Here is a 72089-nt window from a genome sequence, read left to right as displayed (position 1 = left end):
AAATTTTTTATTAATTATTTTTCGTTGCAAAATAATTAATAGCTAAAATAATGCACTTTATTGTTCAAATAAATGCATTCAAAGAAAAAAAAGATTAACAATAGATGGAATTAAAATTTAATTATTAAACTGATAATATTAGAGCTTAAAACAAAAGAAAAAAAAGTTTACAGTTCATATTAAGATAGCCAAAATATTAGACTTAAATCTTATTAGCATAATTATTTGTTATTCTGGCAGATGTAATCATATTTAACAAGACAAAGGATCATTAATTAATACTGATTGCTTCGTTTCCATTTCTATTTTCTTCCAATTTCTCAAGTATTTTTCTTCTTCCATCTTAATATGTATTGATATATAATTTAAAACTTTCCCAAAATTGTCTAATTTTGATGGGAAAAAATTTATGATTTGCACAGCTGTTGTTCAGTTGCGTTTAATTTACATGGCAGATATGCTATACTCACTGATAAACAGTCAAATAATAATTGACACTTGGTGATCGTTTTATGGAGGTATTTGAAACTAAGTTAAGAATAATATTAGTCATAAATTGTAGTAAATATTTCAAAAACTTATTGTGGTTCAAAAAAAAAAAGAATTACAATATGGTAATTGTAAATGTAATTAGCTTAATTAACTTCTAGAACATTCGATTTGAATCTTTTTAAAATTTAATAAAATTAAAATTATAATAATAAATGTATATGCATAATTTCCTATTTTATTTAATATTTATTGGTATTACTTTGATAATTAATCGATAAATAGAGTGAAATTCCATTACTTTCATCAGCATATAAGATATATGCTAATTAAAAAAAAAAATTGAATAAAGTTTATTTTCATTAAAAAGGTATTTCACGTTAATATATCAAAAAAAAAAGAAAGTAAGAAAAGAATAAATTTCATTTCCACTCATTTCAATTTTCATATTTTCAACTATTCATTGCAATAAATTTAAATATACATTTTAACGGCAGGCATAAATTTAAATAATCCATAAAGCTTTTTTTTTTTTTTTTGTCGTATCATTTATTAAAATTTTGCTGCATTATAAGATGAAAAGAAAATTCAAGTAGTTATCACTTCAAGAAAAATTTTCCCCTTTTTATTCATTTATTTTTTTTTGTCCTTCTTTCTTTCTTTCTTTTATTATCCCTCTTATTAAACCCCCTAATGATCATTTTAACCTTTGAAAAAGAAGAGATAAAGGAAGAGAATGGACAGTTGTTTCTGTTTTTAGCATCTATTCTTTCTTTCATGAATTACTTCACAAAAGCTTAACATCATTACGGATTAATCTTTTCTTTTTTTTTTTTTTTTTTGTTTTCAGGTTGATTAATGCTTAAGATTATTTTTCCGGTGCTACAAATGAATGCAATGAAATAATTACATTTTGCATTTTCACTCATTCATATGCATCAATTATAATTATACTTATCAGTTAATTGATCAATTTAAATGTTAATGATAACACTTTTCAATTTTAGTTTATCATTATTCTTCCTAAATTTTAAATGAACATTTATTGACAAATTCAAATTTTATTACTAATTTAATTCGTGCAAAATTATAATTTTTTTTTGCATTTATTTAAATGAAAATTAGTGAGAAAAGAAATAATATAAAAATTTTTTAAATCTTAAAAATAATGGACCAAAAAAAGAGAACTGAAATTTATTCTAATTCCTATAGGTTCTTTTTCTTTTTTTTTCTTAACATCTTTGAAATGTTATAACATTTATTCATTGCGATTTTGAAAAAGAGAAAAAAGTAAATGATTTCCTGAAAAATAATGGGAAAATTTTGGAAAAAAAAATTGATCATTTATTTTCACTCTGAATTTAATATAGGCCGGAAGAATTTATCCCTCACTTTTTTCACTCATCACATTAGCTAGATGCTTTAATCAAAGTTTTATTCCTGGTACTAATATTTTATCGACAATCTTTCTCTTTATTAAAATGCCATTTTTAATTTTAATAGAAGTTTTTTTCCTTAAAAAAATCAAAGAAAACATTTTCAAGTCGTGTCGCATATTCATTCATTTATTCCCACAAACTTAAAAAATCAGTCTATTTTAAATGTTTTACATTTATATATTATATATGCTGCCGCAAACATAATAATAATAATTAATGATAGTAATGATTCAATAATAATAATAATAATAATAATAATAATAATAATAATAATAATAATAATAATAATATAGTAATAATAGCGATAATAAAATAATAATAAATAATGACGATGGTAATCGCCACGGCAGCAAAAGCTCTATTATTATTTATTATCACTATTATTATTATTCTTATTATATTATCTCAACAAAGCTGTACGCTGATAAAAATGATAATTTCCATCCATCATTAATTTAACTCTGCTCCGAATTGTTACTACAAATTTGATTCTACATGAAATTGTTATACAGCAATTTATTATTACAAATTTAATTTGACATAAAATTATTACTGTAAATTATTATTTATTTATTACTACAATAAAATTATTACTATAAACTTAGTTATTATTACAACAATTTGCAAATGTTCAATTTAACTAAAAGCATATTTGACATATGTGATGAATAACCGCCTGATCTCATTTATCATATCTTTGCCATAATTTAATCAACACTTCCATTCTTTATCATTCTTCCGCATAGAACAGGTGCGCGACAGATTATTGGCGCAATATGTTTTTTCCTTTTTTTCTGTACTTTAGACCAGATGTACTGATTATTTCGGTTTTGGTCAGAAATTATTGCGCAGAAAACGCTCTTTTGAATAAAAAGAAACAATGTATGCCTTTGTACTCTATATATACACATATTCCGTCCAGAAATAATAATACAAAAGTAATAAAATGAAATAGGAAAAGCCATAAAAGGAGAATGGTAGTCATAAAATTATTTAAAGAATAGAAATTATAGAGGAAGAAGAAAGATATTACATTTTGACATATGCTACTTTATTGATTTAAAGTGTAGCAAAAAAAAAAAAAAAAAAAAAAAAACGAAGAAAAAAAATGTTATTATAAAAACGTTATTATAAAATTATTATTATGAAAATTTTTAAATTTAAGAATTGTATTTTTCTAGTTTTTTTACTTTTTTTTTAACAAATCTTTAAATTTAATAATTACGAATATTAAAAGCGGAAGATGAAAAATTATCATCAATGCAGTTCTAGTGATTATCATTTCACACCTATGTATATATGTATAAATGCACTAATATCTTTCATTTATAATTTTCGAGTCGGAAGTAATCCGGATTTTTCTCGAATGTTATACGGGAATGTTCTTTCATTGATTGACAATTGCAATTTTGAAGTGCTCACAAATGTTTGTATAACTATCCAGCAAAACGATGATATCAATAAAAAGTTGACAATTTTGATAACCAGTTGATAAATTTAAAATAACGAATGATGGTAATTATAATAGTTTAAATATGAAAAATTCTGTTTAAAGAGTAAATTCAAATCAAAATCATCACAACTTTTTTTTTTTTTTTTGCTTTTTTTTAAAGTTCATAATTTTGATAATAAGTTGACAAATTTAAAATAACAAATGATTATGATTTAAAAAACTTTCATTTGCTAGAAATTGCTATAAGTTTAAAATTTTAATTAACATAAAACAAGCATTGCTTCGAAATAGATGCTAAATTTCAAAGAGTATTACAATTTTTATTTATAACCAATTAAAATTACTTTTTAAATCACCCAACCAAAAAAAAAGAGAAAAGAAAGAAGAACTTTTATAAATGTATTTAGTAGTAAAAAAAAATAAATAAATAAAATAATAGATGAAAATATCGATGAAATTGTTTGAAGGATAAAATTTATGGATAAAATTTTTGAAGCCGTAAGTGAAAAGCAAAAAAAAAGTAATTCTTCTAAATATTAAAAAAAAAAAAGATAAAATAAAAGATTTTTAAATATCAATATTTACATTTCACAATTTCACTTGTGATATATAAATTAATTTTGGTGGAAGTTTTGAAAGTGTTAAGTGAGTAAAAAATAAAAGTGAAAATTTTGTAAATAATAAAAAAAATAAAAAATTTATAAATATTACAACTCATATATGAAAATATAATCCTTTCTGGGAAAAGGTTTTATTTGTTCTAAAATTAAATGCATAAATTAGTCATCCACCCTAGGCTTTTAAATTCATAGGCCAAACTCATTTACGAGGCTAAAATTCCGCTTGGAACATGCAATTTAATCATTAAGATTTAGGTTTACGAATAAGTAATGATATAATGCAGTCATATCCAGCATATTCCTCAACGCATTAAATAAACTTAAGTAAACTACCACTTGTCAGTATGATTACCAATCGGATCAAATTGTCCACTTAAAATGGATAATTTCAATTTCAGTATATCTCTCTTTCTAATTAATTTCAGCCTTTTTTAAAATAATCAAAAATCAATTAATCAAACAAAGATTTCTTTTGTTACAGGGAATTTAATTTTTTCAATTTTTCATCTAAAAAAAAAATCAATCAATCAATCAAAAAATTTTTAGTTTTATTGAATATAATTATTTCGATTTGTGGTCCGAAAAAAAAAGAAAACAAATCTTTTTTCAGTTCTTTTAAAAATGATTGTAATCATTCTTGATACGAAGTTTATTTAAAATATGCACAATATGGAATAATAGCGGAAATGGATCTGAGCTAATGAGAAAGGATGAGATTGAAAGAAGATAGTAAACAATTCTCGAAAGCAATGAGAAATGGAATAATTACTTCTTAATTACACTTTTTCTCTTTCATGACATTCCCTCCACAATTGACATTTCTCAAGTTACCATCTGACCATTAATTAAATGTTAAATTCCGAATTTACAATCGTTTTATTATTTTTTTTTTTCTTTTTTCATAGACAAATGAAAATTTTTCATTAATAAAATCTTTACCGCTTAAGCTAAAAAAAGCAAATGATCTAAGTAAAACATTTCAAAAATTAGCAGTAACTCCTTGTTTCTTATTATTCACCTTTATATACATATATAAAATTAGTTCAATTATTAATAAATACTGAATTTAAGTGAATTTTAATTGAAGTTAAGAACAAAATTATCATATAAAATTATAATAGGAAGTGAAATTAAATAAATTTAACATTAAATTACCTAAAATGTTTATTAAAACCATTTGTATAAGTTCAATTCTGTTATACTTCATTGCTTAATTTATAAGCAAAATTAAATTTATAAGGAATAAAATAAGTTACATATGAGATCTAATCAAATATGATAAAAACAAACTTGTTGAATTAAATAAAACTAACAAAGTTTGAGTGATGAAACAACAGGTAATCCAATTAGTAGTAATGTTATCAAGCACAGCATCACATCACTGAAATAATAAATGATTAAGTTTTTTCCTTTTTTCTTATCAATTCTTGTCAACGATATTGTATAATAATCATCAACTAGTAAAAACGATATGATGGAAAATTACAGTGTTTTTTTTCAGTTCTTTTAAAACATTTACAAAAATTATAATAATTAAAAAGGGTGAGAAATTTAAATTTTACAAAAAATAAATATTTATTTTACTCTAACTTTCCAATTAGATATAATATGGAAAAGAAAAAAAGGACAAATGGAAGATTACTATTTCAGATTAATTTTTTTTTTTTTTTTTAAATGTATTTAGCAATGATTTCCTTGAATTCGAATGCGATAATTTAAAAAAAAAAAAAAAAAATAATTCATTTTGAATAAAACTCTTTGAATATTTCAATCTCGAATACTTCTGTTATCTTCTCAGATCAACAAATAATTTCATATTTTTCGAAAATTCTCATTCTTACGCTTTTTTATCTATTTATTAGCCATCGTGAATTTTTAATCCGAACTTTTATACAAAAAAAAAAGGCTATTTTGACGAAAAGGAAGTGAAAAAAAAATGATTTTGTCAGACACTAAAAGCTTACAAATAAATATTTTATAGACTATCCAATAGCTGAGCTCACCAAATTTATTTAAAAATTTCTTTCAATATATGAAAAACTGAAATTTTATATTAGTAAGTAAATTTGAGAAGAAATCCGGATCGTAGTAATAACAATATTGGTAATAATAAATTAATTACTTAAAAATCCTCTCATCAAAAATAACGCTTTTAATTACGATTTTATAAAAACTGAAAATTATCAAAATACTACTAATCATTTTAAGGTAAAAAATGAAACAACGAATAATTTATTCATATGTTTTTAAATTATTTGCTCAGTTTTGATATAAATTTATTTGTTTCTCACATAGAAATGAAATGATAATTAATTATGAAAGACATGATGAAGGATAAATGTTTCATTCTGTGGAAAAAAAAAAGAGGAAAAATGTACGAAAGTTTACGAATGAAATTTAATAGATGGAAATAAAATTTAAGAGGATTTTTATATCTTATTACCGTCGCATATATTTATGACGATAACAATATGATTAATGAAATAGAAAATTGAAATTATATACACATATGAAATGTTGAATGCTACTTTAAACACCTGTGTGTCACCTGATAAATGAACGTCAATAAACTTTTGTTTCATAATAACTTACTGCTGCAATTCCGATAATTACTTTACCCTTGCACAGCACATAAGACACTAATGGCGGAATTATTGTCCTCCAGTTTAAAAGTATAAGTAGAGAAAAAGAAATAGAACGATGGAGAGGGAGGAGAGAGGAAGAAAGAGAGAAAAATATTTCCATTTATTATAATCAGTGATATCAACAAAAGATTATATATAATATTGTATTATTTATTCTTCATACAAATGTATTGTGAATTTAAAAAAAACAAAAAATTGTCCTATCGATGAAAATGTATTAAATTTCAAGTTAACATTAATTTAAAGATAAGCATAGATGCAATTAGCAGAAATCGAATTAGATTTTCAAAATGCTTCTAATTCTATCAAAGAATAGGAAATTTAAAAATATACGATAGCTTCTGGCCTGTTTCAAATTTTATTTGATTTTACAACTAATTGAAGATAGTTAATGCGCTAAATAAGAATATAGAAATAAGCAATATTTTATGGAAGAATTTTTTTCTACCACAAAAATCTACGATCAAAATTAGGAAAACTACAAGAACTATACTAAAACGTAGTAAAAATTACAGCATTAAAATTAGTTATAAATATTTATTAAATAATCTCTAAATGAAATTATTCAAATTGGATATCATAAGAACTACATAAAAATTACAATAGTAAAAATTATTATAAATTGTTTATTAATTAGCCTCTAAGTAAAATTATTTAAATAAGATATTTATTATAAGAATTACGTAAAAATTGCAATATTAAAAAATAGTTATAAAGTGCTTATTAATTAGTCCATAAGTGCCAAATTGATGATCTGATAGTGATAAGTGTAATCTAAATAATAAATTCATTGTCATCAATATTTTTTTTTAATAATACTCAGAAATATTGACTGACTTATGATAAATTATCAAAAATTAAAAATGATTATTTCCATTCATATTAATCAACAATGGATAAACCTATACTAAACAAAACTATTTAAGTAAAAATAATAACAACAACAAAAAAAATCTCATTCTTACCAAAATATCAAACATCTTGCAATTTACACTCAAAATTAATCGTTTGTTAATTTTGAAAATTTTCTTTTTTCATTTAAAAATTCAACAATTCTAATCCAAATTTCAACAGTAAAAATGAAAAAAACAACCTCTCAAAAATATGATTTATGCATAATTGTTAAGAAAAAAAGAAAAAGAAATGACTAAAACGCCATTTAGCTAACAAAAAATGAAATTCATTTATGCCACATTTTGAATCATTTAATGCATTGCATAAATAAAATTTATTTATCTAATTTTCTTTCTTTTTAGAAAAAAAAAAAAGAAAAAAAAAACTAAAAAATTAAAATATTGCAATTATTCATTCATTCAATCATCTGAACAATTCCTTTCCTTGTTTTAAGTAGTAAACAACGATTAGTATATTTTTAACAAAAGAAAAAAAAAAAGCTTTTACAATTTATCCAAATGTTACGATACAATTGAGTTAATTAAAAAAAAAAATTAAAAATCAAACACAATTTAAAAATTTTTCCAATATTGAATTCGTTTTTTTTTTCTCCTTCTTTCCATATTGTCACATTTAAATTCGCGATGATACTAGAAAGTGAAATAGAAAGACATGGAGAGAAAGAGAAAAAGACAGGAACATGAAAAATCATTTTTTTTTCTCAGAATTTTTTTCTGAATATTATTCGAAAAATAAAATTTATTTATTCTAAATACTACTCGAAAAAAAAAAAATTAAATAAAATTATGAAATAATTTTATTCCTTAATATTCGGAAAAAAAATCGAATGAAATTTTTAAAATAATCTTTTTTTCTTTTTGCAAAATTTAATTTATTTTATGAATGAAAAGAGAATAAAATATTTTAAATGATATGAATAATTCATTTCATATTCTTCTTCTTTAGGGAATTTTTCAAAAAAAAAAAAAAAAATGTGATATTTTAAGGAAAATAAATGAAAAAACAGAGAGGGAGGTGGACAGAAAGAAAGAGAGAGAGAGAGAGAGAGAGAGAGAGAGAGAGAGAGAGAGAGAGAGAGAGGAGGAGGAGGAGGGAGAAGTAAAAATTGTCGAAGAAATGATGAGTAGACTTTATTGGTGTGCGCAAAAGCGCAACTGATGACAACTACTGGCTGTTGTATGGAGTTTTGCGAAAAGATGGGCTGTGGGCTGGGCGCGTTGATATGGAAGAAGTAATGTGGACAGCACCGCCTTTCTTTGCTTGTCAACTTTTTACCTTATCACTTTACGACTAATAATATATATATTTTACTGATATTATTTTACTATTATATATTTTGCTAATACATATATTATTACTAATAGCTTTACCAATGTTGTTTTGCTAATATATATTTTGCTGATAATTTTACCAACATTATGTTTTTTTTCCAATTATTAATGCATAAAAATTTTGATAATATCATTAAAGTTATAAAAAAAATAAAATAAAATAAAAAATTTTTCATTCCAGGGTCCGTTTGTTATTTTAGTGTACAATTATTAATTTTCATTATGCCTAACATTATTTTTTATTTTTTTTTTCTGATATTATTTTACTATTATATATATTAAACATTTAATACAAACTTTTATCAATCGTTAATAATTTAGATGAAATGTTAATATTTGTCAGATTCAGATCTGTTTGGCTTATTTTAAAGAATAATCTTTAATTTGTTGAATGGTTTTAAAAAATTAGCAATAAAATATTAAAAAGAAAAAAGGTTTTATATGACTAAAATGGTTATAAGCATTTATTTATTTGTCTATTCGTTATGATCATAAGCAAATTTTTAAAATTTCATTAAACTAATTATAAAAAAAGAAACAAAATAAGCTTTCCTCATTAAAAAAATGAACGATAAAAAATAAATGAATTTAAAATGTGGATTATTTATCATTTCGGTAACTTCAAAAAACTTGACATTTCCAAAAAAAAAAAAAAAAAAAAAAAGAGCCTTGAGAAATCCATATTCAAGCACAAATAACAATTAGCGGATAGTTTTTAAAAAAGCAAAGAAAAGGGAAAAAAGACTTTCTTGAAGGACATCAATTTCAATAGCATCAAATCACTGATCGTTTTGTAATCTCTTTTTTCTTAAATTAAAGAATAAAATAAAACTGAAAATTATTTTTCACGATATAATTAAATTTATTCTTAATTAGATTAAAAGTTTTTTTGGGGTCATATGATATGATAATATTTTAGCTATAAGTAAACTCATTTTAAAGATGAAATAAAAAAACCGTTAGAATATAGAAAAATCACGAGAGAATAAAAGAATTATAATAATTAATAAATCGCAGCATGCATCCACTTTTCTTCCAGACATCGCTACAACACTAAATCATAATGACCGATTATGTAATTACGTCAAAGACCTTACGAGTCCCCTCTAAATCTTTTTTCTCCTTCTCCCTCTCTCTCTCTCTATTTCTGTAACATCTGATATAAAATTCAAAAATTACTGGAGAGATTTATAGAAAATTCAACTACTATATATGTAGACATAATTTAAATTAATTGGTCAAGAATCATGAATTTTTCTTGGGAATTTATTGATTAATTAAGTTAGTTGGTAACTATTTATAATCAAATGATTGATTAATCATTTAATGCAAACTTTTATCAACCTTTAATGATAATTCCTTTTGAATTCTACACAATTTTCTTGTTTTGATGATAAAATTTTTTTTTTTAATTAATAATTATTCCTGCTTTACATATGCGCTTATCACACAATATATATATTACACACCTTATCACTGAAAATATTATCACTGAGAAAATGTCAGTTATTAAATTTATTTCTAGAAATGATAGTTCAGCTATAAATTTTTATGATATTATGTCATAAATATAATACGTTTCTAACTCAAATCTGTTGTTTTTTTTTCTCAATCTTTATCATATTATCATCTATTGTTTACATAAACAATTTGAAAATTTTTATGTTTTTATAGATATAGCATCATAACAAGCTTGAAGATACTTTCCATTATTTTAGCTAGTTCATTGTTGTTGAAAATAAATAATAACATACATGCTTATATGTTTACTTACTTTTTTTTTGTTTATATATATATTTAGAATGTAAAAACATTTGTAACAAAAATTAATTAACATTTTTTGCAATAATTTATGTATATTTTCTAATTAAGATTTTTCTTTTTTCAGTTAAATAAGTTCAAGAAGTTTGAGGGAAAATGAAAAAATGATGAAATTTAATTTTTTTATAAATAATAAATGAAAATTTTATTTCGTTCCTTATTATTTACGATTATAGCAAATGAGTAAGTAAGCAAAGAAAAAAAAGGAAAAAAGTGTCTTTCATTATTACAATCAAAGAAGAATTTTACTATTGAAATAGCCTTGTTTATCATTTTATAATAGTAATGCAAAAAGTTAAACTTATTCAATAAATGCCTTATTTCCTATCCAAAAAGAAGAAAAAAAGAAAATTGCTAATACTTGTGATTTTAATAATTTAATAAAATAAATAATAATAAAAAACTTCTCTCATGCCGTATGATTATATTATTTTAATAATTGATTTAGATTTAAACAATAAGTTTACATTTTTTTGATTGATCAAAAAGACCGGATAATACGAAATTCCTTTCATAATAATTATTATTGCAAAATGTTTCACTATTTGTTGAATGTAAATTATTTGGTTTGAAGAAAAAAGAATTTCATTTTTCTTTAATACTTTTTAAAATTACTCAAAAAAAAAAAAAAAAGAAAAATACAAATCACAGTTTAAAAGATGGTTAATAAAACATATCACTAATGGATTTGAATTAGAATTTTGGTATGAAACTGGATTTTAATTGGAATTTTAATGTAAAACGTGAGGAGATGAGAATGAAGAAGGGAATGTGTATTCATTCATATATGCTCATAATAAACTATGGATAAAATTTCATGTTGAATATGAATGAAGTAATTACATAGAGTAAAGCTCGTTTTAACAAATTTGAGAGCATTATTTGAATTCCATAGCTTTATCAAAACAAAAAAGAAAAAAAAAACTAAAATGGATAGTAATAAATTAATTAATTAGAACTCAACTTCAAATTTTTTGAGTATACAAAAAATTTAGTCATAAAATTAATAAAAATACCATTGGACCATTAACGATATTTTTTTGCATAATAATATTTTTAACAAAGTTCAGGAAAAAAAACGATAACACAGAAAAAATGGATAATCAATTTCTCAAAGAACAGAATCAATCGCCTATTTTATTAGTAATTGTTAAATTTTTAAACTATCATTTTCATCAGAAAATTTTATCGATAACTGATAACAAAGTTAAAAATTATTGATACTCTAAACGTTGTTTCAACTTTTGCAAAATAAAAATAAAATAATGTAAACAATTTACTGATTTATTAACAATTATTTTGCTTATCAGTGATTATTCGAAGAATATTAGTAGCACAGCAAAATGTTTTGCTAAATTCTGTGTGAATAATGATTGCTATAAATACGACATTTCTAATATTGCTACAAATTATGTCACCGATGTCACGTGAAAATTTCCTGCAGGCAAGTTTTTTTTATTTTTACAACAATTGATGCAATTTAACAAATATTTATTGTTAATAAGTCTTTATTCTAGAAATAATATGATAAAACTTATGAATCTGATATTCAATCTGATGTGATAAGGCTTAAACATTTGATAATTGAAAAGTAATATTATTCAGTAACATTTTTGATAATAATATTATGAAAGCCAAAAAAAGAACACATTAAAGAACAATATTTTATAATAAAATAATATTTGAACGATCACTTTAAGTATTCATTTTCCTCCATTTTACAAAAATTACTTTTTAAAAATTAAATAGCTCTACATTTTAGGAACTATTCTATAAAATATTAATTTAACAAATCCGTAAAAGGAATGAAATGACTAGTTTCTTTTTTATCAAATCAAAATTTTTGTAGCAAAGTTATCAAGTACGAACTTTAATTAACTATAAATAGTTGAAAAATATATCTTATTAAAAAAAGAAAAAGAAAAAAAAGAGGAAATAACAATTTTGTTTTGTTTTCTTGTTTTTTCTTTGTTTTGAAAAGACTAAATTACTGATCCAAGAATGAGTGAATTTAAAAAATTGATCGAATATGATATAAAAGTAAACAATATGAACATTTCGAATATATTTTGTTTGAATAATGATTCCATCTGTACAAATATAATATCCATTTAATTTAATACATTATGGCAAAGCAATGAAATGAAATTTTTGGTCACACTTACTTTATTTAAAAAAAAAAAAAAAAAAATTGGTAAGATAAGTTAGAACAATGTTTTATTGGTAAATCTTTTTGCACTGTTTATTTGCTAAATCGACTGAATAATTTTTAATCCATATCAGTGATTAATTCCATCTGTACATCCATTTTCATTTGATATATTATTACATATAATTATTTAATTAATTCATTTATTTTAAAACTTTTGACATAATGAATTTGGAGGAAATAAATGATGAATTAAAATTGATCATTTAAAATAACTCATTTCGAATAAAGCAAACATCCAAAAAAAAGAAGAAATGAGGAATGATATAAATGATGAAAATGTATAGGAGAAAGAAAAAGAATTTGAATTGAAATAAAAGAAAAAAATAACGAAAAAATTTGTGACAATATTGAATAGTAAACAACAATGATAGTATTTATTATTAAACGCAAAAATTAATGAATAAATTAATTTATTATAAAAATGTGTCTTTTTTCTTTGTCATTATTTTCAAAAAAAAGCAATTATCAAATTACATTTAAAAACTAGAATTTATTAATAGTTTCAATGTCCAAAGTTTTCTTTTCTTGATTCAAGTATTCAGAGAAATATTTATTTGCTTGTTAAAAAAAAGCACAAATAAAAAAAGAAAGAGAAAAAAGAAAAAAAAGTGGAACGGTAATTTTGCGCCTCGTTTTTCCTTTTTTTTTGCGTAAGTAAAGTAGAAATATGCTGGTAAAAAAGTTTATCGGAAAAGGCTAAACATTTGAAATATATGCATAGAATGATAAATGAAAGCAATGTGTTTTGGTAACAATGTCTTGGCTTTCCTCAAAATGGGCCTGGTAGTCGAGAAAAACTAAAAACTTGGCAGTAATCAAAACTAGTAGTCTTCCATTTGATTGGCCTTTTCATTTCAAAAGTGATTGTTATATTTGCATGCATATTTAGCGTCCAATAATGGGGTGAATATTTTTGAATTGAAGTTTATATTTTACAAAAAAAAACAAAATGACAACATACTTAGACTTTTCTTTTTTTGCTTTAAATAAAAATAAGTAAAAAAAATTGAGAGAAATTCGTCATTTAACAACGATTTCCACTTAAAATAAAAGCAATCCATAACTATAGTATTTTATTTTATCACTTTAATTTAATTTTATATCTTTAATATTTTTATTTTGTTAGTTTCTAATCTTTTCTTTTTTTTTTTTTTGTATTTTCACAATTTAAGTTAAGTGAGATAATAAATTGCATACGAATGTTAGAAAAACATTTTAAGAAAATTAGCTAATTAATCGAAAAATTAATTGAAAGACTTTCTTTTGCTATTATACGCCATAATTAGAAATAGTTTGATAAAGATAATAAGAAAGGATTGATTAAATTGAATAGAATGAATGCAGTTTGATAGAATTTATAGATATTTTAATTAGAAACTAGCAAATAATTACTAATAAGAATAGCTTATATCATCATCGATCAGAGCTATTTTAACTAAAAGTAATAAATAACTTTTATGGATTAGTAAACTGATCCTTTTCTGAAGCTAAATGATTTAGTAAATGACTAAATTGATTATATATTAAAGTATAGAGAAATGCATTCTTAATTGTTTCACATCAGTAATATTAGTGAAATCATTGAGTTTCATTTATGATAGTAAAAATGCTAGAAAAGTACTTAAAAAAATTAATTAATTAAAAAGAAAATTTCCTTTCTACTAAATTTTTTATTTATGATTAGTAAATAGTTTAATAGAGGTGATAAGAAAACTCAACAAACATTATTTGAATAGTTTATTGCAAAAGATATTTATAAGTTTGAATTAAATATGACATAAATTCCAATATTTTTTGAGTTTAACAGAATTAATATATTGAAAAAAGGCTTCGGAGCAATCGAAAGGGCAAAAAAAAATTGATCAAAAAATAAAACTTTTCTATTTCATTTAAAAAGAAAAAATAAGCATAAAAATCATTTACTTGAAAAAAATTCTAAGTGAGTAATTTTCTTTTATTTTTTTGCTTTTTTTTCTTTTTTTGGTCTTTTTTGTATTAAAATTGCAATAATTTTATCAGATTTATACAAGAGAAAATTATCAGTTAATGAAATCTTTGCTTTTTTTTTATGATTTGTAACCTCCAGTAGTAGCTTTTTCTTAAAGATGAAAATAATGATAAATTTCAAATTTTTATTATCTTATCCAAAATTTCAATCACAAATTCTAAAAAAAAAGAAGAAAAAAAAAAAAAAAACAAGAAAAAAGAAATTCATGCGAAAAATTGTAAATTATCACTGAAGATGAGATTTAAACTAATGATAAAAAAAGAACATATTTCAAAATTAAGCAGCTGAACCATTGTAATTAACTAACCATCATAAACATAAAAAACTTGAAATAGAGTTCTCTTTAGATTAATTCAAACAATAAAATTATGAAGTATTACCATACTGATAAGGAAACAATGATAATATCTATGTAACAAAGAAAAAAACAGAAAAAAAGCTAATCTTTTCATGATAACAAATTCCTCTTAAATATGTAATTAGTGAAAATAAATTAGTAAAACTATTAAAATGAAAAGCTGTCCTCTTATATTTTAATTAAAATTACAACAAATTTTACATGCGTAAAAATACGTTTGAATATTTGATCTTAATCTAGTCTTCAGCCTTGATCATGTCCTATCTTTAAGCATTAACTTAAGAAATAATTTGAAATAGGAGTTATTTAATTAGAGAAGTATTTTATGATTAATCACTTTTAAAATTAAAATTTCACACAGCATATGAAACTTCATTTCATTGACTAATTTAATGAGAATTTCAGTATTTGAATATGCTATGCAAATGAATGAAGAAGCGGTAAAATGCAGCAAATTAGCACATATTCATACTTAATGCATTCAACAAGTGATAATATGGCATTTTCTTGAATTTATTTAATTAGGAAAATTTTGCTAAATTATTTACCACTTCTAATTTTCTTTATTTTACTGATTAAATTTTCCAGTCGTATAGTTAGCAGGTGAAAAAAAAGGAATGCAGCAATACAGAGATTAATTAAGTTTCGATATTAGCGCTTTCATTAAAATATGCTATTACAAAATATCTATAAAAAATTAGTGTTAAATTAATTTAGCTTCGACAAAGTTTAAATTTCTGTTTGTAAAATTTTATCATTAACCATGATCCTTAGTCTTTACAACTATTTTATAACATTTTTTTTCAATATTTATTATGCAATAACATTTTCAATATTTATTAAAATTATGTATTGAGCATTTTCATTTATTAAGAATAAAATATATCAAAAAAAAAAAAAAAGCGACAAAAAATATTCACTGATAAAGAAGTCAATTAACATCAATAGTGAATTAATAAAAATTCCGTCAAATTGCGCTCAGCGCTCAATATGACAGCAAAAAAAAAAGTGATAGATTAAGATTAATTTTTTTTTTATTATTTTGCTCAATGTAATCTTTTTGTTTATGTTTTACATATTAAAAATATTAATATTGAAAAATTTGTAAATTTAAGAAGTAAGATAAAATCTTTTAGGATATTAAAAAATTATTGATGCATTTTGAATAATTCAAAAATAAAAAAGGTAGTTTATTGGCTTTGTAGTAAGGCAAAACGTGAAATGACTCAAACTATTATCTTCATTTTGTTTCTTCTTTTTTTTTATCGTCTAATTTAATTTAATGCTCATATTCCAATAAAACTTAATTAAAATGTAAGAATAATTTTGAAAAATGATAATTTTAACAGTTCATGGATCAAATATCTTCAAAAAAAAAAAAAAAAACGTATCAATTTTTGCAAAATTGATACAAATAAAAAAATTCCAATATGTTTTAATTCTGGATAGAAAAAAATTGAAGTATTTCTATAAATTTCTTCGAAAAAAAATCAGCTTTTAAAAATATTCAAAAAAAACGAGGCAAACGAAAAATATTCAAAAGATAAATTTTTAATCAACAATAAAAATGTCACACACTGACAATGTTATTATTGATGATGATGATAACGAGCATTATTTTTGTGTGTGTATGTGTGTGTTTTTTTTCTCTAGAAATTAAAATTAAAATTAAAATAAATACATCTGTTATGATACCACAATTTCAATAGCAAACAACAAATAATATTGCGTAAATTGTCACTTTTTGATATTTGTCACGAAGTACAAAAGCAAATTGCGTTTTATTTTATTTTTTATCTGATTTATTTTCTAAAATTAAATTTATTCTGTTAGAATTAATTTACATAATTAGCATATCAATTTTAGTTTTGTTCAGATTTCAATTTCATCTAAATACATTATTTCATTTGCCATATATATCTTTAGTACACTTATTTTAAATGTCATATCATACTTCTAAAGACTGATAACACTCTTTTTTGTGCGTTTTTCTTTTTTTTCTTTGTTGTTTAATGAATTAGACAGATGAGTTTTAATTAATTTATACCTTTTAAATAAAAAGTTTTATTAAGTTGTTAACAAAAAAAAAAAAATTAACAAGATTAAATTGATCATTTAATAAAACAATGAATGATATAAAATTGAAAGAGTGAAATTTTGATTTTGTCCTTTCTTTATGTTACATATCAAATGAGAAAATAAATTTTGTTTTTAACCAATATCAATTTGAAATATTGATATTAATAAAGTGAAAATGTTAATGTAAATTTTTATCTAATAATACATTAATGAAAATGAAATATAACATAAAATAATATCGATGAAATTTTTCTTTAAATAGCAGCAAAAAAAATTTTTTTTTTTAAAAAACACCCTATAAATAAGAAAATAGCAAAATTTTATATTATAATATGTATTTCATTTTAATTCTCAATGTTAACAATCATAAAAATTATAAAAGCCTCGGTTAATTTTAATAGCTACAATAATTAACTTTAACAAATAAAAGAATGCGTTAATTAACATTTATAATTTCTGCTACATTTTATTTTTTTACCATTTAAATTGAAATGAAATACACATTTTAATATGAAATTTATTATGAGTGAAATATGAGTCAAACATAAAAACTCATTCAATAAAAAAAATACAAATTTGAAAAAAAGAAAACAGTTGAGCCAAAAAAGTTTTTTGTAAAAAAAAAAAATGCTAATTGAAAAAGTATTACATTTACATTTCAAACAAAAAGTAAATAATATAATACAGCATTATCAAATGATTTAATTATCATTTCTAATGCATTTATATGATAAATTTGATAAATTATGTATAATATTTAATTAAATTCTGTCTTTTTTCTTTTTGATTTCTATTTGAAAAAGCGAGAAAAAAACATTCAATTAGCAGTGTTTATTTTTTTAGAAATAAATAATTTGCTATAGAAACATTATTTTCTTATAAAACAGCATGTAAAGGGAATAATTTGTGAAATTTCAATATAAAATTAATAAAATACAAAAGATGAAATAATTAAACTAGTTATGATGAAAAATTTTTGCAATAATTTATCAAAATGCCATCATCACAACTGATAATAACGTATTTATAATTGTTGTTAATTGTCATTGATTAAAATCCGCCGCTCTTTTTAATTAATTACTGATTAGAAAAAGGAGAATAATAAAGGATAATTAAATGTAAGGAGAGAGAATAAAATTTAATTCTTTATGACATTTATTTTTGTTGATTGGTGCAAACATTGTTTATTTTAATTTATAATATAAAATTTGTAATTTAATCTAAATTTTTGGCATGAAAAATTTATAACACCAGCCTATAAATTAAAATCTATAACATCAGTTTTTAATCTAATATAAGAATATCAATTTTTAATATTACAAAAATTTATAATCTCACTTTATAATTTAATATAAAATTATCAGTTTAGAATATTAAAAAATTTGTAGTATCAATTTATAATATAAAATTCATAATGCTAATTTATAATTTAATGTTAAAATATCAGTCTATGTATTAAAATTTATAATACCAAATTGTAGTATAAAAATTATAATATTAATTGATAATTTAGTATGAAAATGTCAATTTATAATATCAAGAGAGAAAAATTTTTTTTTCTTTTGCATTGAAATTTTAAATTATTCCATTTCACAAGGAAAGAAAAGAAAATCATTGCTTTAAAAAATTGCAAATGCTCAAAAAATAACGTTATCAAATTGTAAACATTTTCAAAGAAAAATAGAAAAAAAGAGAAAAAAGGAAAGCAGTACAGATGTGTGGTAATGGAATCAATTTGTAAAATTAAATTTAAAATTATCACATCTGCTGCAATAAAAAAAATGCAATAAGAAATTAGTAATTGGAAATAAAAACAATTAGAAATTGATTAAAATCGATATATCTTTATTCTGCTATGATGAACAATTCTTAGGATTTTCACAACTACCTAAAAAACATTTAATTAGTTTACTGAGAATATAAATAACAAAAACATTTGAATGGAATCTGTTAATAAAATGAAACTTGCAGCAATAATTTCGCTTTTTTTTTGTTTTTAACAAAATGAATTCAAGAAATATTTTTTTATCATTTTAAACTCCTACTGATAATTTTACCATTTTTATCACTCATTTTCCTTTTTGCTTTTTCTTTAAATAATGGTATTTGCTATACAAAATTTTGAGACATTAATTATTTACAGAGGAAAAGTAGGAAAAACTTTGAAATGTAACAAAAATTTTTGTTGCAAAAAAATGCGAAATTAAGAAAAACACTTTAAATTTTTTTACAATGAAGAAGAGACTAACAATAACTTTTATTTGTTTATTTATTTATTTTTAAATAAACTGGAAATTAATGATATGAAATTAAAATGGACGTATAAATATTTTAAAAAGTGTAGGATGCATTATAAGTGGAATAGGAAGAAAGAATTATACAATTTGCTATTAATTTCTTCAACAAATTATATATATTTTATTTTAATTCATAATTTTGTTTTAATCCATTGGAATCTATTTTAATTTCATTCATAATTTAAATAAAAAAACAATGTTTTTGTAATTGATGGAACCAAATAAATGAAAAATACTTTGCTTTTTGTTGTTGCTTTTACAGATATTAATTATTTGATATTAAATGAAGAATTGAATAAATGATTTAGAAAATTCAAAAAAAAAAAAAAAAAAAAAAAACCTAAAATATAGTATTTTTCGCATTTATCACTTCTCGATTGACTTTCGTTTGTCATTTCAGTATTTCCAGTTGCTAGCATTTTCACTTTTTTTATGGTTGTTTATTGAGCTAAAAAATTGACGACCACAAATTTGCTAATATTTTAAAAAATTGGCTTACATACCTCATTCAGAAATTATCATTGTATTACATTTTTTTCAAAATTATCATTTTCTTGATGGCAACCATATATGAAAGATGGTATGGCTTTTTCTCAACAAAATTTTCTGAATTTTTTAAAATTAAAAAAAAAAAAAAAACATACTTCTTCTTTGGTCAACTTTATTTGTTGTTTCTTTATTTCTGCAACTTGTTTTTGCTGATTTTTTAATTTTTCTCTATTCTTTACATTTTGCACCTCAAACGATAATAACTGCAATTCTAATCAAATATTACAAAAAAATTTAAATGTTGGTAATTTCCCCAGCATAAAAATCAATAATGTTAAATAATGCAATAAAAATTTAGTGTTAAAAGTTTAGTTTCTTTTTTACTAATCTTTTTTTCTGCATCATAAGTTTTAGATACTGCCTTTTTAAAAAAGTTTTGATTTAATTGGAAGTTAATAAAGTTTATATAAAAAATTAAAATTTTAATTAGAAGCTTTTACAAAATTTTTTGTTATAAAAAGTTTGCATATTTTTATTCCCTGTTTTTGTACATTATAAAAATGTTATTAAAAAGTATTATAGAGAGAGGAAAAAAAACAAGGATGCATTTGAATCAAAGGATAAAAGAAATAAATCAATAATTTCGTGTTAAATTTGTTAATTTATAATTTCACAGTAATGTTTTTTTTTCAGAAATTTTACAGTTACCTTTTCAGAAATATCTTTTTCCTGAACCTCAATTTTACTCAATGATTTTGTTTGTAGCTTTGATAATTTGATAATTTCTTCACGCTTCTCTGAATTGAGTTGACAATTTTCAAGATAAGCTAATTTACGTGATTCTTGAGAATAAGTTGGTAAAAGGTAGCAATTACAGTGGTTATGATTGGAAAAACGATATTCGCGAACACCCTCAAACCTTAAAAATTAAATTTAATCTAACTTATAGCTAACTTCTGAAATATAATGAAGTATAAAGAGTTTTTTTTTAAAAAATGATTAAAAAAAATTTATGAAAAAATTTTTATATTTGCTGAAAATTTCTTATTTAAATAAATTTATTCTATTTCACAACTCTCTTATATATATATATATATAAAAGAAATATATGATAGATGTAAAAAGATATATAGTAGAAGTTGTAAAATTATACGAATGAAATTTTTAATTGATAAGTTAACCTTACTTGATATGTAAGTTTTCATAATAAGTTACTTATCATCAGTAAAACCTAGAAATATTTACTTGGTAGATAAGTCTTTCTTAACAAATTAGTCATCATTATCATGATAGGAAAATTGAAAATGATAAAAAAGAAAAAAATATTTAAAAGAATAATTTTAAATTGATTAAAAAAAAAAGCAGAAATCACTTAGTGGCAGCTAATTCTGGTTCACTTGTTGAACACATTATATCATTAATAGATGATGATACCGAGGTGCAAGCTGTAAAGAAAATTGCAGATGATGAATCCATTGCATCCCAAAATTTATCAGATGACTTGCCGTGAAGCAATCTCTATAATTTAAATAATTAAAATTATCATATAATGCTTACCATTTTTCCTTTTTCTGCTTAAGAAAAAAAATAAAAAAATTTTTTTCAAATATCTTTAAATAGCTTTAAAGCTAATGCTAATATATGAAAGTTAAAATTTTCTTTTATATTACTCATGATTAAGTTCAAAAAAATTTCATTGGTAGCATATCAAAAATATATTATAATCTACTGACAGCAATATTCTTTGCTTATGTTCTACATTTAAATTACATTGCATCACTGAGCTTATTCTTGAAAAATAAATATTATTTTATCACTAATTTTATCAATCTTTATCATATTATCTCTTTAGCCATTAGCGTCCTTTTCTTTTGTCAAACTAGCTTAAAAATATTTTCACTTGTAAAATTGGCTAATCCTTTTCATGATAGCACAATATAAATATTATCACTGTTTACTGATAGCAATATTCTTTGCTCATGTCATACTTTAAATTATACATACTGCATATCTCATTGCTCACCTTTACTCTTGAATAATTAAAATTTGAAATGTTTAAGCACTTTAAAAATCATAAATAGCATAAAATTTTGTAAAATTACAGAAAAAAGAAAATGACCTACAGATTTTATTTTTTTTCTTTTATTTAGCATTGATGATGATAAATCATTTATGCTAATAATTGATGCATTTGATATTGATTCATGTTGTTTACGTCGTTGCATAGACAACATTTCAGCAAGTTGACATTGTGTTAAACCAAGTTCACCACGTAACATTACTAATTGCATGCGTAACTCACGGCGTTCACCGTCACATGCACCATATTCTTTACGTATTCGATTTAATTCACGAAACATTGTACCAGCTTTTTCCTTCCATCTAGAGAAAAAAAAAGCGAAAGAAAGTGAGAAATTAGGACACCTCTGAATAATTATAAAATGTTAGATACTCTAATATTTAAATTATCTGTTAAATTAAATTTTAATTAAATTTTTTCTTTCAAATTTGAATTAAAAATTTTTTTCATATGTAAAATAACTTTTTTTTAAATATGTAATAATATAATTTTGTATATAAAAAAAATTATTAAAGAAAAAATTAAAATTAGTAAAATAGATATATATGTAAAATAATTATTATTTAATATGTGATAATGACAAGAATTGTTATAAAAATTAACTTCTATTCTTCTTCAAAATTAAACTTTAATTAATTATTCCATATGTAAAATAACTATTCCTTATATGTAATTTAATAATATGTGAGAATAATTATTTGTAAAATAAAGATATATGTAAAGCAATTATTTAGTATGTAACAATGAATAGAATTATTATAAAAATATAAAAATTTACTGATATATATTTCTTTTTGTAAATTAAATTACAAATTATTATTTGATATGTAAAATATTTACTCTTTTTTGGCATACAATTACATAATTTAATATGTAAAATAATTTACAAAATAATCTCACATGTAAAAATCATCAGAATTGTCATAAAAATTTACTCATATATTTTTTTTTTTTGCAAAATTAAGTTTTAATTTATTATTTAATATGTAAAATAATTATTCCTTTTTAAACACATAATTGTATAATTTAGTTTGTGAAATAATCATTTGTAAAAGAATTTTACATGCAAAAATGATAAGAATTATTATAAGAATTTACATTATACCTAATATAATTATTGCAAAAAAAAAATATATATATATATATACATATATATATAGTATAATTATTACAAAAATTAATATAAATATGCCCTATATAATCATTATAGAAAATGTATGTACCTAATAAAATTACTATAAGTATATACCTAATATATTCATTTAAATCAACTGTTGCACGTCCAATTTCAACAAAACTTCGACTTCTCGGTAAGCGCTTATCATTTGAATATATGAATGCATTATGAGATAGCTCGTGCTTATATAAATTAAGCTCACGACATGCTTCTTGAAAATTAAGTGTTACGCGATTTAATTGCTCGACGATAGTATCGTATTCATCATGTAATCGGTTCAATGCACTTTTCAATTCATTAACATCGTCCGTAAAATCTGACGTTAAAGAATTTCGTTTTGTTAACTGAAAAGCAATAATTCTTTAAAAAAAAAAAATTTATTCTTTTGTTACAAATAATTTTTATAAGTTTTTTCTTTCTCTCGCAAAAGTAGTCTTTAAGGATTTTTTTAAAAAATATTTTGCAAATGAACCTAATATTGTAACCGTTTTTTTTTTGCAAAAAAAAAAATTTTTTAATTAAATTTTGAATAGCTCTAATAACTATTCAAACGAAATTTAGAACTAAAATTTAATCTTTTAACAAATTAATTATATAAGCAAAACATGTAATTGAGGAAAAAAAAGAAGGAAAACTTATTTTTATACAAAACTTTTTATTCAAGAAAAAAAAGCTGCAAATTTTACGCTTAGCGAAGTAGATTTATTCAAACAATTGTTATTTTTGATTTCATTCAGAATTCCTAATTTATCAATTTGTATGATGACATTTTCAAGATCTTCTTGTACCTAAAAATTATATATTTAAAAAACTTTAATAGAGTATAAAAAATTTAAAACAAAGAAACTTAGTATTTAATTTACTTTTATATATGAGCAATTAACTTTTTTAAAAAAAAATTGAAATAAAAGAAACAAATGTAATGCATTTGTTTCTTTTATTTCAAAAATGTTGAGAAAATTTAAAATTAAGAGGAAAAAAAGGAATGAATTGATGAAATAATTAATGTAAGTGATTAGGGATAAATTATTTTCCTAATTTTTTTTTTTTATATATAGAAATAATTAATATAAATGAATAACTATTTACTTGCATCAGATCAGTAGCTAAATCAAAAGTAGGTAAATTTTCATTGACAGCTGGTAATGATGATTTATTAGATGAATTGTTTTTGTTATTGCTGAAAATACATAATTTACTATATTAAGGTAATTTCAATGAAATTCCTCAAGTTAATTAACTTAATATATCTAAATAATTTAATACAAAGTCTTGTGCTAATTAGTTCGACACACCTTGATGATTCAGTAATATATTTTAAGTTAATTAGTTCTTCATTGAGGCGAGTGTTGTTTCGCGTGAGAATGCAATTTCTTTCACGTAACGTTGCTATCTCGCTAGAAGTTGTAGACGCTCCTATAGCTGACAACCTGACTAAATGTGGTACTGACATCCATCTGAAAATTTTTAAATGTTATGCATGAAATATGAAAAAAAAAAAAAAAAAATGGGTAATTAGTATTTGTGCAAAACTCATTAAAATGCAAAGAATAAAGCTAATATAAAAATCAGATGCATGAAGCATATAAAAATCAAAGAAAAAAATTTTTTTGATGATCAAAAAGAAAAACAATTGTTAAAGATTAGGAAAATAAAAAAGTTTTTCATATAAAAATAAGAAAAAAATGAGGTTTTTTTCAAAAAATGAAAAAATCCATTATCACAGCATTATAATTTATTAGTAAAAAATAAACAAATATTTAAACTAATTAATTTATAAATCATTTATTGAAATATTGATAATCTAATTAATGCGCTGAAATAAATATTTACAGTTTTAGTAGAAATGGGAAAGAATTACGCTTATCTCAGTACTTTTATTAATTCCCTTTAGTTTTTATTTTTCATTCTAAATCTTACTTGCATTTTCCGTAGTTTTACTGAAGTTTTTTTTTTCAACTTAGCTTTTTTAACACTTGAATATATATATATATTAAATATGTTTAAAATATACTTCACTTTTTTTTTTTATTTCAAATATGTCAAAGTGAAATGCTAAATGCAATTTATATTATGATATTATAAAGAAAAAAAGAAAAAATTGTGATAAACTTACATATTTGTTAGCAACTTTATTGATAGCTCATCATTTTAAATATTTAAAAAAAATTTTTTTGACCAGTTGTTTTCTTTCTTTCGTTTACTTTTTTTCACAATAGAAAATCTAATCATTTTATTAAACAAATATTTCTGGAATAGAAAAAAATAAAATAAAAATGCATTCAATTTAAATAATTAACCAACCTTTTGATATGAATTTTTTCATTGGTTGTAATTTTTCTATAATCATCAATAAATGTTGTAGAATTATATTGAGTATGAGCTGGTGAAAAGCTAGAAATATTTATCATAAACAATTAATTTAACATTATTTTTTCTTATTTTAATTTGTAATATTATTCATAAATTATAAATAAATATTGCATTGGATAAGTTTGCCCACTATAAAAATGCAAATTAGTGCGTTGTAAATAAATAATCATTTAAAATTACCTATTTTGTAATATAGCCTGTACAAATGTATCACTGTTGCATTTTTCTTCCAAAACTTTTTTATTTTTTAAAAGTCTCAATAATTTACTACGTTCCACTTCAACTTTTTCTAAAATTGCAATATGTTCTTCTAATCGTTGTCGTTCATTCTCATAGTGTCCCAATTCCTGTAAATCGAAAAAGAATGAAGAAAGAAAGAAAAGAAAGAAATCTGTGAATTTCAAAAAGGATTTATAAGATTTCAAAAAAAAAAAAAAAGCAAAACAATTTGACAAGTTTTACTTATTTATTTGTGTTTTTTTTTTTTTTTTTTTTTTTTTTTTATATATATATTAATACAAACAGCAAATAGCATGATTAAATCAAATGAATAATAAGTCACTTGTTTTTAATTTTATATTAATACAAATATGAAATAGTATAATAAAATTCAATTAATACACATATAAAATAGAACAAATTTTTTTTAAATTTAAAAATTTATAACTTACCAGATCTAATTCATTGTGAATATCATTTTCTAAAATATGATGCGACATTTGCTGATGTTGTTTCTGTTGTTGTTGACTATCTAATAAATTTTCTTTTTCTGTTTCAATTCCAACCAGTTGCATTGCTAAATGATAATTCTGTTTTTTAATTTTTTCAATTTGTCCGCGCAAATTTTTAAGCATCAAATTGCACTCTTCACTGCCATTTGTTTTCACTGAAGCGCATAATTTTGTCGTATCTGTTGATGAAACATTTACTGAACTATTGCTATTATCCATTGAATAATCATTTACCTAAACAAAGTAATATATTTGAATATTTTTTAAATTCATTCTTTTCTAAAAATTAAACAGACCATAATTATATGACAAAAATTTTATCACATGTTAAAAATAATTCATTAATAACAATCTTATGGAAAGTTTATATATCAATAATAACTATAGTATTTTTTTAAAAATAAAACCAATAGAATAATATATAATATCTTAGTATTTAATTTATAATATATAATATAGCATAGTTAACAAACAATCGTATTTTTTTTTTTTGAAATCATAAAAAAAATTTGTAATTTTTTCTTTCTTTTTTTTGGAAAGCAAAATTATAGAATTGCTATCTAAATCAACAGTTAAAATGAATTAAAGGCTGCTAAAATTTTAATTTTACAACAATCCTTAAAAAAATAAAGGATAAAATGATAAACCTGAATTTGTATACTATCGTATAGTTTTTGTTGTAACATTGCAACCTGTTGACGAGTGATAATTAATTCATTTTGACAGATTTTAAGTCTTTCTTCTACCTCATCAAATAGATCACCTTTTTCAATATCAGTCATTTTATGTCGTGCATTTGGCCGACATGCGACATATTTGCTAACAACACGTGGATGTACATCCACTTGAACATCACGTGTACTACGATTTAACTGAAAAAATTTTTGAAATATTTCTCATATTAGAATTATGTTTTAAAAAAAAAAAAAATCCCAAATTACAATATTTATGTTAATAGAATCAATTTGAATTTTTAATATATTTAAAAAAAACTCATAAATCACAATATTTATATTAGTGGAATGGATTTGATATATTTAATCAATCATTTCACCTTATGCATATTTTTTCAATTACTTTACTTAAATATTTTGATTCACAGACATTCTAACACTATTTGAAAGATGATATTATGATGAGGAAAAAGTGATTGATTTTAATTTTTTTTTTTTTTTGTTTCTAAATAAATGAAAAGTAATGAAAAACAAATTTCAAAAGAACAAAAAAAAGAAAAATTCTCATCATTTATTTAAAATCAGTTTTTACAAAGAAAAAAAAAATGCAGGTTTTTTCTTTTTTCTTCTAACTTTTCTTTTTGAAAAATAAAATAAAAAATACTTACCTGTTTTTTAAGGTGTGTTACGTGACTGATACTTGATGTAAGCCTTTTTGATAAATCAGCCCGTTGTATTTGTGCACGTAATTTAAGCTCGTCAATTGAACGTTTCAATGCAATATTCTCATTCTTTAATGATAATAAATTTAATTTAATAAATTTTCATTCATTTTAAAACGATTTAAAAAAAAAAAGATAGGCAAGAAAAAAGTTTTTTTTTTTTTAGATAATACTAAAAAGTTAACATTATTTGCTTATAAATATTTAAATAAAGAAAAGAATGTAATATTTTCCAATAACTTAAAGAATAAAAAAGAAGAAAAACTCAAGTAATAAGTAAGTAATAAAATTGATTTAACAATCAATAAGTTAATAGTTGTTTAATAAATTAATAAAAATTATTAAATTAGTATCTTTGCAAATGATCAACTTACAAATGATAATTAAATATTTAATGATAAACAACTAAATCAATAAATGTGAATTTAATGATGACTTTTGATTAATTAACTCATATAATTGAATTAAATTGGCACTTCATGTTGAATGGAACTCCATTTTAATTTCAGTAAAAGAAAAAAGAGAAAAAGAAAAAATCTAAGTAGAAAATTAAAACGAAACATTGATTTAACAAATTTATTTTTACTCGAAGTAATTCATTGCTTGCATTTATAGCTGATACTTTTTCAGCCCAATAATTACTCTGTTTGTGATATTTCTTCAACGATTCGGCTAGTGCCACATCTAAGCCAGCTTCATATTCCTCTTTTGCATTTCGAAGTTGATATTCTAATAAACTACGCTCCTATAACAATAAAAAATTAACACTAAAAAATTATAGTTAAAACAATTAATTAGCATTATTTAATCACACAAAAAAAGTATCGACCTAATTAATTCATTATTACTCACAAATAATTACTAGTAAATAATTTTTATCAGCATTAATTAGCCGAAATTAATTTCACCATTTAAATAATAATAGAGAAAAAAACAAATGATTACATTTAATTATTACTTTAATTACACTCATTAAATTTATTTCACCCATTAATAACTTAACAAAATGATTACTTCACCTGTTGAAGTTTGTCAATTTCAAACTGTAATATTGGTACATTTTTAGCAATTTGTCCTAACTCATGTAATTTCTCCTGAAATATTTCACGTTCTTTTTGATGTAAATCAGTTGAACGGGTTGCTTCGCGATCTGCTTCCTCTAATTGATTTGCTAACGAATTAACCAATGAACTTTTGATAAGTAATGCTTTTTCAATTTCTTGAAAACGCTCCAACATATCACTTTCTTTCGATGAAAATTCTTTCTTCAATACCTAAATTTAATATCCGAATTTATATTTAAACTATATTTAAATTTGATTCAATTATTCATTAAGCGTTCTATATTAAGAAAGAAAAAAGAAAGATGAATGTAAAATATAACTAATCAGAAATGAAACAATTCAATTATAATTAATTATAATATATTTAATTTAATTTTAAAAATACACTTAATTTATGATTATGCGTGCACGTTACTTCCTACCATATATTCATTTGCAATATTTAATTGTGTGCTTAATTCAGTTGTTCATCAATATTCTTTCGAATATTAAAATTATTAAATAAATTTTAATTTATTACCTCCAATTTATCCGTAAGGCTGACAAAGTTAACTTCATTTGTACGTAATGTTTCTTGCGTAAGATCAGTTTGCACACGTTTTGAAACATTAACAATAAAACGCGGATCAGAAAAACCACGTTTCCAATTATCAGTTGATTCATCTTTTATCACTAAATGATTATCCAAAATTGTATTACGATAAATTTGATGACGCTCTTCCAAATAACAAATAGCTTTTGTCTTCATTGCTATTTCACTCTGTAAAAAAAGAAAAACCAAATATTTTTATCATAATACGAATAATTAAATTTATAACAAAAAATAATTTTAAAAAAAAAGCAAAATTATTTCAAATAATTTTAAGGCAAAAAAATTTCAATCAAATTTGATTTAACTACATAATTTAAACCTGTAAACGTATAGCTGTAATATTAGCAGCTTCAATTTCAGCGCTTTTTTCCTCGATTTCTTTTGACATTTGCTCAATTATAAGAAAATTTTTTCTATTTTCTTCCTCCATTGAATGAATGGTACTATGTAACATACTAATATCTTCGTCACATTCATTTAGTCGTAATTTGTCTTCTTCAACCTAAAAAATTGTTTAAATATTTTAATTATTAGAAATAAAATTACTTCGTACTAAAATAAAATAAACTACTTAAAAACTACTTCAAATATTTTATTAAAAATAAATTACTTTCAAGAAATATTATAAAGTTTTTGCGTCTTTAAGATTATAATAAGAATTTAATTGTAATACTAAATTTTTTGAAAAAATCTTTTTTGTTAAAAAAAAAGAGAAGAGATAAAAAAAGAAGTGGAAAACAATGAGAACTTTTTTATTTAGTCGTTGATTTTCATCCATTAATTGTTTTCTACGTTCTTCGCAATATTGTGAATAACAATCGGTAATGTTTGTTGTTAAAATGGGATTTAAATTTAATTCAAAATCTGAATCAATCATTGTATTATTTGTTATATTTGCTTCCATATTCCTGTATAAAAAAAGAAAAAAATCTTAGTAGAATTTAAAAAGTTGAAAATTTTAAAGACTTAAGTATATCAATTAGTGAATGATATGAATTTAGTAATTTAGTGTAATTTATTTTTTAATAATTTCATTTGTAGTGTTATTAAAGGTAACGTTTAAAAATTTATTCTAATTTAAGCAGAAATTTTAAATGATACATTAGCTTTTGATCAAAATTAATTCAATTGATTAAAAATTTAATGCATACTTAATGTACATGCGCAGATGTTCATTTTCATTTCGACATTTCTCCAATTCAGGTGTTATACCTTGTTTTGTTTTAAATATTTGATCTTTAAGTACCATTTCCAGTTGTGCAGCTTTCATTCGCCATGCCATCGCTTCATTTTCATAAGCCTAAATTTTCTATCATCCATTTATTATAAAATTTATTAAAATGCATTTTTCTGTTTTTATTTTGATTATTTTGGAAATAAAAAACACTTTATATTTGCATTTAAAAATTATTAATCTTCTTTTTTTTTCAAATTTAAGAAATTAGCAAAAATTGAGACGGAAAAAAAATTTTTTTTTTCATTGTAAAATAATATTAGCAGGAAGGAAAAGAAAAAATGTTTAATTTTGAACATTTTTTCTTTCCTTATTTTAATATTTCAACCTGTAACTGAAGCGGTAAATCTTGTGAAACTTGTATAGCTCGGTGTTCAACAGTACGTTCCACCTAAAAATTTCTCGTTTCACTTTCTTTTACGTTTTTTCCTTCATTTTTTTGCTCGCATGAACTTTAAATTTTTCAAATAATTTTCATTAATTAAAAAAATCATTAATATTTTTGTTTTTCGTTTAAGAAACAAAGAAACACTTGAGGTGAAGGCCTAAAAATTTTTCGTTCCTAATATAAATTTTGAATTTTAAATTTATAAATCAAATCACTCAAATAATGTTCACCAATTCACCAATCAAAAAATTATTGATTTTTTGTTTTTTTCTTTTTTTTAAAAAGAAAAGTAAAGAAACACCTGGGGTGAAGATGGAAATGAGGATAAAATTTGTGATAGCTTTGAACAATGCAATATGTCATCAGTTGTTTCTGTCATAACTTCTGCATCTTTAGCTTCAATTTTAGCTTTTACTTCTTCCTGTTGCTTCAATGCCATTTGCAATTTCATCATTTCAGCTCGTGCATCAACTGCTTCCTGAATTAATTGTCGCACACGAATCTAAAACTAATTTATCAGCTTTCATGTATATTTAAAATAGCACAGAAGGACTGAATATCGTTAATAAATAAATATTTCTTATTTCAATTAAAAAACAATTCAAATAGGATTAATTATTTTCCATTTTATTTTTTAATTTAAATCTTAGTTTAATAATTTACCTCATGTTTATCAATAAGTTTTTGCTTTTCACGTTCATAATCTTCATTGGATTCTTTATGTTGAAGTAAAAGTTGATGTTGTCGGTCTATATTATTCATAGAATTTACAACTGATTCCAAATCACGTAGCTGATCACGTAACTCATTTAAATGCAAATCTTTATCTTCCAATTGAGCTAATGTTAATCTGAAATTTGTAATAAATTATTTGATAAATTTTAAAAAACAATTTAAAAAAGAAAACATCTAATTTGATAACAAAAAGGAAGAAAATTCAATGATATCATTTTTATTAAATTTATCGGTTGCTGGTGATTCTCCATAAATGATGCACACAAAAAAATACAATGATTTTATCACTTCTGAATATATTTTTTTGCAAGTAATGTTAAAAATTTTGTTAAACCGAAAAAAGAAACATTGTTAATTTAATATTTTTCATTAATATTATCAAAAAATATATTATCAATTTAACATTAAAAAAATGCAAACTTTAATTGTTTCCTCAAGTGATGAATTTCTTTGAGTCTTTGTTGTGTTGGTGTTAAATATTTCCCATCATTATCAGTAAATTCCTTATCACGATGATTATGAGTACAACCCCACTTAGCACAATGTGGAATGTTCCTTAAAAAAAAAACGAAGAAAAAAAAAATAAAATGAAATAAACGATTATAAAAAAATATGCTTAATACTCAATGATATTCTTATAAATAAGAAATTTAACATTATTTTACAGAAACTCCTCAATTATTACGATATAAATAATATTAATTTAAATAATTTTAATACCTAAATAACACCATATTTGTTACTCTCAACAAATCAATATATATAGTTTTTAAAAGCTAAAAATAATATTTAAAGCTAATGAAAAAGGTATATTGTTGAATATTATATTAAAAATTTTTTAAAATGATAATAATTAAAGAAACATAATTTTTTTTTTCTTTTACATTCAATATAGCATAAAAAGAATTAAAAAATTAAGGTTGAAAAAAATGAAATAATAAGTACTACTTGATACTTTTGCCAAACCACCATTTACCAGCAATATGTGAATTGCCAATAACTGTAACATTATCATGTTGTTGATTATCACCATTAATTTTGCTATGTTCATCATTATCATTATTATCATGTGCAACTTCATCGTTATCATTTGTTATCGTCATATCTTCATCCTCATTCTCATCATCATCATACAATATTGCTGTTTGTCGCTCTGAGCTTACATTCGCTTCTTTTGTATTCATATTAAAAGGAATCTTTGTTGCAATTTTTGTTAAATATTCTGAAAAAAAAAAAAGTTATTATTATCATTTTTTTTTCGACCATCAAATGTAGTATAAAAAACTATAAACAATTCAATTTAACCACAACAATATGCTATATTTTGATAAAAAGAAAAAAGAAAAAATATGTAACAAAAATTTTATTGAAATAATCAATACACATATACACATAGTTATGAAAATTTTTTTTAATTTTTATTTAACACATAGAAAATTTTTAATTCATTTAATTGTTAGTATAATAATATTTATAAGATATTAATAATGAATATTTTATACCATTTAATCTAATATTTCGTCGTGTTGGCGATGATAAATGCTGAACAGTTGAAATTGGTGCAATTATGGGCACTTGAATATCATCTGTTTCAGTTGTTGCTTCATCAGATGTTGTATCACCATAAATAGTTACTATAATGAATTTATAATTCATTTCTATAAAATTTATTACAAAAAAAAGGATAGAAAATAACATGACTTGATTGTATTACTTTTTGATTTCGAGTTAATTATATCACTCATTAACATTTTATATATTCAGTTTGTTGTTGTTTTTCTTTTTTTTTTTCTTTTTTTTTTTTTTTTTTTTTGCTTAAAGCATATGATAATTGGATAAATCATAATATAATAATTAAATTATATCATAGCTCTGGAATAATTAATAAATTGAATAAGTCAATTTCAGTTTTACCGCAACAAATTTCTTATAAATTACGAGAACACTTGAAATGAGCAAATTTTTAAAATTTGATATATTCCAGAAGTGTTGTCGGAAAAACCGAATTTGCAATGACGATATTAAAATCAAAATTATATTACAAATAAAATTACATTAATCCATAAAACTAAAGATTGTTTTGTTATGCCTTAAATATATCATATAACAAATCATTTATTTAAAATTCATCTTCCATTCCAGCTGAACTTATTGCGGATATTGATTCTTACTTCAATAATTAATCGTCAATAGTTGTTTTAGTCTTTTTTAAGTTAATTGATGTTAATTCAGTAATCATTAATTGATTCATTGTTAAACGGCTCATTTCGTGAATTTTCAAATGTCAAATATGGCTCTTCAACATTAACAGTTCCAGTTTGTTGATCAATTAATCTCATTCATTAATCAACAAAAAACACATATGTTAGAATTTGACTCCGGTTAAATTGTTTACAACCATTATTTAGTTGTTTATTTAATTGTTATTCGTCTTATTTAGTTGTTGTTTACGACTCCTTACTACATGTAAATTATTATCTATAGAATTTGACAAGATTAACAGCACTTCATTTAGGTGATCTGTTTTATGGCTTGTCACCTTATCATTTCAGATTTGATTATTTAGTTTTTTTAAATTACTATTGTCAAATTCTTGTTGACAAAGGTTATAGAACTTTGTTTACCTGAACTTTCTCTACGGTATTGTAAATAATGTGTCTTGTTGTGAGTTAATACTTACTATATATGAAATTTTACCCCTTTTCTGGGTTGGATTTTCTGGACAGCAATCCGATATTCATTGCCCTCCTACAATTATCTTAAGCTTTCTAGTGCTGAATCAATAATTACGATTCAACGGATAATCTTTATCTCAACAAAACTAAAGATTAATCAAATGTCACCTTCTCTACAAAGCAACGACCACTCGACTCGAATCATATTCTATTTCACGATAGGAAAAGGAAATAGTAGCCTCAAAATTTTAACTTTTTTCTTCCTTTTCTTTTCGATACTTATTTGATTTCATGATACTCCAAAATTTCTGAATATTAATTATTCATTTGAATGAATGATTAAAAACTCAATTTTTGGTTATACCTGCGTTCTTCTCAGACCAGGTGAGAGTTAATTTTGGAATTTTCGTAGTTGGTCGATCAGTAGCACGTGCGGAAGATTGTTTAAGTTCGAAAAAATGTCCGTTTACATTTTGCTGTACAGTAGTATCCTTACGAGGAAAATTATTCTGTGATGAGGATCGTTTTAAAATGCCCTAAAATGATTAAAAAAAAAAAAAAAAAAATTGTACATTTTTATTTTGTCAATCATATGAAAATTTAATATCTATTATATTTATTTAAAAGTTAAATTTTAACTTTTTTTTCCTTTCAATCAATCTAATCGTAAAAATTATAAAAATCTGAAATTGGGACCGTTTTTAAAACTAATGAAAAATTAAAATGCAAATATTTTAAGGATGCTGTAGAATTTCAAAGTTTAAATTTTAAAAAAAGAAAAAAATTGATATTGGTAATTGAAATGTTGAAGTCCCTATTCTATTCCTTTCAACGTCTATAACAATTGAAATATAACTTTTTTTTTAAGAAGTTAAAAAATCTGAAAGTGTATTTGAACTCTATGCCACCAAAAACCTTTTTAGGCATCAGTTGCGTGGAGGTAGATGCGACATCAGGGTCAACGATAACTGCTTCCTCGCGTGCTGTAGTTGGTGTCACATCATCAGAAATTGTTGTTGATAGATTCATGTGTTGAGCTTAAGCTGTTAAAAAGAAAATTAAAGAAGTTTACACTTAGTTTTTTCACAAATTTGAAGTAAAGCATGTGATAAGCTAAAAGTCAGTTTAAAAACTCAATTTAATGTGACAGTGCTAATTTAATTCAACTATTGTAATCTTTAGAAATACATGAGCAAACTGTTTTTTCATTAAGCCTATTTTTTCAAAAAATTAAGAATATTAATGATTAGAAGAAATATATAGAAAATAAAAATCAAATAGAAAAAGAAACAAACATCACTAAATTTATGTATGACAAAAAAAAAAAAAAGAACGTTTCTGAGAAAGTTAATCATCAAAGCAAAACATAAAATAAGCAAAGTAACTTGAATTTGAATTCTGGTATAGCTAAAATTGATTTCAAATTGAAATTTAAATAGAAAATATTTATTAAAAGAGCATTTTAGGTGGGCTAGAATACATGAAAAAATTAAAAATGAAAGTTTAGATTAGCGGAAGTATTCCTCTTATTGCATCCATTCTTCCACTGAAATATTCCGAAGGAATACTAGAGAAACTAACTTAAAGTTTCACTGTTTCAATTTCAATATTTTTAAAAACAAAGACAAGCAAACAAATATTTCCTAGCTTGTTGCAAAAAGGTGAATAACATAATCAAAAAATGGTGCTATAAAGAAAGTGCAATTTTTTTTTGCATTTTTCTGATTTAAATAAAATAAGAATATAATAACCTAATTAATTTAATTCAATTATGTGTGTACATTTAAAAAATTATTCATATTGCTAGTTAAATGAACAATTTATCTTTCATTTTTTTTAAAAAAAAAAGTGAAAAAAAAATTTTCAAAAGGATTTCAAAATTCAACAACAACTAGGATATATGCAATGTTCTCGACGATTCTAATATACAAAAATTTTGGTTTTAATTTTTGTTTTTTATTTACGCAAATAAAAATATATATTAAAAATAAAAGATTAAAATCGATCGTTTATAAACATAATTATTGATAGCTATTTACAAAGTTATAGTAGTTAAAAATAAGAGAGATAATATTTTCTCTGCGAGATATTATCATTGTTATTATCATTGAATTGTAAGCCACAAGTGTTAAAGAAATGAAAACAGAAAATGAAAACACTATGATTAGCTTCTTCGTTTTCTTTTTCTTTCTTTCTCTTTCTTCATCCTTTTTCTTTTTCTTTTCATTGCATATTTATTATAGCTTATAAAATGACTCGTTAAAAATGTTGTTTGTATGATCTTTTTTTTATGTAATTAGTTATAATAGTTTAATAATATTCATCTAATTAAAATTCAAATTGAAAAAATAACAATACAAAATTTATTTAAAATGTTGATTGCAAATATTCATATGACAATTATATTTTGATTTTTCTTTCGTAGTTTTTTGTTCTATTTCAAAAAAAAAATTGCAATATGATTGTAAATGATAATTAGGGTAGATAATTAAATAAACTGAATAATAGCATGGATTCGATCAAGTGATCTTTCAAATGGATGATTGATTGCTATCGCTAATGATTGCATAAAAAGGTTTCACAAAAAAAAAAAGGTTGCATAAAAATATATAATTACTTCATAACTGCTCTCATATTTCATAGTGATTCTTAAGTTTTTAACTAGAAGGAATAAGCTATATATTGGAGTAATTGAATGTTGTTTTCACAGTGGCATACTATTGATATGGCAATTTTCATTAAAAAACAATATCGACAAACTTTGTGGATTTACGTTTACTTCCATTTGTTATATTTAATTATCATTATTTTCATTCATTGAACTTTAGTATTTCACAGCATAATGTTAAGTAAATTAGAATAGTTATTTTAATGAAGTAACTTAAGATTTTGCTAATCCCAGCAATTACTGAACAAGGGAGAGAAGATTGAAGTGATAAATGACAAACCTTTTTTGAGTACTATTTCGAAATGGCCTCATAAAGTTTCAATAAAGCAGAAATGATATAACAACACGGGATAATATTTAGGAAGCTTAAAATGTTTTCTAAAAGAAAAAAAAAGTCTTAAAAAAAAAAAAACCGAAAGGAAATCCTAACATTTGGGAGATCATATCGTCAGGAAAGAAGCACCAAAAAAAAAAAAAAAGAAAAAAAATTCATTAGCTTTTCATCAATAGCTTTTTTCCTTTTCTTTCTTTTTTTTCTTTCATTTAAAAAATTCTACATAAAAGACAAAATGTTTCAATAATTTTATTTCAATTATAATAGATTAAATAAATCAAGAAAGAATGAACATTATAAAATGATAAACAAACAAGGTTTATTATGCGCTAGCAATTAAAGATGTGGAATATTAATAAATCAATACAATTTTTGCAAATTTTAATTAAAGATATAAAATAAACAAGATATAAGTTTAATTTAAGAAACATTTGAGAGTAAAACAACAATTTTTGAGTGCTAAACTTGATGCTAATCTTTCACTCGTATTCAGAGAGACAGAGAGAGAGAGAGAGGAAGAGGGAGAGATGGAAGTCATTTGGTGAATGTAAAGAGAACACACCCATTCTTCTCTTTGCGTTATACTTAATGTATCCGTAAAGCTGCTTACTGCTAATATTGATAGTTTAGTTTATTATCTCAAACAAACAGTAAATTTTTAAGCTTCATTGTTCATTTATCAATAATGTGCTTATGTTATTCAAGAAAAAAAAAAAAAAAAAAAAACTGAGGATGTATTTTTTCTTCGTCTTTTTTTCAGGTTTTTTTGATTTCGCAAAAATAAACATCAATAACATAAAGAAGATTAATCATTCTAATAAATTCTTTGTATGTAAAGATATGTTGTATAATGTCAATATATTCTGGCAAGAAAAAAAAGAAGGAAAGATTTCTTGCAAATAAATGAATCAAGTATGATGCGATATTGCTAATACATGTTATTTCTGTAAAAAATTCTGATATAAGATAAAACATGAACAAATCAAACAACAGAAATGCAACATAAATCTGTTAATTTACTATTTTTTTGATACTATAAAAACTAAAACATGAACGAGTCAAATAAGAGAAACGCAATGTACATTCTACTAATTTTTCCCTTTCTTTGATTCGATAAAACTTCTGAATTGCTGCAACACAATTTCTTCTTTTTTCTTTCGTTCATCATGAGTAAAACCACTCAAAAGACGTTTCTCTTCAGCTGTCATAACCTGAAAACAATTTTTGCAAAATATGCTTTATATTTCAATATAAAAGATATTTATTTTAGAAAAAACCATAAAACAAACAGTCCGAATACCTTCACCAGTTTAAGTTACACTATAACAATTAATACTAAGTTAACCTGATTTTCTTTTCTCAAACGAGTTGCTTCCATACTTTTATGCCTTGTACCGCTCATCACATAACCTATTTTTTCATATTCTGAAATTTCTGCTGATGAAAGACCTATTTCACCACGTCGAGGTATTCGTTTTCCTTGTGCAATATAAGAAGCCATCGCTGCTGCTTCTCCCCGTAACATATCCTTCCCATAGCTGAAAAATTTCATAGCTAAATTTATCTCCGATACCTTGCATATTTATAACAAACTAATAATTTTCATTTTGTTATTAAAATGATTTTATTTTGGACATTTATAATATTACTGATTTCATTAGTTGGCCAAATTATGCAAAAGACAAACTTACCTAGAATTACCAGAGATTTCAATCAAAAAAAAAAAAAAAAAAAAAAAAAAGAAAAAAGAAAAAAAAAGGAGCCCTTACTTCACTCTTTTTGTAGTATCGATTAAAGCAGCATGTTTCTGTTGAAGATGATCTGGTATTGCGGGTCCTATCATTGCAGCTTCTTCTAATTTCTCTCGGGCTGCTTCAGCTTCTCTCATTTCAGCTGTCACTTCTACCCATTCTTCTTCACTCTCATTCGATGATTTTTTATGCTAGAATACCAAAACTTCGTCAAAAATTGTACACATCCATTTTTTTTCTTTTTGATTTGCATTTAGAATCTAATAACTATTAATATACTGACAATATCTAAAAAATCAGTGACAGATATGAATCTTTCTTTCAAAATATGACAATAAACAAAATAATTTAAAGATTGCAAGAAAGAGAACAAGTCAAGCATTATACCATCACGAGTTTGATAAAATATATACGATATGTACATCAAAAGTAAAATAAAATTTAATAAATAAAGAAATAAGCATCCAATAAGAAACTTTTTTCTTGTGCTTCTTTTTCTTTCCTTTCTCTTTTCTCGATTTTTTTGCTATTTCAGCAGCCTTAATATTCAAAGGTTGTGGTAGCTGTTCCTCCTCCTTTCGAAGCTCTTCCTCCACTCTTTCATACCTAAAGCAATCAATTTGGAAACTTTTATAGCTTCAATAATATTCCACAACTACATCTTTTCCCGCTTTTGTTTAACTAAATAATATGCAAATCATTAATATACAAACTTAATGAGTACTAAAGTTTTATATCATAAATTAAACCTAAAGCTTATAGCTTTGATATGATAAAAAATATACTTACTCCTCATATACTTGGTGTATTTCATGCATAAGAGGAGAACGTCCCCAAACACTGCGTACGCCCCATTCACAACGTCGTTCACGCTCCTTGCGACGTCTAAGACACAGAATGTTTTAAGAAGTCAATAATGTGTTTTATTTTTACACTAGCAGTTTAATAACGATGACAATAAGTCCTTGATGAGTAATCGCAAATTTCAGTACCAAGTTTTAGAATACTAAATTCCACTTCGTATTTTAAAATGTAAACTTCACTTTCTATTTTAAGATAGTTAAAAACTGTTTTTCTGTTCAAAATAACATTCAGTCGCTATTACAAGACAGGGCAAATTCGTTAAAATCAAATCAGACTAGATCTCCTTTTCACCAATAAAAAACAAATCAATTAATTAAGTGAAGAGTAAAAGATCATTACCTCTAATATCAACTTAAACACAAGTTTATCAGAATCGAAAGACCAAATAATCTTTTAAATTAAAAAAGACATAGATTAACATCTACGAGAACGAAATTATGAAAACGATAAGGAGAAAAAATCTACTCTGTCCAGATAGCATCTTCTCGTGCATTCTTTTTTCGTGCATCCAACTCTTGATGATCACTGCTTTCGTCACCGCTGAATTCTTTTTTGATATCTCCACGTTCTGTGAAGGCTGGCGAATGTGATGACCTAAAGAATAAAAATATGAAGATGATTTTAAATCACTAACCAAATTTTACTAGAATAATATCAGGAATATATAATTAAAAAGCAGAGACAACAATTACTAAGTGAATAATAAAGGAAATACAACGAAAGAAAAAAAAAAACTAAAATACCTTGGCATTTTCCAAGATTTAGATACATAACACCGTTCATGAGACCATGAACGACTGCTTCTTCTCTTATAATCTTCTCTAGAACGACTTCGTCTCCTATATTCTTCACCACGTTTTGCAGTTCGTCTTTGATTTCCATCTTGAACTTTCGGCGATCGTGAACGATGTGACTGATAAAATCGATGGCCACGATTAGATGACGAATCTTGTCTAAAAAAAAAAAAAAAAAAAAAAAGCTGCAAATATTTTAAGCATAGAAAAATGTGTACGCGAAGAGTCGATGCAGAAAACAGTTTGATGAAATAACTGAGATACTAGTCTATAAGTTAAAATTTAGCATGAATGGATAAACCAAGGATAAATCTTCATTTTTTTTTTCTTCACCTTAAAAGGTAGAACATTTGATAGAGAAGCTATGAGTGAAAACGAAGTCTAAAAATGTAGCAAAAAGAGATAAATCTAAAAATGTAGCAAAAATGATTTACAGAAACTATTTAAGGAAATATACTAACCTTCTGAAATACTCGTCATTTTTCCGACTGAATTTTACGGGTAAGCTGTCATCATCGGAATGCTCGAACTCTCTTCGCTTTTGTTCTTTTCCTCTCTTCCCATTTTGACTTCTCCTGTCTCTTGAATGTACCTCGACTAATGACGTTGTTGAATGTCGATCACTGTCATCATCACTTTCGCTATATTCTGCTGAACTACTTGCTGAAAAATCAGGACTTTCCTTTAAACCATTCGTCCGAGATTTCATAACTTGTACTTTGATCTGAAAACTATAAACGAGCTTAAACAGGCATAAGTTAAACTTTTTTAACGTACGAATCAAAAAAAAAAAAAAAAAAAAGAGTTGAATTCATTTCCCTCGCCACAAACCAAAGGTTTACTAAAACAAATTTATAACTGAGTAATGCCTATATCACTAATTATATAGAATGAAAAATGAAACAAAAAATATAAAACAATAGGAAGTGAAAAGTGGAAAATAAAACTTAAAGCTCTAAAACTGGATAACATTTTGTGTGTACTTCATTATTCCCTACACTACCATTATTAACATTTATTCCCATTTTTGATTTTCATATTTTTTTTTTCAAAAATTTCTATCATCTCTAGCCAAGCTTAAAATATTTCCGTCACTTCTAGCTAAGCACAAAATATTTCTAACACTTCTAGTCAAACATCTTTCACAAATTTCATTTTGCATCAACATTTTAATTCTGTTATTTAACTAACCGCATCTTAGGAAATTCTACTTTTAATTTCTAAATAAAAAAATTATCACCAATCAATCATCAATTACTGAAATAATGAAGTGATGTATGAACGAATTTTACATTTAAGTGATACAATTATCATTTATGAAGATTTTTATCGGAAAATATTCGAGAAATATTACTGACTTAAGATGCGAGATGATTAGAGCATTTTGGATGTTATTTTATTTTCTAATGATATGCTTTTCTAACAGTTTTTTCAATCATTGTTAAATTATGCAATGTAAATTATGAATTTATCTCAGTTCATCATTTCAAATGTCTAACTTTAAATGGACAATAGGAAAAAAAAGTAAAAGTTAAGAGCAGAAGTGAAAGTGAAAGAAGGGAATGCAGAAAATTTGAAAGATAAAATAAAAAATGCGTAACCCTGAAACGAATCATGGAAACACCACACCAATTTGCATGCGACACTCACCCAAACTTTCGATATATTTCATTTTTTCTCCTCCTCCTTGTTCTTTTTCTTCTTTTTCCTCTCCTTCTTCTCTCATTCCTTATCTTCTTTCTCTTTCTCCTTCTCATCCTAATGCATTGTGCTATTTCATTATTTTTCAAGAAATTTTGTTGCTTTATGAGTATTTTTAAGAAAATACAAGAAAAAAAGCTTTTGTATAACTTTCTTTAATCATTTCATAGCCTTATAATATGGATGTATGGAAGATAATTTATTTCAGAGAAAAAAGTAATTATTATTATTGATAGGGATTAATAGTGATAACTGTTGATAATTACTGACAATTCATGATTATTAATGATTACTGGCAACATTGATGATTATTTGATTATTATTGATAATCCTCACTAATAATAATTATTTAGGAGTACTGATTTTTTTGCACAGCAGTCGAAAAACCTCAATTTAAAAGCTAAATTACATTTCTTAACAATTAAATTAATCTTTAAAGAACTTTTAATAAATGATTTAAAAGAAAAAGAAAAGTTTTGTCAGCGATTTCAAAGTTAGCTTCGTACTATAACTGTATCTTATGTTTTCATGTTTCTGAAATCTAATTTTTCCAAAGAAAAGTAACAACAGAAAGTTTTTTACCATTCTTAAAATTATCCAATTCTAAACATTTTATTGTGCAATTTTTTCATCCTTTGGATTATAAAACTTGAAATGCTACTTTAAGTAACTTCAGAATTGTTACAATGATTTTTGTGATTATCTCTCATCAATTAAAATGCTAATTGTTTGGAAAATCGTGTATATTTGTGAAAAAAAATTCACCATGTAAAAAAAGTTCTATTCTCCTATTTTAACAGCTTGAAATGTTCCTTATAGTTTCTGGATTGCAACTGTAAGGTTTTGCAGAATTTTTTATTAAACTTTCATGGTGTTATATCTTTTCATAATTGCAGTTGGTTATAATATAACACATATGGAAAAGTGTAAACTTCCAGTAAAATAAGCGGAATTTCTCTAATTTTATTCTTTCAAATAGAAAAAATGAGTCATAGCAGATAAGTTAAACCTGATGAAGACTAGAAATATAATGGTATTTTAAAATGCACAAAAAAATAAGTTCTTATTTACGAGCAATTTTTTACAGAACTTTAATCGAAAACTAAAATTAAAACTAGCCGAAGAAAGAATGAATGAGTCATTTGAAAATATCTTACATTGCGAAATAATTTCAACTATTAGTATGATTTATTTAGTCTAACAATGGTTTGTGACAAAACTCTTTAATATTACTTTTCTCAACATTTTACAGTTCTAATCTTAGTAGTGATAAATTGCATATTAGTAAGAGTTATAAACGAAATGTTTAGGATATTATAAATTTGAATATGAAAGTTTAATGCTTTTTTCCAGACAATATATTTAGAAAAATTTATACATTTCATTGTAAATGCACTATTGTTTTTGCATGAAACAAGTCAAGAAAAAAAAAAGAGCTTAGATATACTTTAAAATATGCTTTAATATGACTTATTTGTCTTCGAAACTTTTTTTATTTGAATTTTAATTTTTTTATCTTTCCTTTATTTTTATTTTTTTTTTTTTTTAGACATTGAGAAAAAAAATTTTTTTTCTTTGTTTGGACTTTGAATTTTTATCATAGCTAACAAAATCAAAAATAAAATTATGATTTTGAAAAGAGCATTAGCTTCTATACGTCTTTAATCTATTGATAATGAAAATATTCCTACAGTATCTATACAGGATGAAAGTGATGAAAGGGATGAAAATGATGAATTTATTGCTTATATTATGATAAATATAAGCTAAGTTATTATAGTTAAATATAGCATTTTGTACGACTTCCTAAATACTAGAATTACTTCGAATACGTTGGAATTATTAATACTTAGAATTATAAATTTTTGGAATTTTTCAATATGGTTTGTTTTCAAATGACTTAAGAAATTAGATGTTAAAAGAGAAAAGAAAATCAAAATTTTTTTTCTTTTTAAATTTTAGTAATTTTCATAATTTGGAATTTCATCATTTACAATGAAACCTTCATTTGATGATGTTAAATTTGATTAAATATTGATTGATGAATTTTCGTTTGTATATATGTGTGGTAATACTTTTTTCAGAAGATGTTTAAATAAACATACAGCTAGTGATGTACTATTTGCTTAAAACAAACAAAAAAATAAACTCAAATATAATTCCAAAACAGAAATTCCTACAGTTCATTGGCTATATTACATTTTGCTCAATTGATGTTCTTCAGGAAAAAGAAGGTCTGTGAATTCATATTTGTAGAAATATTAGTAGAATTTATAATAGTTCTTTGAAACAATGTAATTTCGACCTGATTTTTTATTGATATAGTTTATGATATAATGAACAAAATTTAAATGTAAGTTTTTAACATGAATGGGGACGTAGAAATTATTAAACGTAGAATTTTTAACATAAAAGACATAGAAGTTAATTCTTCTTTGTATAAATAATTGAATATCTTAGAATAAAAAAAGAACATTCATTATTTTGTTTGGATTGGTAGTTTATTGAAATATTTTGCAAATTAAAACTTCTTTCATTACTGCTACATATTCCATTTTTTTTTCATCGTTAAATTTTAACTTTTGATAATAACTCTTTACGAATTAATAAGTTCTATGTATATATTAAAAATCATTACTTTTAAAGAAAGTAAATTTTCACCAATGATTATCCACCTATTATTCCAATTTAATGTATTAAAAAAAGTGAAAATTCAAAAACTGTGGATATTTAGTGTAAAAAAATGATTTTTTGGATATTTGTTCTTTTTTTTTAAAAAAAGAAAGGGACAGAAAATAAATGAACTTTTAAATAGTGCATTTTTCTTTCCTTCTTTTCAGCCTGAAGTATCAGTGGGACCAGTAAGTCCAGTTCGACCAATAACATCAATTGAATCATTCAGTCCAGTTTCTTCATCAAAAAATACTTCTTGGCGTCAACATATAAAAGAAGTAAACAATAACAACAATGAACATAGAAAACTATTTGATGGTTACCGTCCAGTAACACCGATACAGCCATTTGATATTTTACCTGTTTCAATTCCACGTATCGAAATTGATAAGGCTATCAACAATACTTTTCCATCACGACAAAATCATTGCAACGATACGTTTTACGGTTCATTTTTTTTTTTTTTTTTTTTATCAATTCTTTTTTTTCTTAAAAGCTTTTATCAATTTTCTTCGTTTAACGCTTTTCATCCACTTTTTTTTCCTTTTTTGTCTGAATCTTGAGCAAAAGATGTAATTTTATATTCAAATATTTTTTTGTTATAGTTTACTATAGCTTCTATAAATATATTTGATTTCTTTTTAATAATTTTTTTTTCTTAAGTAAAACTTTAGCAAATTTTAACTTTCCATTTATTTTATAAGTTTAAGATAAATTTAAATTATCGTTATTTATTTAGCATAAGAAGAAATATCGTTGTATGTAATTAGCATTCTGAAAATAACACTTAATTGTGGTACATTTTCTAAAAAATTTTTTTTAATACTCATTTATTTTCCATAATACTTTTTAAATTTTTTAAATAATACTTAGCCCTAATAACTATAACACTATTTCAGAGCATTCACCGCGATCTGATGATTCCCGTGTTTTATCTCAATCAAGTCATTCCGGTAGCGGTGGCATAGTACCATCAGTAAATTCTATTTCTGTGTCTAATTCGATAGGTCCACTCAAAAAAATTATCAAAGAAAGTCGTTGGATATCGGTGCATAATGGGCAACCGGTCAGTCCTTACGTTAGGACTATTACGTATGTTCCCAAATATTCCGAGGATGAATATATTCTGAATGCATGCAACGATAGGAATTATCATTGTAATAACAAATATAATTTACAAGAAAAGTAAGCTTTATGAATAATTTAAATACGTAAAGTAAATAATCCAATGGATACATCATTACTTTACTAATTATTGAAACTTTTTTGAAATTCTTCCTCACTGATTAAATTTGATTGAATTTTGTAAATTATCCTTTGAATAATTTCATATAAGTTAGCAATTGAAATAATAATTAAATAAATTTTATTTAATAAAAATTCATTTATTTCTAAAATTTTCTCATTTACTCTGACTTAAATTTATTTTAAGGCAAGTAACCTATGAAGATGAAAGATATTCATCAAAACATATCAGAACAACAAATTCATATGGTCGATGTTCTCTTTTTATTCATAATCCATTGTATAGTGATTGATCGTTTTATATCTATTTACATTTGCCCTTTGCACTTGAATGTTATTACCGAATAGTAATATATACCGAATAGTATATTAGCTTTAATTTAGAAAATTTTCTATCTTCTTTTTATAACAAAAATTTCAGACAATACTTTAATGATTGTTGCATTTGCTCTTTTTTTCTTTTTTTTTTTTTTTTTTTTTTTTTTTGTTTTTGTTTGATTTTTAAATCTTTTGCTTTTGATATTTTTATTTTTGTATTTATATTTTCGTACGAATAATTCAGGAAGAAAGTTTATACGCATTAATAAAAATTTTTCAATGGAACTTTTTTACAAATTTTTAATTAATAAATTTTTTGGTAATTTGCACATATTTTACTGTTTATTTAAATTTTTTCAGATATGAAAGAAATTTTTATACTTTTATATTAAATAACTGAAGTCATACTTCAACATAGCAAAAAATTTTGAAATCATTGAAAGATATCATTGTTGTTATTTTCTCATAATAATTAGTCATAGCTGAATTTTTCATTATTATGTTTTGATAAATACACGCAATTTTAGTATTTTATTTATTTATGCAAAACTTTTTCATTTCTCCTAATTAAGGATAGAATTTTGATTTTTTCTTAAATAATTCCAGAAGAAGAACATTATATTCAGCACTTAATCTTATCCATTGATCTCCATTTTCACGTATAGAAGTATCTACTGTTTCCGCAAATATATTAATCAATTCATCCCAATTGCATAATTTCATATTCAAACATTTATGAAATAAATTTGACCAAAGTTCATGCATATACAAATTCCTGTAAATTTAAATGATAAAAATGATATTAATTTTTTTTTTAAGTTTTTTTTTTGCATATATCATATATATATATAAGTGATAAATTCTTAATAATCGAAGCTACTCAGAGTGCTATATTATCTTTTGAATATGACAGATTAAACAAACAAAGATTTTTGCATGTTTTGTAATTGCATGAATTATTGTCACATTAACTGTCAAAATAACTACAGAATTTGTCCTTAATATGAATTAGTAATTTTTTTCAGACAGATGAAAAAAAAGTAATTTCTTTAAAAGCATAGTAAACGTAAGTGTGATAATATTTTTGAAAAGAAAGGAAAAGAAATCAACTTTTTAAAATTATTTTGCAATTTATTATTGCAGGTCAATTGAATAAAAGTAAATAAATATTTAAAATTTTGGTTGGTTGTAAATTTTAAATAAATAAAGAAATAAAAAAAATATAATAAATAAAAAAAAAACTTTTCAAAATTCAATAAAGAAACGTAGCGTCCATTTTTGCATTGTAAATAATGTAATGATTGATTAGAAATTAATTCATTAACAATATTTACAAAGCCAATTTTATCAATTTCGTAATTCTGTGGTCCACATTTCTAAAATTATAAAAAATATTGAAATAGATTTCTGAATTTCTTCAAGTAACTTCCACTGTCATACCACATTTTCTATTTTAATTATTTATTATTTATCGAATAATTTTATCACTTCTATGAACCATTAATGATTGCAATGACATTTTTAATTCACATTTTGTTACTTCCTGCAATTTTTCCGATAGTGTTGAGTAAACAAAGCATTCACTAAAAGAAAAAATAAATAATATTTAAATAAACTATTGATATTATTAAATAAATATACTAAACTTACTTAAACTTATTCATTCAAAAAAAAGGGAAGAAAAAATTAGTCATAATAAATTTATTTAATGATAAATGGAAAAAATTGTATTTGGGTGTATTCGAAAAACATTTTAATATTTAAATAATAAACAATATATTATGGTAAATTAGTAACACTAAGAGGTGTTAGCCTAAGATATAAAAAGTTCGAAAAACAATCCGAAGAGCTAAAATTCATGGTTAAATAATTTATCAAATTCAAAATAAGCATGAATTCATCTCTATCATACGTAATTATCATCCGTGACAATGTTATTTTCATTGATATACTGTCCACTGTGCTTTCTACCATTGGTATTTTGTATTGCAGAATCCCAATTAGCTAATTTTACAAGTAATGTTGCACCATTAGTTAATGTATTAAGCTGTGGCTTATATGCTATCCTATAATTTTTTTTTTTTCACAAAAAATAATTGAAAATTTAGGAAAAACTTGGCAGATCGAAACTTATATTAAAGTTAAAACTTACAAAGCGATTAAAGTTTAAAAGACGTTTCAGCTTTCTAGTAAATCCGATAGTAGTTTAATCAATAATTTAAAAATAATTTAATCAGGTGTTATATTTTGATTGATTGTGAACGAATGTTTGATTAATTTGGGCTGGATAATTAATATTTAAAAGTTGAAATTGCATGTAGATAAATAATTTAGAGTAATTTGGTTATTAAATTTCTTCAAATTAGACCTTAAACTAGATCAAAAAAAAAAAGAAAATTTTTTGAATATATTTTCTGAAATATTTAAATTGAAAACCTTCCAGCAACGAAAATATTATGACTTTTAAAGCAACCATGAATAATATTCATTTGATGTATGCAACGTAAAATTTTCATTAGATCAAGAATTATTATTGCAATTATGAATTCGCTTAATTTTATACTACTATAATCCTGAATTGCTATCAATTCCTGAAATTAATGAAGTGCTAAAAATTAATGCAAAAGTTGGATGAATCAATATAAGAAATATTACTTTAAATTAAACTGTAAAGTTAGTAAATTTTTACTTTTTCTTTTTTTGTTAGTTTTTTTTTTTCCAGTGAAGGATTTGCAATGTTTTTTTTTTTTTTTTTTTTTTTTAATACTGAAATTTGCTTGCTTACTTTCAATGTTCCAGCTGTAAACTCTTGAACAGTTAAGCATTTATCAGTGAAAGAAAGACAATGATATATTCGAATAATTCCTGAGATTAGACGTAATTTCTCTTCCACATACTGATAAATATATGCTTCCCAATAGCTTTGATGTTTTGGTCGTATCTAAACTATACTGCATTTCAGTGAAATTAAATTGGAAAGTTATAATTGGTTTGTTTATTTTCCTAGAAAAAAAAAAAAAAAAAAACGAAACCCTCTCATCCAAAAAATTGCACTTAAAATTGAACAAGTAGAACAAGTAATCAATATATACATAGTTTATTTTGATGTAAAATCGATAAAAAATACTTATTTTTAAGTATTAATTACTTTTAAAATGAAATAACGATTTGGAATGTTTCTGATAGAGCAAATAAAATTTAGTGAACCATTTGAAGTTTGTTCTGGAAATGATAATTTATCAAATGTAGAATTGAATGGTGGCATTTTTTTCTGAAATTTCAAAATAACTATTTAATTAGAATAGCATAATTTTGATTAAATTTTTGAAAGAAATCATTTATCAAAGAATTATTATTACGCTCAATAGACTATTATTTTCACTTTTATTTTTTTTTTTCCGAAAATTTCAAATAATAAAAAAAATTTCACAAATTCGTTACATTGATCTCAAATCATTAGTCAACACGTTGATCTATCCAAATAAACAATTTGACCTATCTATCATTAAATATTTCATTTATAATTCCCTAGATTATTTGATAATATATTTCATATAAAAATAAAGCATTCATATATTACTCTTAAGCTTGTTATTTTTTTCTTGAAAACAATACATAAAAATAAATGGATCTCTAAAAAAATATTGAAAAGAAATGCTTGCATCATAAATTTTTATGAAATTTGGCGTTTTCATATTATTCATTAAGTCTGCTTGCAATTGTTTATCCCACTGATATACCAATGAATCAGTTGTTTCAATAATTGTAGTAGAAGGGATATTATTACTATTATTATTACTTAAAATTAATTCTTCTTCCTTTATAACAAATTGCCTAAAAATTTTATATGAAAAATTTTTTAAGCAAATTAAAAAAATAGGATTTGAAATAGAAACAACAAGAAAAGAAAGAAAATCATTGAATTTTCAAATAATTTTACAATTGAAAAATTAATTCGTAGTTTTTTTTTTTTTTTTGTAATTTATTAAGTTCATTTTTTATATTTTCATTTATAATTCTAAACAGTTAGATTTTTTTGGCATCAATTCCTCCGTTTCTTTTTCTTCTTTTTTCTTTCTTGATATTGTATAAAATAAAATTTTCTAATGTAAATTATCAAGAAGTAAATGACCTTCTCCAGATGCTAATTGTCCATTTTGGCTTAGCATCCATTTTTTCCGCTTTGATAAGAATGGACCGGATGACATTATGATTGTCACCACAACGCTTTACCCAATTAATATAAAAATCTGATAATTGAATAAACATTTTATTATCATAAAATGTATTGAATATTTTCGTAGCATTTGTATCACTTAAAAATTTCATCTGCAAAAAAAAAAAAAATATTTATTCATTCATTTTTTATTAATTATTCAAAATGCAAAATTTTATATCCAATTTTCAAACCATTTATACTAATTCCTTTTTCACAATAAAAATTTTTACAATAAATACACTATGATTGACTTTATTTTTGGATTCAAAAGCGATCAAATTTAATTTGAATTCCTTTTTCCATAGCGTTTTTTCCCGATTGTTTAGATAAAAATTTAATTAATGTAAACAAAAGAGTGTTGGAAGTTATCACTGATTTAAAGATATAAAGCATTGTTATAGTTATATTTTTTCTAGTTAGAAAGAAAAAAGATCGAAAAAATTCCTTGAATTTCGAACAAATTTCAAAAATTAATAATAGCAATATTAGTAATAAATTAAGATTAATTAATTCTGATCAGCTTTGATATATTCAATCAGTACATTCGATTCAGTTAATAAGTAATATTGTTATAAATACTGATAAGCATTAAATTAATTTTATGTTTTTTTTTAAATTAATTTTATGTTTATTATAATTTTTTTTTCTTCGTTTCTTTTCACACTAAAAATTAAAACGAAACAACAAACAACAAGTAGAAAAACACGAAAACATCGGTCATTGTTAGGATATATTTCATCTTTGCAAAGAGTAAGTAATTTTATTAAATTTGGTTTTTCAATTTTAAATATTTCACATTCCGTAAAAGCAGTGCATAGTTGTGGTATATGCCTAAAATTAATACCCGATATAATTAATATCCCGGTGTATAACTTTATTCTCTTATTTGTCAAAAAATAAATTAAATTTGGAAACACGATCAATATTTATTTGTAGATCAGAAAATTTGAGAGATAATTCAATTTATAATTTGTTGAATAATAAGAAAATAAAGTTAAAAAAAAGGAACAATTTTCTTTTTTTTAAAGTGATGATCAATTTAAAGAAAACAAACGCTTGAAATAAAGTTAGTAGATTGACTGTTCCATCTATTGATGGCAAAATGTGAGCTAAAATTTTGAGATTGTATCTAAATTCAACTATGCAGATTAAATGGCATAATTATAATTTTTGTGAATTAAGGTATTAATTAAAAATTTCTGCCTACCAATTAAAAGTTTAAAATAATTTTTGAAATCATTTTTTTCACTTTTTTTTTACCTTTCATTCTTTCACCTTTTATTTCTTTACCTTTTTTGTCAAGCACTCTTTTAGTTTCTGTAATTTTGGAATCAGTTAATTGTCCAACCATATCGTGTAATTATTGATTAACACAACTGTTAGAATAACGCTTAATTATAATTTTATATAACATGAATTATTTCGAAGTATGCAAATTTTTACCACTACTCTAAATTATATTTAAAATTCATTCAAAATTTAAATTGTGCAGGTTTTAAATGAAATAAGCAAAGTAATATTTTCAAATGATTAAATACTAAATTATCTATGCTAAAATTTACTTATTCGAAAATTCTTGTCATATCATTGTTACTAATACTTTATTATTATTTATCGGAGATTACTTATATTACTAGAATATTTCTTGAATATTTTCTATTCAAAATACTAGAATGAACATATAAAATAGACTATTTTTCTGAAGAAATTTTCATTTTCCATTTATGCTTTTTCTGTGGTTACTGATTGTTAGCTTTTTTCAAGGTTTAACTTCAATCATTTATTGCATTTTTTATTTTCAATGAAACGAGAAGAATTGATTTGCATAATTTTTTTAATCATAGAGCGTTTTTTATCTTTAATGTAAAAAGCATTCCGTTTCTTTTTTCTTTTTTTTCCGTAGGGAAGCGTTTTTATCCTTACATTTAAAAACTTATAAAAGTTTAACTAAGAAAAAAAACTTTAATTTATTTTGTTTACTGCACTACTGATAATAAATATTTGCCAGTTCAAATTCGTCATATAAATGAGGTCTTTAGTTTAAAAAGAAAATTCAAATAATCCAAGTAAAAATTCCTATATTTTTTTATAAAATCTACACATATTAAATTTCTAGATAAAATTTTTCTATAGTAAGTAGCACAAAAGCAATTGGCCATTCAAATTTACCATACAAATTGGTCTTTAGTTTCAGGAAAAAATTAAATGAACAGAAAAAATATTTCTATATTAAGTAGCAATAAAAGCTTGTAACATTAAAAACAAATTGTGTAATCGATAATTGTCATATGCCATATTCTTATAATTTATAATTTTTTGAATAAAAAAATTTTTTTAACAGTTAAAATTTAGGTAGTAAATGTGGAAGATTTGGAAAAATCTCCGAAGATGATAATCTCGAAATAATAACCAAATGTCAATCATTATACAAATATAGCAATCGTACTATCAAATTTCAAAAAAATAATAAAGCACAGTTCAAATTATTAGGTGGAGAAATAATTTCATCTGCTGATTATGGTCATTTAGTGCAGATAATTCATATCAGAGAAAATGTTAACGGTGAAGCAGGTTAAATTTATACAATTGTTTTAAAAGTTTAATTTTTAAAAGGTTACTTTTAAAATTGATCGTTTATTTTTCTAAAAAAAATTAATCTTTAAATTTTCCAAGAATTCGTATTGTCTTTTCACTCTGCTTTCTTATTTATAGTGTAATTTCTATTTTTTTTTTGCTCGCATAATTTTCAAAATTCACTTTTAAAATTTTGTAATGTCGATTTCTTTCATTTTAAAAGTTTTTTTTGAAAAATTTGTAAATGTATACACAATGGCTTTCTTTGTTAAAAAAAAAATTTATTAATTTAAATTCATTAATTGACATATGCAAACTTCTGCAATAACTAGTTGATTAATAAAATTAACAATTTTACAATGATTAGCTAATAATAAAAAAATAAAAGGAATTTGAAAATTTATTTTTTTAGATATTAATGTTTGTTCGGGAGTTATTATTACTCTTCGTCATATTATAACAGCAGCCAGTTGCTTGGATTTTAATGAAAAGTAAACATTTTTCATCTTTTTTTAAAAAAAAATAACAATGAACTGATAATCTCATTGAAATTTTTAATATTTTCCCGAAATCAGAAAATCAACTAGTCACATGAAAAGAATTAAGAAAAATTGAGAAAAGAAAAGCATAAAGTTTCTTTTATTTGTTCTTGAATAGCGAAAGAAAAAATTAATGAAAGAAAAATTTTTTTAATACAAGAAAGACATTAAAATTTGAATGGCAAAAATTTAATAAAAGAAATTGCTTCTAAAATAGTGAACTTTAAATTTCCTTTAAATATTAATTTGAAAATTTTACTTTCAAATACTTTTTGCAAATTTTTCACTATCATTTATTTTTCAACTAAAGTTCCACAAACTTTTTATCCTTTTTTTTTTGTTTATCTAGGAGAAATTTTCTTATCTGTTATATTCCGATGCTAATTTAAATTATGATATATGTTTTGAAGTTTGATAAAAATTTTGATACCATAATTTACCTTTTATACTTCGATGATAATTTTAATTAATATATTTTACACAGTAATTCAAACATAATTTATCCATTTATACTTCAGTGATAATAGAAATTTTTATCTTTTATACTCGATAATTTCAATCACTATTTCTTTACACTTCAATGATCATTTAATTATGATATATATAGAAAATTTATTTGGTTCATTTTTTAAGTGGTCTAAAAAACACACCTGTTAATGAATTCAAAATCTATGGTGGTGCATCTTGTTTGTATATTAGTGAGGAAGATAAAAAACTCTATGATAATGTATCAAGATTTGTATGTTTATTTTTATTTTGTTTTTTCCTATCATTAATTACAACAAATTCAAATTAATATTTCTAAAATAATGGGAAGAGAAAGAAAAAAACGAAAAATTTCTTCAAATTAATATTTATGTAATAAATATTTTACAATTACAATTTATATTTAATTTTGTTATTGTGATCATTTCGTTAATATTAATATTAATTTAGGATTGTCCAGATAGAAATGAAAATAAATTAAATGTTGCATCAATTAAACCAATTGCATTACTTGTACCAATGTCATCAATAATTAGTAATGTTGCTTCTGTAAGTAATCCTTTCATTTCTGCCATTTAATAAACAAAAGAAAGATACTTATTTTATTAATTATTCATCATATATGCATTTTTAAATAGCAATTTTGATAATAAATGTTCAGTGTTGTTAGTTCATTTTATTACAAAATGATTTATGAAATAAGTAATAGCCTAAAAGCCTAGTAATAAATGATTATAATATGTTTAAACTGATAAATAATAGCCCAATAGCCTAGTACCGAATTAATTATGATCGGTTTAAGCAGATAAATAATAACCCCTAGTAATGAACGATTATAGTTTGCTTAAGCATCTGATGGTATTTAATTCTAAGGCCAAATATTTATAATTTATGTTATAATTATAATTATGGACGAATTTTATGCTCAATGAAGATATCACTCTATTTTTGAAAATTTTATTAATTAACCATAAATAATGAATTACTCTCATCTATTATACGGCATTTTTAATTAGACCTTAAGCAGTCATCTTTAAGCTTTAATTAATCTTTCCGTTATTTAAACAAAATTAAATTTAATATTAAGCACAAGCTTAATTTAATGGACCTTACTCATTTTAACAAATTTTATATTTTTTTTAACATTTTTTTTAAAACATTTAACAAAATTATATATGGAGATAAAATAGATAAATGGGCAATTAAAATTTATACTGGAAAATATTAGAGCAGATACTTTTAGTTGATGATTAATTTATTATTTAATTAGTGTCACAAAAAATAATTACTAAAAGCATTTGATAACCAATTAATATTATTCAAAGCAGAAATTTTGCTAAAAATTCAAAAATGAAAAAAGTGGAAAATAGTAAAAGTAAAAAAAAAATAGTGAAAGTAATTGATTTATTGCAGATTCGTGGTGTTCCATTTTATAAGGCATTTTCGGATATAGCAATTTTTGAAGTGGAACCGCTAGATAAATTAATCCGAAAATTAAATGAAGAAAATGAACATGATAAGGAAGAGGTAAATCTTGATTTAGCATGCATATCAGAATCAATAATTCGAAATGAAGGAGCTATTTATATTATTGCTTCATATGGACGTAAAAGTAAGCTTTCCTTTCCCAATTACAATATATTTAATTTAACTTTTATTCCAATACTTTCTTCTTCGTTTTTTTTTTTAAGCAATATATTAACATAATGATCAATGCATAGTTTACATTTTTAACAAATTTTTTACGTGTTTTACAAATACTGATTTTTTATCATAATTAATTCATTATTATAATTGATTAAACTATTTATGATAAGGATAAATTTAAATTTAGAAAATTTAATGCATCACAAAGACAGTAATCCAATTAATGTTAAATTAAATCTTCTACTGGAAAATAATGTTTACATTGATGAATGTCCACCAAGTATTCCATTATCAGCTTGCGAACGCATTATGATAATTGAAAGTGAACAAACTGCTACTGAAGTTTGAAATTACTCGCTTTTTTTTGAAAAATAAAAAATAAAAAAACATGTGCATTAAGTATAATTATTTATTAGTTAATAAAATGTTAGCTATTTGAAATTTTATTCATTAATTAATATTAATTTAAAAATTGATCGAAATTTTTTTTTGTTATTGCAATAATATTTAATGTCATCTTTTTTTTTGACATTTAATTTACCAAATTTATGTTTGTTTTACATAAAAAAGAATTTGTAAAATGCAATCAATTTTTTTTTTTTTTTTAAATTTCAAGGGTGATGGTGGTGCAGCAGTTATGAGAAAGCAGCGTAACCTTCCAGTACTGATAGGTATTCTTTCATTTCGACAACATATTGGACGAGCTTATGTAAGTTTCTAAACAAAAATAAGCTAAATTATATTCAGTCATAAAGTCAAATTATTCAAAAATATTTGTGTAAATTTCATTCAATAATTTATAAATTACTAATGACCAAAAACGTATTTTGAATCATTACAAAACGATTTATTTCTTTAGTATTTTTTTAGCAGAACTTGTAATGAAGCATTTTTTTTTAAAAAAGACATTTTAAATTATTACAAAATGACTAGTTTTCTTACAGCAAATTTTCAAATATTTAAATTATTTGTTTTTCTTTTTCTATGTTTATGTTTTTTTTTTTTTTTTTTTTTTTTTTTTTTTTTTTTTTTAAATCGATTAAATGTTGATGATACTAGTATGGAAGTAGTTTTTATTTTTGTTGTTTGCTTGTTGTTTTTGTGAAAACAGTTTAATTTAATAATATTACCACTCATCTGTTGTCATTTATCAGTAATTTTTAGTTATGTCAAAATTCTCATATATTTGTTTAATTAAGATATAATTTTTTATAATTTTATTTTTATATTTTATTTGTTTTTTTAAGTTTATTTTAATATTTTAGACAAAGTTTATGTTTGCAACACGTATTAGTGAATTTCATGATTTTTTTTGCTATTATATTGGTATTTGCATATATGAAGAATTCATTGATAATGAATATTGGAAACATCCTGATGATGTAATCATTATCACTGAGAAGGCTAAAAATGATATATATGGTATGTATCATAAAAGGAGCAATGATATCTTATCTTTATTAATTCATCTATTTATTTCGTATGAATATTTTAGATAATGATTTTAGAGAGAAAATTTTAGCTTATTAAAAAGAAAAAAACGATTTTTCTCATATCATTATCAGTTATCATTTTTAGTGATAGTATATAGAAAGAGAATTATAGCCTCCTAGTAAAGAGTGAATTATATTATTGTTTATTTAATTGATGAGAGCAAATTACAGGTAAACGTTGTGTTGCAATAACATTATTAAAACACTATAGAATAGTTATTATGCGCAATAGTGATGATAAGCATTTGAATATTATCAAATGAGATACATATTTGTTGTGATTTTTTTACGAATAAATTTTAAAGTGAACAATTTGATGATATTATCAAAATTTCTTCAATATTATTTTTTATTCAATATTCACTATTATTTTTTGAATAAGCAAAAGCGTAATTAAAGGAAAAGCAAACATTATGCAAAAGCTCTATTACTGAAAATGATAACTGATTAATTGATTAAAAATTGATCATTAGGTGTGCCATTTTAGAAACAAAAATCAATAAATTTTAGATAAATTTTGTTTTATATATGAGTAAGTTTAGTATTTTCTATATAATAACATTATTCATTATACCTTACCTTTATTTGTTTATTTTTTATTTATTTGTTTACCTTTTTATTTATTTATTTTTTTTGAACGATGATGGCATAAATTTTGACATTTTTACTTTTGATAAATGTTATCATTTTTCTAGGTGCTTTTTAATTCTATAAATCATGCAAATATGAAATATTAATGACTATTATGAGACAATTATTTTCCTTCAGAATATTTCGTTTTGAAATGTTTTTTATATGAATGTTAAAACTTAATTTCAATTAGCTGTAATCGATTTTAAAATAAAAATACACATAACTCATAATTTTTGCTTAATAAATATTTTGTGACAATTTTTTTACTTTATTTTAAAGTATTTTTTCGAAATGAATTGAAATGTCTTTTCAAATGCTAGAAATTGTAAATGCTAAAAATCAAATTTTAATTAGTTGTAAACAATTTCAAGATTAAAAATACATCATTTTTTAGCACAAATATAATTTCGCTCATAAAAAGGAAATGTTAATTTAACTTTTTAAACTATACTAGTACTCGAAGTAATGTAATATAAATGATGAATTTTAAAAGGAAATTACAAAACAATTTTTTCAAAAATAATGAAAAAAGAAAGAAATTTATTTCCAGTAAATATTGACAATATCGACATATTCAAGAAAACAACTGAAGAGCAAATAAAAATAGATAATTTTTCAACCTGCAAATTTCAACATATCTCTTATTGCTTACCAAGTGTTTTAATTACTATCATAAATTATCAATTATTTAATTTGTAAAAAGAATTCTGAACTTTTTCATAGGATCTATGCTTAATAAATTATATCTGAATAATAAAACATTAAAAGAATGATTAGTGCAGCATTCAATAATTTATTTTTATATTTTATTTCTTATTTTTGCTGAACATTGAAGCATAAAATATAAGATTAAATTTAAAAAGAAAAAAAAGTTTTCTTTTCTTTCAAATAAATTAGTGAAATTGAGAAATGCATGGATTAATATTATTTAAATTTCATTAACAACTTTCATTAAATTTCATAAATTTCATTAAAATTTCATTAATAATTTATTGCAGCAATAATTAATTTCATTACATTTTTTTATTTCTTTATCAACAAATAACATTTGAGTTGAAAAAATAGTTTTCGCAGTTTTTTTCTTTTTCAAATTTTAAGAAGTAAATCTTAGTCCATACTTTCCCATATAATAATATCTTTACATCATTTACCTTTTACCATTTACCTTCATTTACCTTTCATCTTCTACTTACCATTTACCTTTTATTTAACTTCTACCTCATTTATTGTCATCATGATATATAACTTATTTAGTTTAGCTACAAAAAAAAAATAAATAAATAATTAGTAATTTTCTTCCCTCCAAAATATGTCTTTTTTTTGATTCAATTGTAATTTTAAATATTGTTGAAGTCTTTTTTTTTTTAATTACACATTCAGTGATATTACTCAATTTTGATTATATCACCCTTTTCATTGACTATTGATAATATTTTTTTAATGCTATATTATCTAATCGACAAAGATATCAAATAAGCATGAAAATCAAACTTAAGTCATTTATTTAATTTAAGAATAATTTAATAATTCAGCTATTGTTTGAATTCGATCGCAATTATCTAAGTCTAATTAACACTCTTTCATTTAATTATTGTGTAACTTTTTTCCTCTCAAATAATCTTACAATCATTTTCAGTATTAATTAAATAATTATAAAATGATGGACATATGCACACACAAAAAAAAAAAAAAAAAAACACTTTTGACAAATTTAACGTAAAATTGAATAAAATAACTGTTTATTGGATTTAAATTTTTTTCAAAATTACATTTTTTTTGGGTTATTTTAATTAGAAAGGAAAAAAAGAGCGAAGAAATAAATTGATCACATAAGATCAACAGCACTATCAGTCGTATTATAATCATTTGGATATGGTGGTGCACTCTCATCGATAAACATATAATCATTTGGTAAATTCACAATTGTTAAATTAAATGGTTTATCAAATTTAATTATAATCTAAAACAAATAATTTTTATGAACATTTTTAAATTTAGCAATAAAAAAAAGTGAAAAAATTTGCACCTTCACCATTTTGTTTTTTCTTCCTTATCGTCAAAAAAAAATTAAAAATAAAATTAAACAATAAATAACATTTGCAATCATTCATTACGGTAGCAATAAATAATACAACAAATAAAGAGCACAAATTGTTAACATCATTCTATCATTTTTTCATATTTTTATAATTAATTTAATTTTTTTTTTTTTTTTTTTTTTTTTTTTTTTACAAATACATAAATATCTAAAATTAAGAAGTAAAAATGTTACATTTTGACAGCATTTGATCATAAGTAATTCAAATGTTGCAAAAATAGCCCAAAACCATGCAACATATTTGCAAATTTTCCATTCAAATGGAAAAGCTGCGCCCAAATTTCGTAACAATTCAATTGTACCATTCCAATTAAAATCGATGATAGTTAAGGCTAAATGAGGAAAAAAAAATGATTGATTAAAAAGATTAAGGAGAGTTCATTTACTATTTTGTCAAAAACATGTATTCTCATTAAATTTATTTTAATTTTTTTTTTTTTTGTTTATTTATTGCTTTTTTTTCTGAGATGATCTTTGATAATCTATTAATGTTATTTGTAATGCAAAATGTATGTTTTTTAATTATTTCAATTAAATTAACACATTTTAATGAAAAAAAAAAAAAAAAAAAACGAATGAAAAATTAATGCTTTTTTGTTGAAATGATCTTTGATGAAGCATTGGTGTTATATATAATTCAAATGGATAATTTTATTTTATTTTTTGAAATGATCATTAACAAAACTGTTGGCATTATTTGCAATGTAAAATTTATGATTTTCAATTATTCCAATTAAATTAACATTTTCTTTTTTTTTTAAAAAAAAAGGGAAGGTATTAACCTTCCTTTTATTGAAATGATCTCTGATGAAGTATTAGTGTTATTTATATTGTAAATTGTACAATTTTAATTATTTTAATTAGATTAATAGGGATAAAAAAAAGAAAGAAAACGAACGAAAACATTTTAATAGAGAAATGTTTTTGTTAAAAACTTACATATTGAAATGATAAGCCAACAAATGAGCTCACAGAAAGTTTGAATTGTTAATGATGATTTGTCTTTATCTGTTATAAATTCAAAAATATGTGTAGACAGAAAAAATATAGTTATTGTGGCGGTAATTACTGGTATTAACAAATGTGCTGCAAATACATTAGTATATAAATATATATGTGTGTATCTGTGTGCAAAAATATTTAAGTTTGAGATAAGATTAAAATTTAATCACTTAAACAAGTTTAGACCTGAAATTTAAGCTTCTATAAATTTGTATGTAAAATTATATGTTTTGGTGAAACCATTTTTGTTTTTGCAATTCACACTTTTCATACTTAAAATTGTCGCCATCATAAAGATAATTAATCATATCAAATGATAATTCCTTACTTTATCGATCAAAGAATATGCCAATTAATTTATCATTGATTTTCTTCGTTTGAGAAAACTGTTTAAAGAGAATTTAAAAGAAAATTAATTTCAACTATACCTGATCCATACTGCTTATTAGTAGCGCCGAATCGTTGACGAAATCCAAGCAATACACATATACTATTAGCAGTAAACTTTTCATAATAATATTCATGTCTAAAATATTAATCTTAAAAAAAAAAAAAAAAAGAAAAAAAAAAACTGAAACTGAAAAATTTACAAAGAATTTTATATATACATTTGCAAATTTCAATTTTGTACAACAAATCATTTGCTTTAAACAAATGCTTTATTAATTAATTTATTATTTTTGCTTCAGAACATACAAAACAAAGTAGAAAATTTTATGAAACAAAATAACCGAATATTTAGCCAAGTGATATTATCTATTGGATCATCAAACTGCTGTTGTAAAATCTCAACAACTGTATCATTTTTCACTAATTTCAAATTTTCCTGTAATTAATTATTTAACATAATTGTTTAACCGATTCCAAATGTTCCTATAATTAATTGTTTCATATAATTATTAATGCCTTTTAATGCATTTAATGCTTCTAATATTGTATTTGCATATAGTTAAGTATAAAAAAATTAATCCTGAGCTTTTTTTTTATTTTATACTTTTTCTTTATTACAATTTTTATTTTGCTTCAAAAATTGAACTTTTTTTCAACTTATCGTCTTCATTAATACAAAAGTAACTTTTTCATCCTTAACTTTTACAAGAATAAATAAATCTTAGTAGTTCCAAGGAAAGAGAAAAGGAAAATAGATCAAAAAATGTTAATATCTTTATCACTTTCTTTCTTTTCTTTTCTTTAAAATAAAAAAAAAAAAAAAAAAAAACGTGTTTAAGGAACGTGAGACAAACACGTAGTTCTAGCGCACATTGCTCATCATTAATATAAGCTTTTTCAAGTTCATTATCTGTTACTTCACGACAAATATATACAGGCCAAAATAATAGCACTAGCATAATAATTACTGCTGCACATATTTCACATACATGTGGTATAAGCAAAATATGCATTTCTTCGCCTCTTCAAATCTTAAAAATTTGAAAATAAATCGTTCATTATCTCTGATTTTTCATTAAGGGCAAACATAATCTATGATATCGTTTGATAAATACCCACCCATTAGAATGCACTCACGTAACCTATGATACTTCCTGATAGTAACGCATACATAGGATTACATTTAATTACTTTCCTTATCACCATATTTCATATCAGTACTTTTCAAAATGTGATAATTATTCGTTATCAAAAAAAAAAATTTTTAAAGTGGTATTGAAAGAAGACTGTAAAATTCATAATCTCTCCATATATAACACTGACAAAAGCTACTGTATTACTGATACATATAATTATTGATACTGTTGTGAATCCTGTAGAATATTTGATAAATTTGTACTGTTTAATAATATTTACATTCATCTATTTTATGATTTAACGAAAAACATTTAAGTTTTTTTTTTTTCTTTGATTAATAATTACTCAGAAATAATTTAAAATATAAGTCGAAGTTTCCCAAATATGAGAAAAATCCAAATAACAACCACTAACCTTCAGCGTTACTAAAATCGTAAGTGGTGAAATAATTCGAATTATTTTATTTCTTAGCTCAAAATTAAAAAAAAAAAATTTGCATATGTACATCGAGTGCATTTTTAAAAAAATAAAGTAGAGAAATTCAATGTGTTGAACAATTTATGATGACTATTGAATAATTTGCATATTAATTGTTTTGATTAGTTTGAAAAAAATGTCACTTACTATACTTCGTTAAGATATAACCAGAAATTATTTATTAATGGTTATTCTAAACTTTCAGTATATTCAGGAATTACTTATTAATGATTATTCTAAACTTTTCAGTATTAAAACTTTTATTTTTTCCACTGATAAATTATTACATTTTTCTAGGTGAAATGAAAATGTTATGAAAAAATAATTAATTGCCTTCGTTTTCAAACTGATCAAAATAATCGGAAAAAAAAAACGAAATAAAATGATGTGAAAAAAAACTTTTCACATCATTTTGAATGGTAAACAATTTGCCGATTTATTTCCAAATATGTGCAATTAGAAAAATGATAAACAATTTTTTTCTTTCATATTTGCTCATCAAATGACAATCACACTTATTCAATTTCGAAAAAATGAGAAAATTTATTCAATTTAGGCTATTCGTCTAATTTTCAATTTTTGAACTTATAAAATGGGTTTGGAATAAAAACTGGAAATAAGAGAAAAGTACGATAGTAATTAGTTAAAGTTATTGTCAAGAATAATTTTCCAAATTTATCATTAATAAATGTTTATATTTATTTATCATTAATTAGTATTATACTTTTGAAAGCTTCATAATTGAAATAATCAGCATAAATTATAGTTAGCAAATTAATTAAAATAATTGGTTAAATAATGCAATTTAGCACAATATATAAAGATTAATAATAATTTTAAAATAAAACATCATATTCAGTCATAATGAAATATCATTTAGTAAATAGTACTATTTTTAAAAAAATAACATTTAAAATATGAGGGCAAGAAAAAAAATTTTTTTGAAAGCTTTTCTTTGTTTTTTTAAAACATATTGCTACCGCATGTTTTTTTTTTTTTTATTTTGCTATTGAAAGTTGATGAGAAAAATTTTAATCTTAGCCAAATACAACTTTATTTATTTTTAATTACTTGGATTAAAAAAAAAAAAGAAGAAAACGAAACAAATAAAGTGAAGCATTTTTCATAATTTTTGACTACTTTATTCAATGTATGTAATTTTTGATTAAATTAAAACATGATAATATGGTAAGTTATTTTTATTATAAGATATCAATAATGCAAAGTTAAATTTCAAAATATATAAAAAGAAGAAAGAAATACTTTCTTTCTTCTTTTTTCTTTCAAAAATGTTGATTATTCAATTTATAACGTGCATTAAATTCATTCATCCTATTTTATGCTTTATAAAATGACATCATTATAGAACTTTCTTATTTAATTATCATTTCTAACTTTTCCACATTTCAAAATTCATAAATACGAATATCAATATATATATATGCTAACAAAAATTTATTCAAATTTTAAAGTTAAATTTTTTTATGTACCTTTGAATCAAAGATTATGTTTCTTTGATTAAATTCAACTTCATTTAAAATATTTAACTTTATGTATAATCTTAAATTCATTATTTAATCATTTAATTATGGTTCCTTTCACGCTCTTTTTAAAAAAATTTTCTTGATTATTTTTATCTACAATTATTTCATTTTATCTAAGAAAAGTAAAAGATTAAATGAGTGAAAAAAGTCATAGGTGAAGTGTCACATTTTATTAATATTTTCTTCATTTAGTATTTTGCGCTTCTTAATGCACTGAATGCATTTGAAAGAGAAGTTTAATGATTTAATTTAGTATTTTAAATGAAATCATCGTATTCAAACAGTTTGTAAAAATATTATCATATAAACTGATAAATTCTTATGTAATAAAAAGGTTAAAATAAAGTTAAACTTTATTTCAAGTTATTTTTTGCAGTCAGTTGTTAAAAGTGTGTAACGAAATTTAATTTTATTATGTTTTTAGATTTTTGAATTCACAAAAAAAAAGGAAAGAGAAGAAAAAGATGAATCATAAACCATTCAATGTTTAAGAAAATGTTGTAAAGTTGAAAATAAATTCTATAGAAATTCATCTTTAACTAATTCACTTCAAATGTATTATATCAAAAATTTTTTCTTTTTTTTTTTAATGAATTATTAAATATTTTAGTTTGTAAAACATTTGTAAGGTTGAAATAAAATAAATGAATGAAAAAAATCTTTCCTTTCCTTTTTTTTTATAGAAATAATTTAGCTTATACTATTTGAAATATTTTAGAAGAAAGAATATTGCCACTTGAGATTTAAACCAAATACTATTAGTGAAAGATGATTGATGTGAAAAATTTTTTCTACTTCTTTTAATTTCCGTTTTTTTCATTTTCAAAATGTATTTAAAAAAAAAACAGTAATTGAATTAAAAGACATGGAATGCTTTTTTTGTCCAAAAACCGCAAAGTATTGTTATGCTTTCTGAATTCTAACAATATCCCACAAAATATGCCAACAATAAACTTTGCCTTCCAAAAAGATTCTTCGAAATGTTTACTAAACAGAATTAATCCATCGAACTTGCCAACTATTTGTCACATCCTTCTTTCGTGTCATCTTTCACTCTCTTTTACTTAATGTATCAGTTAGAAGATATGAATCGAAAAAAAGAAATTCTGCCGTTAATATTTGTGCGCTCTTACATACATACACATGCACATAAATACACATACACGCAACATACACACATGCATTATACATGCACATAAATACACATACACGCAACATACACACATGCATTATACATACACATAAATGCACATATACAACGCACACACATGCATATCTCCCAGGTAATATTGGTAATTTTGTTTATCATTGTAAGCAGTAAAATTTTCTTGTGGGAAATGAAAAAGATAATTATAAAGAAAGAAAACGAAGGAAAAAAAAGCGAAAATTTTCATCTCAACAGGCGTTCATCCATTTTTCTTTGATATATTTTTTTTTTTTTCCTTTTCTTTCTTTCTTTTTTCCCTTCACGAAAACTAAAATTGAAAAAGAAAAAAAAAATGTAAAATTAGCAAGAAAGAAACATTATGATAAACAAATTTTGTCGTTTTAAATGAATGACATTTTTAATTCGTTTTCCAACAATTTCTTTTAGTTAAACAACGAAGCAAAACAAAGAAAAAAATATTGCCACTAGCATAATAAACAAAAATCAGTATGGTAAAAACAAATGAAAAGTGGACAATTACGTCAATCGATGAATATTTGAAAAAAAAAACTCTTTTTTCGTATGATTATTTTGCACTTTTTGTTTACATTTGAAAAACGCCAGATTTTTTTCAAGTTCAAAAAAATAAAAGGCATCATTTCTACAAGACAGGTGAATTTAAAATATGTGATATGAACGATGGATGGCACTGATATGTTTTGTTATTGTTATTTGTTGTTCTTTACTGTATTTCATTTTTCCTTTTTCTTTTTTCCATTTCTTTCTTCCCAAATATTTTTATTTAAATATTAAATTAATTAATCAATTATATTGTACTATTTTTATCAGTGAAAATTTCTGATGCAGTTAATTGATTAATTCTATTCCAAGACATTTGTAATTAACAGTTTCGGATGTTTAAATGTGTCATTTTGATTAGTAGTGATAAATATTTTGGTGACAATTTTTTTTTTTTCTCTTTTGCTAATTATTTCTTCCTATCATATAATCAGTAGTTTTTTTCTTCTAAATATCTCTAAATTGTTTGTCACTGAATAATTAATCATATTAACAAGTAATTGGCAAAAGATTGGAATTGAAAATAATTTGAATTACAAGAAAAATCGCTAACAATTTCAATCACTTTATAAGAATATCAAATTTGAATTTCAAATTGATTATTTGATTACGACAAATATTCGCATTAATGATGGCTATTTAAACAATAATGACTTTTTTTTTTTGTTTTCAAATAATGTATATATGTGAAATCAACAAAACTATCAGTATGATGCTAAATTTTGTTCATTATTTAACGATCTTTGTTTTTAATTAAGTTAAGCTTTTTTACAAGCCTTAACAAAGGCAAACAGTTCAATTTTAGGCTTCATCCAAGGCTAACTATTTATTTGTGATATGATCAATTAAATGTTATCTTAAATGCTTAAAGCATAGACATTTTTGTAATTTGATTAATATTGAGATTTTAACAACAAAATATCAAAACATTATTATCATATTTTCAAATTGTCTTAAATATTTACATATCATAATGATCTTAATCCTTTCTTCCACTTGTAAATTTTCCTAAAATTCATTTTTTCTTTGAAAGAATAAAATACTGAAAAAAATATTATTTTTTTATTTCTCTTTTAGAAAATATTTACAATTTTGATAAATGTAAGAATATTCATATTCTTTTCATAAAAACAAAAATTATAAAATAATAAAATATTTTAGAAAATATTTACTTTTTAGATTTCAGAAATTATTAGGATTAACGGAAAGAGTTTTTCCACGTCATTTTATTAATAACATCAACAATCTGCTATAATTAATAAAAAGGAAAAACAAAAAAAAACAGAAGTGAAGAAATCAAAACTTTGACAAATGAAATTTTAGGTAGCAAAAAAGTGAAAAATTAAGATGATTTGAAGTAAATAAAATAATTAGAAATATGAAGTTGATTTCTGAGTTCAATAAACCAAAAAAGAATCTCATAAATATTTAACATCAACAACAAGAAATTTTTCAATTACCATATTTCCTTATATTAAAATAGATTATTGTTTCATTTTTTTTTTTGAAATTATATATTAAATGAACTAATGAGCAAAGGAATTACAAAATTAAATTTATAAAAAAAGACTTAAAAAGCATTTAATCCAATTTAGATTTTTATTCAGTTTGTTTGTTTTTCTTTTGCTTTCTTCTTTTTTTTCTATATATTTTGTTTGAATAGAAATTTTTTAATTTAACATTTCCTGTTTGAAAATACTTATTTATATAAGAGAGAATGAATGAACTTTATGATGTCATATAAAATGGATGATACATTGAGTATTTATCCTGTATTCTAATGAACGATCAAAAATGTAAAACTTAATTAAAAAATTTAATTCATTTTATTATTCATCTAATGTATTGTTAATTTTGTTTAAATTAAAGTAAACGAAATGGAAAAAAAGACTGATCAAATGTGGAGTTAATTCACAGTATAAAACAATAACAATATTGCTAACAATTATTTATTAATCAGAATAAATATAATAAGATATTGAAATATTAATATTCGAAATTGAAATATTGTCTCAATATTTATGATGAATGATTATTTATTATCAAAAAAAAAAAAAAAATAGTTTTTTGGTTTTTCAAAGAATGAAATTAATTTGCATTTGTAATATTAACTGAAGGAATGATTATAATGAATGAGCAATTTATAAATGATATTTACTAATTTTTCTTCAATAATTTGATAAATGCTTACACTAATTGTTAGAAATAATTTTCCGATTTAATTAAATTTTGGATGAAATAATTTTAAAAAAATAATAATAAATCCATTCTATTTTTTTATTGTCTTTAATGATTAATCAATGGCAGAATTTATTAGCAGAAAATTTTTTCAACTTTTTTTTCCTGTAATTATCTTCATGAAAAAAATTTTATGATTCATTTTTTTAGAAAATCGCACTGTAACATTTCTTGTCCTTATTTTCTTGAAATTTTCACGTTTTTATTAATTTTTGTTGCTATTTAAATCTGTTAAAATATATTTTGTATATAATTATTACGTACATATACACTTTTTAAAAATTTTATTAATTTATGGAAGTTTATGCACTTTTTTTAGAATTTCATTCATTAATATTTTTTACATAAAAGATTTTACTTTCTTTTATCTTGAAATTTCTCTGTCATTTTAAAATTTCTTAATGTCAGAAATTAGGTAACATATCTGATTCATCAAATTTTGAACAAAATAATTTTACCTTCTTTTTTTTGCATGTAGTTTTCCTATGAGGATGAAAAGACTTTTTTTTTTTTAATTAGAAGAATATTTGGCAAAAAAATTTTACACTAATCAAAACTTAATTTTTTTCTTCTTTCCATTAAAACTAAAAAAAAAAAAAAAAAAACATCTTATATAATGTTACAGTTGATTAACGGATAAACTATGATGACGATAGCTGATGTTACAAGACACAGCGATACCGTTATTATGACGGTTGCTGATACTAATGATGATAGGTGATACAACAAGATACGACGATACCGATACCAATTACCACAATTGCCGTTATTACGATGGTAACCAATGCTACATTATCATGGCCTTTTTGATAACAAAAAAGGCCATGACTAATGATAATGGCTATGGACAAACAAATAAAAAAAAATTAGGTGCCAAAATAGTGCAAGTAGCTGTTTTTGGCTAAATAAACATTAGGCATCAATCAGTTGTTAAACTTTACATTCTAAACTATGAAACAATTGATATAGGAATAACAAATCAGATGAGTCATCTTTTCATATATTCTATCCTTTGCTAAAATACTAATTAATTAATGCTTTTACATTTTGATTACTCATATATACCAATAATATGAAATACTTTCTTTACAATCATTTTTAGTTGGTCTTTTTTTGAAGAGCTTCCGATTGTCATATTGAAATACTCTTTTTCAAATAATTCCAGTTGTTATTCTCTTCTTTTTTTACTTTATTAACAACTATTTGCATTTAGCATGCTAGTATATCACCGAAACAGAAATATTTGCATAAAAATTTCAACATTCAAATATTTTTTGAAATTTTTTGAAAAAAAATGAAAGAAAAAGTAAGCAAATATTTGTAAGAGTTCAATTTGATCAACAAAAAAAAAAAAAAAAACTACTGTTTGATTGATAATTAAATATACCTACTAATTTCTTATTCCTTTCCATTTTTTTTTTTTTTTTTGTTTCTTTTATCTCCTATTTTTTTTTATAACTGTAAGTTAAAATATTCTCTTTAATTATTTCATTTATTACCTTTTTTTTCTTCTTTCTGAATAATTCAGTTATTGCAAAATAAATAAAAAGTTAAGAAGTAAGGCTACCTAAATTAATTATAAAATTAATATATATTTTTTTCAAAACATACTGCATTAAGAGCAAATATTGGGAATATGAATATTCTTTTCATATCTGTATTTATAACACTTTTTGTTTTTCTCAAGAAAACTTCCAGAACCATACTTTAAATTATTAATGTCCACAAATTGGAGACAATTTTTGGCTTAATTCTTTTTTTTTTTTTAAATCAACATTATTTACAAGCTATCTTTTAAAAAAATTAGCAAAAGTTATTTTATGCTAATGATTGTTCGTTCCTAATTAATTTATTAATTTACTCGATTGAATGTTAAGGGATTAAATTACACCTAACCTTGACCATTCATTTCGCATTTTAGAATTTAGAGAGACATTTCATTTTTCAAATATTTAGCGCCTTTATTTTGTTTCATATTTCATTTTTCAAACTTATAAAACTACTAAAACCCAATTATTTTTATTGCTAAATAAAATTAATTACTGAAAAAAGATAAGTGAAAAAAAAAAATTTCTTTTTTTAAAATGAAACTAATTCAATTCAATAATTGTTCATTGTAAATTGAAAAATATAATTATAAATTGAAAATGTTGTTTTTGATATTTGTATTTCTGACTTTTTTTTTCGATTTTTTGTTCAAGAAAACTTTCAAAATTTATTGAAAGACATTTTTTTCTTCTCATTTAAGTCATCATTTAATAACAGGAAGAAATAAAATAAAAAAAATCATTAGCCAAAATACAATAGGAAGGAAAACAGAAATATGATAATTAGTGCTAAACTTCTAATCATTTATCATTCTTAATATAGCAATTAAAATTTGAATTCTCATGCAGTAATAAAAAATAACAAAAGCTGTTTAAATAATTTATTAAATAACAAATAATCTGTTAATTTTATGCCAAAATGACAATAACTTGCATTTCTTTCAGCATTTTTTAACACATTTTATATTAATTCATTTACTTCGTGTTAGAATTATTAATGACATAAAATTCATTTAGATATTTAGAGATATCAGTATAAAGTATTATAATTAAAGTTAATAATTGAATTTACTGTGAGTTATCATTTAGAAAATTTTATTAGTTTCATCTAAAGTATTTTTAAATTCTTAACCAACAATAAAAAAATTTTTCTTTATCAATTGAAAAAAAGAAAAAAATTTACAAGGATTTCAAAATGCAATTTTATTACTACGTTATCTTTTAAGAAATTATCTTTTTTTTAATAAAATATCTAAAAGAAAAATATAAAGAGTGATTTTTTTTTTTTTCAATGAGTTTGAATTGAATGTCATTTTTTGAAAGCTTTCCTGAATCACTTGTTGGATTTATAAAAACGAAAGTTGAAATATTCTTTTTTCCTAATTTTTGT

General features: G+C 22.7%; 7 protein-coding genes across 7 annotated transcripts; 2 read left to right on the top strand and 5 right to left on the bottom strand.

Moving 5' to 3' along the window:
* Window positions 1–19198: 19198 nt before the first annotated feature.
* Bm13336 (Uncharacterized protein) lies at window positions 19199–20062 on the bottom strand (the record flags this gene model as incomplete). Its single annotated transcript, XM_043074802.1, has 2 exons — window positions 19199–19254; window positions 20008–20062. 2 exons carry the CDS (start codon window positions 20060–20062, stop codon window positions 19199–19201), a joined length of 111 nt encoding a protein of 36 aa, XP_042930736.1.
* Window positions 20063–20097: 35 nt separating this feature from the next.
* Bm5953 (Uncharacterized protein) lies at window positions 20098–35630 on the bottom strand (the record flags this gene model as incomplete). Its single annotated transcript, XM_043074801.1, has 28 exons — window positions 20098–20115; window positions 20312–20419; window positions 20865–21075; window positions 21529–21674; window positions 22280–22538; window positions 23486–23757; window positions 24100–24201; window positions 24503–24593; window positions 24709–24870; window positions 25718–25807; window positions 25967–26133; window positions 26458–26751; window positions 27165–27389; window positions 27860–27982; window positions 28500–28658; window positions 28933–29187; window positions 29498–29737; window positions 29889–30071; window positions 30318–30477; window positions 30721–30869; window positions 31132–31194; window positions 31493–31693; window positions 31855–32041; window positions 32347–32481; window positions 32875–33148; window positions 33429–33560; window positions 34966–35137; window positions 35517–35630. 28 exons carry the CDS (start codon window positions 35628–35630, stop codon window positions 20098–20100), a joined length of 4692 nt encoding a protein of 1563 aa, XP_042930735.1.
* A 3061-nt stretch (window positions 35631–38691) lies between these two features.
* Bma-let-504 (conserved hypothetical protein,hypothetical protein) lies at window positions 38692–41721 on the bottom strand (the record flags this gene model as incomplete). Its single annotated transcript, XM_001892464.1, has 8 exons — window positions 38692–38814; window positions 38949–39141; window positions 39373–39545; window positions 39831–39960; window positions 40144–40239; window positions 40684–40812; window positions 40962–41171; window positions 41474–41721. 8 exons carry the CDS (start codon window positions 41719–41721, stop codon window positions 38692–38694), a joined length of 1302 nt encoding a protein of 433 aa, XP_001892499.1.
* A 3205-nt stretch (window positions 41722–44926) lies between these two features.
* On the top strand, window positions 44927–46924 carry Bm5854 (Uncharacterized protein; the record flags this gene model as incomplete). Its single annotated transcript, XM_043074800.1, has 4 exons — window positions 44927–44947; window positions 45554–45833; window positions 46286–46478; window positions 46819–46924. The coding sequence occupies 4 exons, from the start codon at window positions 44927–44929 to the stop codon at window positions 46922–46924; spliced, it is 600 nt and encodes a 199-aa protein (XP_042930734.1).
* A 1931-nt stretch (window positions 46925–48855) lies between these two features.
* Window positions 48856–50214, bottom strand: Bm1561 (Uncharacterized protein; the record flags this gene model as incomplete). Its single annotated transcript, XM_043074799.1, has 4 exons — window positions 48856–49015; window positions 49386–49540; window positions 49735–49890; window positions 50098–50214. 4 exons carry the CDS (start codon window positions 50212–50214, stop codon window positions 48856–48858), a joined length of 588 nt encoding a protein of 195 aa, XP_042930733.1.
* Window positions 50215–56117: 5903 nt separating this feature from the next.
* Bm17996 (Uncharacterized protein) lies at window positions 56118–57913 on the top strand (the record flags this gene model as incomplete). Its single annotated transcript, XM_043074798.1, has 4 exons — window positions 56118–56379; window positions 56602–56756; window positions 57031–57123; window positions 57680–57913. 4 exons carry the CDS (start codon window positions 56118–56120, stop codon window positions 57911–57913), a joined length of 744 nt encoding a protein of 247 aa, XP_042930732.1.
* A 2452-nt stretch (window positions 57914–60365) lies between these two features.
* On the bottom strand, window positions 60366–63043 carry Bm17995 (Uncharacterized protein; the record flags this gene model as incomplete). Its single annotated transcript, XM_043074797.1, has 6 exons — window positions 60366–60500; window positions 60813–60970; window positions 61578–61724; window positions 62069–62166; window positions 62372–62466; window positions 62885–63043. The coding sequence occupies 6 exons, from the start codon at window positions 63041–63043 to the stop codon at window positions 60366–60368; spliced, it is 792 nt and encodes a 263-aa protein (XP_042930731.1).
* Window positions 63044–72089: the final 9046 nt, after the last annotated feature.

The sequence above is a fragment of the Brugia malayi genome (genome assembly GCF_000002995.4).
Source record: "Brugia malayi strain FR3 genome assembly, contig: Bm_v4_ChrX_scaffold_001, whole genome shotgun sequence".
Lineage (NCBI taxonomy): Eukaryota > Metazoa > Nematoda > Chromadorea > Rhabditida > Onchocercidae > Brugia > Brugia malayi.
This window is presented reverse-complemented; position numbering and strand designations above follow the sequence as displayed.